The 72,089-nt window shown below is 38.4% G+C and overlaps 1 protein-coding gene across 1 annotated transcript; it reads right to left on the minus strand.

The window, feature by feature from the left end:
• Window positions 1-2,336: 2,336 nt before the first annotated feature.
• Window positions 2,337-56,796, minus strand: GALNT8 (polypeptide N-acetylgalactosaminyltransferase 8). The gene is given in 14 exon segments (XM_053662034.1): window positions 2,337-2,456; window positions 14,331-14,439; window positions 14,441-14,496; window positions 15,462-15,557; window positions 16,101-16,211; window positions 16,213-16,239; window positions 24,920-25,105; window positions 30,476-30,590; window positions 31,095-31,292; window positions 32,032-32,215; window positions 37,416-37,582; window positions 50,986-51,283; window positions 56,520-56,635; window positions 56,705-56,796. Coding segments are annotated over 14 exon segments (1,875 nt in total).
• Between the last annotated feature and the right edge of the window lie 15,293 nt (window positions 56,797-72,089).

The following is a 72,089-nucleotide window of genomic DNA, read 5'->3' on the forward strand; positions in this document are numbered from 1 at the left end:
GATAGAATTCCTAGCAGTTTCCCTACAGATATTCTCTTTGGGATTCAGGAATGAAAAATGAGAACTCTCTGGAATTTTCAGGAATTCCCCTAGAATCATATGTTATTCTTTAAGTATTTCTACTTAAGAATCATATGTTATGTGATTCTTAACAAAGAATCATATGTTATTCTTTAAGTATTTCTACAATTATAGATATCTAAAAGTGTGTTTAATAAATAAGTACTAAGTTTAGTAATATCTATAGAACTATAGTTTTAATATAACAAATATTCAAACACTAGAAAACAGCAACAAACATTATTATGTAATATTTGAATAATGCAGCATTTAGGTCTCCTGGTAATACGTTAACTAAGTTAACAGAATTAGCCAGAATCTACATTGAAATTGCTAATTTCCGGACATACTTTGCTTTCAAAACTTGTTATTTCTCAGAACATCATTCATAAGATTTGTATTCAGTATACCATGCATATGAACTCATTAACATGTATCTCGTATTTGCAACAATTACCATGAGAGGCAGGCAGGTCACAACACACACTAGGTGAGGATTGCTGTATTCATGGCCAACTGATTAGATCTTTTTCCCTTTTATTGAATTTATTGGGGTGACACTGGTTAACAAAGTTATATAGGTTTCAGGCGCACAGTTCTATAATGTCATCTGTACGCTGTGCCATGTAATCACCACCCCAAGTCAAGTCTTCGTCCATCACCATTTATCCCCCCATACCCTCCTCAACCTCCCTCCACACCCCCCAGCAATCACTACACTGTTGTCCATGTCCATGAGTTGTTTTTTTTTTTGCTCAGTCCCTCTGCACCCCATCCAGCCTCTCCTGCCCCCAACAGCTGCCAGCCTGCTCAGCCTGCTCTGTATCTGAGTTTGTCTCTATTTTGCTTGTTAGTTTATTTTTGCTCATTAGGTTACATGTATGAGTGAAGTCATGTGTAATTCTTATTATCTTTCTCTGACTGGATTATTTTGCTTAGCACAATGCTTCCCTTGATTAGATCTTTTTTTTTCCTTAATTAGATCTTGATGGCTTTTCTTCTGCATGCGTCTGTCTTGGTTTCCAAAACTATCACCCTTAACTTTGGACTCTGTGTATCAGTGTTTCCTGCTCTTGAGTTCCATTGGATTTCAATGGATTCCTTCATACCAGTAAATCTGTGTTACACACAGAGCTTAAATCTTGCAGGAGACTTAGAGAGCTCTTTTCTGTTTTCCTAATTTTTCAATGACTTTTTCTTAGAATTTGGAATTTGGAAAAACACAGAAGTTTTCCAAGCAATGCTGGGAAAGAGTGCTCATATGGAAACACTAATAGGCTGCAGGTCCAGTGGGGAAGGCCCAACATGTATTGGAAGCAGAAGCCACCAGACTCATTTAGCAATTCATGAAGAAACTTTAAAGAAGAGAAGATGATCCACAAGGTCCTGACCTAGCCATAGGACTTTTTTGAGAGAGGAAAAGTTAAAACTGAACCTATTTCTTAACTTGAGAAAAATTTGAATTTTCTGTCTAGGTCTTTTTGTTAAGGTGGCCAAGCAACTTTTTGATAATAGTAAGAAAATTAGGTTTTCATCATTCCAGGGAGAGTAGATTTGTAATCTTGAGACAAGTTTGGTCCTTGAAACTACACTTGTCAAAATATTTGCAAGAGTACACTGTGTTAGTTAAGATCAAAACTTAACAACTTAAAGTCATGAGAAGTTGATTTTATCCACCAATACTTGTGATATCATATTTTGCCATGTATAATGTGCTCCCATGCATAATTCGCACCCATGTTTTTGGCCCAAACTTTCAGGAAAAAATGTTTCATTTTAATTTTTAATTCAAGTTTTATTTATTTATATTTAGAAACAAAATCAATTATTGTATTCCTGGGGATTATTTTGCATATGGATATTGTTGTGGTTTTCTAGAGTTACACTTTCAATGCATAAGTATAAATAAAAGAATTTAAAACATTTATATAGGTATAGAATTAGTACTACCCATGTATAATGTGCATCCTTTCTTTTTTCACTAAAAAACTTGGGCAAAAAAGTGCACATTATACATAACAAATATGGTCATTACTCACCAAGACATTACTAACCCAACTCTAGTTCATTTAATCTCTTTAAAAACTTTACAAATTTTGAAAATTAGTTAAAAGATTACCCTACTTCCTATTGTAAAAATGGATTAACAAGTAAAATAAAGGGACTCTGTAAAAGATTAGCTTTAAAACTGCTAGAATCTTAATCTGTGTGACACAGCCCTCTTAGGTTTTGCCCAAATGAGGAAATTGCTTGCCCTAAATGAAGCATTGGGTTGCTCAGTCCTGCTGCAGATGATGCTCAGGGCCTGGAGGACAGGGGCAGCCGCATAGCGACGGCATGAAAGCAGTCTCCAGGCCCATCTCCCTTTGGAAAAGGGTCAGAATCAGAGGATGCAGCTGCAATAAAGAGAAGGGCAAATCCAAGCTGCATTCCTGGGGTTCCTGTGGGAACTTGGGGACCAACTACAGCAGCTTTGCGCCTTTAGTTTTGGACAGATGGCATGAAAAGAGGAAAAAAGCCTGATGTTTTAGGGCTGAGAGGAGCATTTGGTTGCAGTGTGGTTCCTTCAGGATGCTTGTAGGCATGGCTTCTCCACACGGCCCCATGAAGGGTCAATCAGGGACGACCACGAAGAAACCCTGAGGCAATGTGGGATGAAGAGAGTAATGGACACTGTGAGACACCCCATGGATTATCACTGAGCACAGGAAGAGAACTGGCTGGACCACAGTTCCAGAGATCCAACTCATGGGGTGAACACAATTCCTTCTCTGTAGGGGTTGTACGATACCTTGTATAACAACCTGTCATATTTCTGTTGTTTATAAGGTAACTGACTCATAGTAGAGCTCCAACATTCCCAAAAGTCAGAGAGAGAAGAATCAGTGAAAAATGAACTTGGTTACCAAGGGAACAGTCTCCTGACTGTACTAAAGATAGTCACTGAGATGACCTTCACAATGTTCTGACCAATGAAGGTTGGTGGCAGACAGCAAGCAGAGAAGCAGAATTTCATGCAGAACTTTGTGCACATAGATAGGTGGTTTCAGGGCAAAGAGGCAAATCAACACCATCCTTGTTTTTACTAACAGGCTGTCCCACCGATCAGAGCACCTAGAGGAAGCTGAAAACCTCTGGGGAAGCAGGGGAGGCTGAGTCACTTTCTGTCATCCTAACTGCAAGTGTGAGAGGATTACAGGCTTCCCTCAAAGCATAAGGAACATCAAAGTTAGATTAAGCAGCATTGCTTACAGATGCAGTTTAGCAGGAAGTGATATGTAATGTGGACAGACATTTTATTTGTGTTTTAAATCTTTTTATTTTGAAACAATTTCAGACTTACAGAAAAGTTGCCAACATAGTTCAGCGAATTCTTATACATCCTTTACCTTTCATCCAGATTCATTTTACTACATTGTTTTATTATTTTCTGTTCCAGCTCTTTGCTCCATCATTTGTTGTCCATCTGTTCATTTGTCCATCGATCCATCCATCCATCTATCCATCCACTGCTCTATAATTCTATCTATCTATCTATCTATCTATCTATCTATCTATCTATCTATCTATCTATCTATATATACATATAAAATCTCAGATAATGCCTCCCCCAGTCCATCTTCCAGTGAGTATTTCATAAAATTAGGGATGTTCTCATATAGCTGGAGTAAAATGATCAAAATCAGGAAAATAACATTGATACAGGACTAATATCCAATCAACAAGCCTTATTTACATTTCACCAGTTGCCCACGGCTGTCCTTTATAACCAAAGAAAAAGTAATTTCCCTTCAGGTGCACATTCCAATCCAGGGTCTCACATTATGTCTAGTCATCAGTCCCCTCTCTTCTGGGACAGTTCCTCAGTCTTTCTTTGTGTTTTGAGTTTGACATTTTGAAGCATACAGATCATTTATTTTGAAGAATGTCCCTCAGTTTGGGTTTAATTTATGTTACCTCAATATTATAGATTCAAGTTCTGTATTTTTGTCAGGAATACCATAGAAAGGAGTATTTTTTCTGGGTGATTCGTATCAGCAGGCACAGGATATCCATTAGCCCAGTAACTAGCAGTGTTAACATTGATCACTTAGTTAAGATGGTGCCTGCCAGTTCTGTCCACCATGCAATTACTATTTTTTTCTTTGTAGTTAATAAATATCTTCTAGAGAATTACTTTGATACTGTGTACGTGTCCTGTTTCTCACTACCTTTTAGCTTTAACATCCATTGATGATTCTTGCCTGGAACAACTTTAACTATGTGGGTTGCCAGATAATTTTCTAAATCCATAATTCTAATTCTACTTTTAGTTGGAATTCCACCATAAAGAACTTTCTTTTCTCTTATTTATTCATTTGTTCATTCACCCATCCATCCATGCATTCATTTGTATAAACTCATCAATCCTTATTTTATTGTATGGCTTATAATCTATTTAATAAAAATCATTATTTTAACACTCAAATCATCTAAGATTTGGCCAGTGGGAACCCCTTAAATCTGATGCTGTAAATTGTGACATGTAGTTTCTAATTTTCTAAGTAGAAAGATGTCTCAGACCCCAACACTAAAGTCAGTGATTTCCCCAAGGAGCCCTAATTTCTTTCACTAGAAAATATTTAGAAACTGAGATCTGGGGCCTGGATGCTGAGTGTGCTAGAATGAGTGTGTATGTATTTAAACTAGAGAAATAGAATTAGGTTCACTTGTGTTTGCACTCCATTTTGTGTTTGAGCATATGAAATATAACACAATTCTTAAAGTCTAAATTATAGAAAAAATGTGTATGCTGAGGAGTGCCACTCCCTGCACAGCCATTCTATCCTGTTCCTGTCCCCAGTCCTTCCCTCCCTATTCCCAGTCACCATGCATCAGTAACCAACCTCAATAGTTTCTGGTTTATCTTTATGCTTCATTTTGCAGAAATAAAGTGATGCATGCATATATTTTTTCTTTATTTTTTTATGTAAAAGGTACATACTATACATGCCACTTTCCCTTTTTACACTGGAAATCATTCCATATTAGTTCAAAGAAATATTCCTACTTTTTGCAGCTGCATAGTACTCCATTGTGTTGATGTATTCAACTACTCTCTGGTGTTTGAGCATATACCTGGTTTCTAATATTTATCAATCAATACTGTGAATAATTACTTCATACATAAGTATTTTCTTAATATTGGAGGTATAAATTCCTTGAGGTAAAATTTTTAACACAAATTTAAAATGCAAATATAATCTTTTTAGATATTGCCAAATGTCTCTCTGAAACAATTGTATGCATTTGCATCCTTACTATCAAAATATGAGGTTACCTGTTTCCCATAACCTCGCCAATGGAATGTGCTGTCATACTTCTTAATTTTCATGAATTTAAGTGAGAAATGATATTAGTACAGTTTTAATTTGTATTTCTCTAACTATGAGTGAAATTAAACATTTTCCTAAATGTTTAAGATATTGTGTCTTGTGTCCATTTTCCTATTAGATACAAGCTTTTAAAAATTTTTTTAAATTTATTTTTAGGGAGAGGGGAAGGGAGGAAGAAAGAGAGGGAAAGAAACATCAATGTGTGGTTGCCTCTCACGTGCCCCCTACTGAGGACCTGGCCAGCAACCCAGGCATGTGCCCTGACTGGGAATTGAACTAGCGATATTTTGATTCACAGCCCGTGCTCAATCCACTGAGCTACACCAGCCAGGGCTAGATACAGGCTTTTTAAAAAACTTTTCTATGAATTGTATTTTCTCTTCAATTTGCCAGGCAGAAACTAGAAGTTATACATTCGCTTAACATTTATCCTGTCCCATAAGTTTTTCATGATAAAATCATATCTGTAGCAATGTTTTAGTTTTTGTTATAGATGGTGTTTACTGTGAAAATTTTACCAAGCTGTACACTTATGACCTGTGTACTTATAAAAGCTTATTTTAAGAATTAATGCCCTGGCTGGTGCAGCTCAGTGGATTGAGCAATGGCCTGTGAACCAAAAGGCTGCCTGTTCAATTCCCAGTCAGGGTACATGCCTGGACTGTGGGCCAGCTCCCCAGTAAGTGGTATGTGAGAGGCAACCACACACTGATGTTTCTCTCCCTCTCTTTCTCCCTGCTTCCCCTCAATAAATAAATAAATAAATAAATAAATAAATAAATAAATAAATAAATAAATAAATTCTTAGCCAGTTTAACTCAGTGTTAAATTAATAGTCTTACTGGCTAGTTGCTTAAAGTAAGCCTAATGATTCCCAGAATCATACACAAGTAGTTCTGATGTGAGACAGAGGAAAAAGTGACCCCCTGAAGAAGGGGCCCCATAAGCTCACAATTAGAGGCGGAGCCCATAACACACACTCACACACACAGTCATTCTACCTCCCATCCCACTGTTGTGCCCACATCCATCCTCTAAGACCTAGCCCAAACTGGCTGCCCTGGACACACCTTCCCACCTCACCACCTAGGGGGAAGGATTTACCCATTGGACAGCAGTAGGAGTCCTGGTTTCAAGTTTTTCCTACAATCCCTCCTTTGTGTCCCCTCTGTTTCAAGCCTCATTTTCTCCATAATTTTCAGGGATTGTAGAAGAAATGTGTAATCGAGTCTATTAAATATTATAGGCTACTTTAAGAAAGATTCAGATAGCATAGGTGTTTCTACCATTTTCTATGAATTATATTTTCTCTTCAATTTGCTAGGCAGAAGCTAGAGGTTATACATTTGCTTAATATTTATCATGTCCTGTACAGAGCTGTGACTAGCTAAGGTGAGTTCTCTCCTACCCTCAGCCTCTGGAACCTAGCTGATACAGGAGAGGTTGAATAATACAAATAAAACTGCTGTGTGTGGATAAATGGAGACTTTTAAGATTATTGTCTATTTGTTCAGGAACAACAAAAGCCCAGAAAGAAAGAGTATGAGCATCAACATGCCTTCAGAGGATTGGTGGCACCTGAATACCTGCCTCACTGCTACCAGAGGATGATGACCTACCCTCTCCGATATAGCAGCCCCAAGGCAGCAGGGAGTCTCTGAGCAGATGAGCTGTGAGGAGTCATGTGACAGTAGTTGTCAGGGATGAAGACTAAATAGCATTGGCCAGACAGCCAGATGACGGTGGCTATTTCCAAGGAGTTTTCAAGAATGGCATTGATATATATTCCAAGGGAAGCTGGGGTGAGACATTGAATCTCCCTACCCCTCCCCAGTCAGGACTCCCGGACACATCCACAGAGCTCACCTCCCCACATTCTATGTGCCACAGGCTGCAGTCACAGGAGACACCCACATCCACTTTCTTTCTCTCACCCTCTCCCACGCTGAACAGCATTGGCAGTAGAAGCCATTCAGTGGCAAGAACTGGTATCCCAAATCCAGGCTCTCTGAGGGTCCCTGGATGTTAGCTGGATCCCCAGTTTTGCTCAAGAGATCTGTCTCTCCCTCTCTCTTCCCCTTACTTTTCTCTAAAATCAATAAAAACATATCTTTGGGTGAGGGTTTTAAAGTCTCCCCTACTGATGGACATTTAATTTTTCCTAATATTTTGCTATGATAAATGTTAAGATATTTACTACATGAATCTTGACCTACATTCTACCTTATTCCTTAAATTAAGATATTGTCTTAAAGATAATTAATGCTTTTAAGAAGCACATAATTAGTTTTAGGGCTCTGACTGGTGTCAAGATTTTTTCTATAGACAACTAAATTGCTTTCTGGACCTATTCCCATCAGCAGCTTGGAAGAGCACCCCCTACAGGTCTCCTTCCCTTCTCAAACCCTGATGAATACAAGTGATCTCCTCCTTCTCACTACCTTTCCCAGAGATTTTTTTCATGTTATGAGCTGTCACTGCATCTGAAGACTTCCAAATGAAGACTTTCATCCACCTCTCCCTAAATTCAGATGTGTCTCTACTCTCAACTCTGCTTTCCATCTCAAAGTCCAGACACCTCAAGTGCACTTCATCTCTTTGCATTGGGTCTCTTCCCAGTCACTACCATGATACTTCTTGTGGCCTTTAAAGGTCATAACTTCCTCTGGTTGACTCAAAATGTTAATTATGAATTTGGAAGAAAAACAAGGAATTATCTAGTCTACCCCCCCCAATTCTGGAAAATATCTTTGGTAACTTTTTAATAGAATGATTGTATAAATTCTGTCTACAAAGTAAATAGAGCACAAAAGGGTCCCAACATTCAATCAGAAATAATGTTCACATCTGAAAGAATTGAGATAAAATGGTTATGAAAGGGTTGGATAGAATGAACTGACTTGAAATTGACTTAAAAGCAGCAAACACCATGAACTACATCACTGCCTCCTTTAACTTTTGGAGTTCTTGACCTAGTGACCATAAAAAGGGGTCCAGCCTGGACTTCAGAGTGGTAAGGCAGACTCCCCTGGATGTTGGGCAGCTCCAGGTCTCACCCAGCCACAATCTGTATTCTACCAGCAACTTCAGCCACCTGAGAAAATGGTCTTCCAAAATTATCTTGAAAAGTCAAGCCTCAAAATGTTTGGGATGTCATAATTGTTTCTTCAGCATATGTAATATCTTTAATTCCCAGGAGATTTAGAATAAAGTATAAATGTTAAGGAAATCAAACACATGGTATTTGTTAAAGATTCTGTATATATTACTATACTTAAGTACATGCTATACTTAAGGGAAATTGTCTTACAGATTAATTTTGTGCTACCAACTTAAAAATGTGTAATTGAATATTTAAATCTGTTGTATGTTGAAATCTTACCAGATTGCAAACACTTTTGAACTTTTAAGAGAACTTAAGAATCATTCAATTTAAAGTCAGGTCATTGAATTTCTTAAGAAAAAAAATTAGCTCTGGCTGGTGTAGCTCAGTGGACTGAGTGCCATACTGCAAACCAAAGGGATATCAGTTCAATTCCCAGTCAGGGCATGTGCCTGGTTGCAGGCCAGGTCTCCAGTAGGGAGCGTGTGAAAGGCAACCACACATCAATGTCTCTCTCCCTTTCATTTTCCCTCCCTTCCCCTCTCTAAAAACAAACAAACAAACAAACAAACAAACAAATAAACAATAAATAAATAAATAAATAAACTTTTTAGGAAAAAAAGGAAGAAAAATTTCATGTATTAAATTTATAAGTATAGTTTATAATGTTTAAGGGAGTTTATTAAATCATAAAATCCCCTTTAAAGTTGCTAAAAGAGTAGAACTTAAAAGTTATCATGAGAAAAAATGCAACTAAATGTGGTGATGGATGCTAACTAAACATATTGTGTATGGCAATTATTTTGCAATATACACAAAAATGATGTATATTGTGTTGTACACCTGAAATATGTAATGTAATATATCAATTATATCTTAATGTTAAAAAATAAATAGAACACTACGAATAATTTAATCCTCATAAATTTGAAGAAAGGAGCTAATTCCTCAAAAACCATAAACAACCAAAACTCAATCATCATGAATAATCATAAAAACTCAAAATAAATTATCTGAATAGTCCTGTACCATTAAAACGTTTTTACAATTTATAATTTAAACTCACGAAAAAGAATTCTCCAGGCCCATAACGTTTCACTGAATAAGTATACTAAACATTTTAAAGAAGGGAATTTAAGGGGGAAAAAGGGGAGGGATTTTGAGAAGCAAATATGAAGGACACAGGGATGAGAACTGGGGGGGGGGTGGAAATGGGAGGGAGGTGGGGAGTACGGGGTGGGGGGGCTGGGATGGGAGAAACAGGCAAAAAACTGTACTTGAAAAATAACTAAATAAAATTATTGAGAAAAAAAAGAAATCAAAGGCAAAAAAACATTTTAAAGAAGGATTATATTGGATAGAATTTTAGTGCCTTGTTGTACACCAATTTAAGACAATATTGTCCAGTAAACATCTCTTCCAGAAATTGTTCTATTCTGTAATTTTTGTCAAAAGCATAAGTTTTATCAATAGAAAGAGGGAACAATTTCTTACTCTTTAAGGCCAGTACTAAAACTACACAGTACCAAAAAAAAAAAAAAGGCTGCAGACCATTATCTTTACTGAACTTAGACACAAAAATCTTCAACAAAACACCTGCAAAACAAGTCCAGCAAAGTATGTAAAAAGTATACACTATAACTAAGTGTGATTTATTCCTGATATACAAGACTGGTTCAACATTTGAAAATTAGTGTAATACATCATGTCACTAAGCCAAAGAAAAAGCAACATGATCATATCAATTGACGCAGAAAAAGCATCTGACAAAATCCAACTCATATTTGTAAAACAAATTCTTAAAAAGAAACACAGGGAAATTACTTCAATTGATAAGGAGCACCTACAAAAAATTTTCTAGCTAATATTATTCTTAATGATGAAAGACTCAATGCTTTCTCCCTACATTTGGGCACAAGGCAAGTATGCTCATTCTCACCACTCTTAATCAACACAGTACTAGAACAGCTAATATAATAAGACATGAAAAATAAAAGTCATATAGATTAGACACTTAAAAAGCAATCGTTAGAACTTGATAGATTTATAGATAAAGTCAGATTTGTAAGCAGAACATAAAAGCTTAAAGAAAAACTAGAGTTCTTTAATTTATAAGTTCAATAAATTGAATATTAACTTTTTAAACAAAAATAAACCAGTAGTTGAATTTTCTGCAATCAAAAGATACCATTAAGGATGTCAAAAACTTACATTATCCACACTAGGCCTTCCAGATATTCTTTTGTAGGAGAGCTTAAGCCATTAGACTGTTAGAAAGTCCTCCCCTTGCCCATTGTAAAATCAAACTCCTTGATCTCCAACAAGTGGTCTTAGTTCTGCCCTCCTGTGGACACTGAACAAGTCCACTTCCTCTTTCTCATGAACACATCATCACCTTTTCTCTAGATTCACCTCTCCCCTAGCCAATACCTCCAGGTCTGCCAATCTTTTATTTGTTCTGCAACCATTTCTTTCTCTCTTTTTTTGAGTATTTTTTATTGATTACAATATTAGAGTTTTTCCCAGTTTTCCCCCTTTATCCTCTCTCTGCCCTGCCCCCCAACCCTCCCGCATCACCCCCCCTTATTTCATGTTCATGGGTTATACACATAAGTTCTTTGAGTCCTCTCTTTCCTATACCATATTTGACCTCTCCCCATCTATTCTATGCCTACTAATTATGCTTCTTCTTCCCTGTACCTTCCCCCCCCATTTCTCCCTTCCCCCTTCCCCACTGAAATCCCTCTGTGTGACGTCAATTTCTCTGATTCTGTCCCTATTCTTGTCATTTGCTTAGTTTTTGTTTTCATTGTTTTTCTTTTCTTTAGGTTCATTTGTTGATAGTTGTGAGTTTGTTGTCATTTTACTGTTCACATTTTTCATCTTCTTTTCTTAAATAAGTCCCTTTAACATTTCATACAGTAAGGGCTGGTGATGATGAACTCTTTTAACTTGATCTTATCTGGGAAGCACTTTATTTGCTCTTCCATTCTAGATTCCATTCAAGATTATTCTGGATAGAATAATCTTGGATGTAGCTCCTTTTCTTTCATCACTTCAAATATTTCTTTTCTGCAAGGTGTCTTTTGAGAAATCAGCTGAGAGTCTTATGGGAACTCCTTTGCAGGTAATTCTCTCCTTTCCTCTTGCTGCTTTTAGGATTCTCTCTTTATATTTAATGTTGAATAACTTAATGATGATGTGCCTTGGTGTGTTCCTCTTTGGGTCCAACTTATTTGGGACTTTCTGGGCTTCCTTGACTTCCTAGAAGTCTATTTTCTTGGCCAGATTGGGGAAGTTCTCCTTCATTACTTTTTCAGATAAATTTTCAATTTCTTGCTCTTGTTCTTCTCCTTCTGGAACCCCTATGATTCGGATACTGGAACGTTTTAAGTTGTCCCAGACGTTTCTCAGCCTCTCTTCATTTTTTTGAATTCTTGTTTCTTCATTCTGTTCTGGTTGGATGTTTACTTCTTCCCTTTGTTCAAAATCATTGCTTTGACTCCTGGTTTCCTTCCTGCTGCTGTTGGTTCCCTGAATATTTTGCTTTATTTTACTTTGGGTATCCTTCACTTGTTTTTATATTTTTTGACCAAACTCAATCAGATCTGTGAGTGTTTTGATTACCAGGGCTTTAAATTCTCCATCAGATAGGTTGGCAATCTCCTCCTCACTTAGTTCTCTTTCTGAGATTATGTTCTGTTCTTTCATTTGGGCCACATTTCTTTGCCTTGGTGCCCCTGATAAGTTGTAAGGGGGTGGGGCCTTAGGTACTCTCCAGGGCAAGGCAACCCTCCTTGCTGAGCTGTGGGGCTGCCTGTGGGGCAGGAGCCAGAAAGGGAATGAGTGAGGCTCACCTGCTCATTTCTAGCGCACTTTCCAACAGTCTCTCCTGTGAGTCTAGGAGTTTCTCCCACTGTAGCCCACAGACAACTCTGAGTCTCAGTTTTGCCTTCAGTTAGCCCTGCCTAAGCAGCCAACTGCCTCGCAGCAGCCAGCCCTGCCCATTTGGTCTGCTCCAATTTTTCTGAGTCAGCCTGTGCACTCTGCCGCCTTACCAGTCTGGTTGTTCTGGTTGATTTTTTCTTTAATTCCTTGGCCATCGGAGTTCCATGCAGTTTGATTTTCTGGTGCTTTGGTTGTTTATTTATTTTATATTGGCTGTTATCCTCCTTTTGGTTGTGTGAGGAAGCAAAAGCTTTCTACCTACGCCCCCATCTTGGCCAGAACTCCACACCAAAGTGTTTGCTATGTACCAGACACCATGCAAAACACTAAACCTTGGCTTGGCTTCCTAGGTCTCTGCCACCACTTCTTGAATGCCTGCAAATTTTCAGGCACCGTGTTAGATGCTAGAGAGAAAACAACAAACAAAACCCAGGCCCTGTCCTCCAACCTAAAGCCTAGTGATAGCAAGAAGCAAGTGATTAGGCAATTAGAACAGATAATTGCCTACAAAAATTAACAGGACCCTATAACACATGGAAAATCCAGAGAAACACTTTGCATTTAGCCCAGTGAAGATGTGGGAAAGGAGGGAACAATGCATATAAAAGTGCCTGAGATAAGAGGGAGGATGACCTTTAGTAGAATTATATGTATTTCCATACAGTTGGGAGCTTAGAGCAGGAAGACAGGACTACTCTCTTCCTCCTTCTCACTGGTGTCATCTAGTTCTGAGAGACCTAATCTATGATTCAAAAACCCTCTGAAATTGTAAACAGAATTGTGCACATATATGCATATATATGTTTTTCTGGACACAGTCCATAGCTTGCAGCAGATTTTCAGTGGTAATTAGCTTTAAGTTAGGAATTCCTAAGTTAGATTTTCCGTGTCTTTTTATATGTGGCTTCTGAACCTAATACAAACCAACATGCTCAGAGGTGTGTTCACAGATGAAGCATTGCCTCCCTCCATCAGGACATCACAGCCCTGCCAATGTGGCTTAATGCAGCCCCATCACATAATAAATTCACACATAAACACATAGACGACCCTCATATCATTGTCACATAAATTCTGCCAGATTCCCTCCACCTTGTTCTTGGTCAATTGGTACCAAAGTGAAAGTCAAGACTTTCAGCCCTGGCTAGGGTGGGTCAGTGGATTGAGCGCCGGTGGGCGAACCGAAACATAACTGATTTGATTCTCAGTCAGAGCACATGCAGGTCCCCAGTTTTAGGGCAGGTCCCTAGTCAGAAGTGTGTGAGAGGCAACATATTGATGTATCTATTGTACATTGATGTTTCTCTCCTCTCTTTCTCCCTCCCTTCCTCTCTCAATAAATAAATAAATTTTTAAAAATACTTTTATATAATCCCCATGAAATTTCAGCCTATTGCTCTACATTTTCTGATTATCATTTAAAAAATAAAACTGATTACAATGACTAATATTTATTGAATACTCTTTATGTACCAGGCACTATGCAAAAATGTTTTACAAACATTATCTCATTTAATCCTCCCAAACCACTGCTATTATCGTTTCCATTTTATAGATGAGGAAATTGAGTCTCATAGAAGGTAATAAAATTGCTAAATGTGACTGAACTATGATTTTAAATCAAATTCTTAACTGTTAAGCTATAACAGATTCCATATTTCTTTTCCTTAGCCACCCCCTCCCACTTAGTCAACAGACTCAGTATTTCACATCCAGTTCCCTGTTTCCAGTGTTTTCCTTATACACGTCCACAAAATGAACCTTTCTAAAATAGTATCAAATCATATCTGAACCTCTCAGATTATATATGAATATATCTACCCTTTTAAAAACATGTGACTCACTGGTTTAAAATCCCAATATATGTGTAGTCTATTTTTGGCTGCCATGGAACATGTCTCTAAAGTGGGCTTCTTCCCACTGCCAGGGTCTATCAGACAGTGATCATCAACACGTCTCAGAAATCAGTTGTCCCATGTACAACTCCCCAGTTAGGTGGTAGCAGACATTCTAAAAGACAGCAAAAGGGTCTGCCATGGACAGTCAGTGGGGACACCCTTGACCATGTAGTGGACATAAAGACTGCCTGTGAGTCCCCTAGACACTCAGTCACCATGGGAAACACCCTCTGCTTCTTTCTTCCCATCCCTAGTTGATTTTAGGAAGAAGACCAAACAAGAGGAAGGAGCACTAGCCTGCTTCCTACCATGCAGGGAGCCTAACTGAATCACGGTTTGCATGGATAAGCGAGCTTATCTTTGGGGGAAAAACACACACACAACTGAACTGCATAAGGTGTTATTGTAAGCCTCAGCCATGATTTTGTTGTCAGGAAACCTTTCAGATTTTCATTCTGATCCTGCCTTGCTCAGTGAGTTTGAACAAGTAGGTTGTTTTGTGTACCAGATTTTTCCATTGGTCAATGGAAATGCTATCTATCCTGCATCCCTCAAAAGGTTCCATGAGGGCAATGTGCAAAGTAACATGACAGATGTGAGTAGTCTCAGGGAAAAAAATTCCCTTGGCTACATCTTTCACTTGGTGCCTGATCACTTCTATTCCCTGGAGGGATTTCCATTTAGCTTGTCTCTTCTCTAGCCCTCTGTTCAGGTGCCTACCTTCTGGGCACACAGGAGCAGCTGGACGGTACAGGGAGGTAGTGTGAAGAGGTGGGAAAGGGGATTGAAAGTTATCGTCAATGAAAATATTACCATAGAGAATGAATACAACAGATCAGAGCCTTTCTACATAGCCTACCTGTACCTGAAATAGAACTGTCTTGTCATGACTTTTTGAATGAATTTGGAAGTCCTTAGTTATAAGTACAGGTTTGGGTTTTACCATGACTCATTACCCAGGATGCTGAGCTCCTTCCTCCCCATCATCTAACACTGAGTCCAAATCTGGCAAAGATTGCTATGGGCTGAGCCTTATCAGACTCATCCTATCGGGGCAAAGAAGATTGTGGAAGATACTTATGGACTATATTCATTACAGTAATACATAATGGGGGTATTGCTTGGAATAGGTCCCTGGTACAGGCAGATATGTTCACCCAATAGGTTTTTATTCTGAAAACACTGTTGGAAAGAATCAGAGACAGAGGGCTGTCAAGCCTCCCTAGGCCCTGCATTTTCTCTGGTTCTCCAAGGGTGCCAGAAATGACCCCCTAAAAGAACCAGCAGTTTAGTATCCTGGCAGCAATTTTCTAAGCACTAGGCAAATGCTGAAGTGAGGCACTGATATGATACCAACCTCCTGGGAACACCCACCCCCTTGATCCATCCCAGCACATGTAGAGAAGGGGCAATCATGCCTTCTTCAGGTGGGCAAGGCCAAACATCCTGATTGGCTGAGAAACTGAGAGGGTCAGAGCTTGGGCTGTAGTTTACAAAGTAAAAGAGTAGGAAGGAAGAGGGGTTCTGGGGAGCAAGAGATAAAAGGAAACTCAGAGGGCCCAAGGGCAAAAAGCTGAGGAAGGAGTTGGGGATAGGAAAGGAATCTTGGGCAGGATGGAGTTTGGAAACCTTTTTCTGGGTAGTCTTGCAATTCAGGTTTCATTGTCTGTTATAGTCAAACATTTAAAATCTGAAATTAAATTTCATAATACATACTCTTCCATAGCCCATGATGTTGGGGATTGGCTTCAGGGCTAGATAAACATTTTTCAGATACCAGTCAAAAGTTTTACATTTCAGTTTCTCCTGGAGTGCCATTCTGGAAAAAAATGTCTCTGTAATCAATTCCAGAGTTCTGTAAATAAAACGTGGAATGTTGCTAAAAAGTATGAATGATGCCTGAGGAAACGATATTTTTCTGATGGCTTATAAGGTAACCTAGAAAATTTATAATTTTCCAGGGAAAGTGAAAAGAGCTCGAAACTTAAGAATCTCTTTTGGCTGGAAAAACACATGCAAGGCCAGTATAGTGGGGTCTGTGGGTTTACTTCTCATCCTTAGCAAGTTGACACAGATTGCTCCTGTTAGAGATACTATTTATATCAATAAGAAAAAAATACTACTCACAGCAGTCAGAAAAGACTTTTAAAAGAAATATTGTGGTAGCAAAATTTGGAAGTTAAAGGATATTTTCTAAAAGTGATATCTGTGGAGAATTAAAGTAAAAAGAATGAGGCCAGAGCCACAGCTCAGGAGTGGAAGAAAGCAAACCCCACTGACCTCCAGTGGCAGGGACAATGGTATGGCCTTAGCCAAGGTCACCTTCATTCATCTGCATCTAACAGGATTATAGTCCTTATTCCCACCATCCCACATCCTGCCTACCTTGTTTATATCCTCTTAAGATAGTGAATTGATGATGAATGCATCTTATCTCAACCACTCAATAAGTTATCACCTTAAACAAGTTTCTTTTAACTCTCCGTGCCTCAGTTTCTTCATCTGTAAACTTAGAATAATAAAAATAAAGCCTACCTAAAATGAACTCTGTGCTCACCTCCTCCTATGACCACATGAAAACTATGACTAAATTATAGAACAACCCTTGAGAACCACCTGAAGACCAGCTGAACAGAAAGGAGGCACATCAAGACTGGCAAGAGGGACATAGATGGAGAACAGGCTGGTTCCACACACACATGTGGTGATTAAGAATTGAGAAGTATATCTCAGCCATGAAGGTCTACACTTAGGGGTCCCAGGCTCGCAACAGGCTCCCCAGCCCCAAGCACCAGTGCCAGGAAGAGGAGTCACCACAACATCTGTCCATGAAAATCAGCAGGGATTCCATCCAAGTGTGACACAGGGCTCCTCTTTTTTATAAGTAGAAAATATATGAAATATTTATTTCCAAATACTTAGGTTTTGCATTAAATTCAATTTTAAAAATTCAATCATATTTGCAATTAGTTGGTTTGTTATGTGTTTGTTTTTTAGACTTCAAGAAAAAAAATTACTTTTCAGGCTAAAAAATTCATCTGCTCTGGAACCCAGGCATCCTCTTAAGTGACCTGAGCACAAAACCATTTGCTTACAACTTGTTCTAAACTCCAGTGAAGGGACAGCATCTTGAAAAGCACCAGGGGCAAATGGGAGGAACTGAATTGACTGGCTTTGGGGTGGGGGCTGAAGGGGTAGCTCTTTCCTAGACAGAAGAGCTGGCAGGTGCCATTGTTCTTTTGTTGAGCCCTCCCCATAACCAGCCTTCAGACAGAGGTGGGTACCACATCTGGTCTCCATCAACCTGGCTAACTCCAATTGCCCCTGCTGGGTAATTCACTGAGACCCTACCCCACTTAACTCTCTTTGAGCATTACCCTCTTTCCATAGCTGTTTCCATAAGTGGTCAGGTTCAGCCTGAGTTGTGGACCTTCCTAAAATCTCTCAAAGATTTACAACCCCAAACAAGCAGTGGCTGCCTTCTTCATGCCCTACACCTCTAGCTAAGCAGCCCCAAATCTACCATGAGTGACAGGTACACTTGGTTCACAGCATAACCACTTCCAGATGCCTCCAAACCCACAGAAAGAGCTACCAGCCACAGATCATTTTGTAGTAGCTCCTATCAGGTGGCCTTGGGCCAGGCAGGCAGCATCTGACTTTATCCAACACTAAAGCTCCTCTCAGGAGACCCCAGAAACAACATACCTAGTGGCCACCTTCAAACCACACCAGAGCACCAACCAATTAGCTCCACAAGTGACACACCAAAAGGGTGGACTCAGTAGACAAAAGAACTCCACAAAAATGAACACTGCTCTGTCAGGTCAGCCCCACACAATAAATTGTCTGCTGTAGTCATGACCAGCCCTCATACCCAGCTGGTCTGAGGGTCAATACCACAAACTGGTGTGCCAACAAAAATCAAAATTATACTACATCAGGAGGGCACACACACTTCACAAAAGGGACAGCTCTAGAATACTCATTTCAAGTACCAGGGAGACTATGACACTGGGTCGCCTACTATATAAGGTGACCCTCCCAAGACTGATAGATATAGGGCATCTACCTAATACATAGAAACAAACACAGGAGGTAATCAAAATGAGGAGAAAAAGAAACATGTCATGAATTAAACAAGACAACATTCCAGAAAAAGAACTAAACTAAATGGAAGCAAGCAATCTACCATGTACAGAATTCAAAACACTGGTTATAAAGATGCTCAATGAACTTAGAGAAAGAACAGAGGACTTCAGTAAGAATCTCCTATACAAAGAGATATAAACCATAAAAGGACCAGCCAGAAATGAAGAATACATTATATGGAGTCAACAGCATGTTAGATAAAGCAGTGAACCAAATCAGTGATCTGGAAGAAAAGGTAGTAGAAAACACCCAAAAAGAAAAACAAAAGAAGAATTTTTAAAAATAAGGATAGTTTAAGAGATCTCTGGGACAACATCAAGCATACATTTGTTTGCATCATAATGGTGTAAGAAGGAGAAAGAGAATGAGGGATTAAAACCCTACTTGAAAAAACATAATGACTGAAAACTGTCCTAATCTGGCAAAGGAAATAAACATACAAATCCAGAAAGCGCAGAGTCCCAAAAATGATAATCCCAGAAAGGTCCACACCAAGGCACATCTCAATTAAAATGCCATGGTTAAAAAGAAAAGAGAGAATCTCAAAAACAATAAAAGAAAAGTAGATGCACACAAGGAAGCTCCCATAAAACTGTCAGCTGATATCTCAACAGAAACAGTACAAACCAGGAGGAATTGGCATGAAATATTCAAAGTGATAATAAGCAAGGACCTACAATTAAGATTATTCAATCAGGCAATACCATCACTAGAATCAAAGGAGAGATAAAGAGATTCCCAGAGAAGAAAATGATAAAGAAGTCCTTCATCACCAAACCAGTATTATAAAAAATGTTAAAGAGACTTCTCTATGAACTTCCAGCCAAGATGGAGGAGTAGGAGGAAACATTGTACCTCTGCGTACAACCAAATTTAAGGACAACAAGATTTAGAAACAAAAACACAACCAAACCAGACAGAAAACTGAACTGTACAGAAGTCCGACAATGACGAACTATCCATCCAGACCAGTAAGAGGGGTAGAGTTGGCAGCCAGTGGAGAGGGGTCACAGCAGGGAAAAGCAGTGGCTGCCGGACCAACCCAGGCACACAGACGGTGGTTGGCAGATCCCAGGTGAGGGGTGGCAATGGGCAGACCCAGTGAGGGCGCAAGGTGGCTGGCTGACCACAGTCACATATTCACGCACAAATAAACCAGGTGGAAAAATAGACAGTGAGACAGACTGTGCCATGCAGTGCCCCAGCACCGGGAAATAAAGCTTAAGAGCACTGATTGAAAAAACTTTCTGGGGTTGAGGTGCCAGGAGAGGCTCCCAGCCTCACAGAAGAGTTTGTTGGAGAGACCCACAAGGTCCTAGAATGTACACAAGCTGGCCCACCCAGGAACCAGCACCAGAGGGGCCCAATTTGCTTGTGGGAAGCGGCAGAGGTACTGAAATACGAGAGAGAGTGGAACAGACACCATTTCTCCTTCTCTGGCCCTGCCCCCAGTCACAACCCAGTGACTGGATTGACCCACCCTCCTGAACACCTAAGCTTTCACCCCTCACATGTAACAGGCATGAACAGACCAAAACATTATGGCTCAAGCAGAAGAAAAGCTCAAAACTGCAGAGCCAATACTTCTAAGTGACAAAGAGATAGCCAACCTATCGAATCCACAGTTCAAAACATTGGTGATCAGGATGCTCACAGAACTGGTTGATTTTAGTTGCAAATTAGATGAAAAAATGAAGTCTACACTAAGTGAAATGAAGGCAAATGCACAGGGAAACAATAGCAATAGAAAGGAAACTGGGACTCAAATCAATGGAGTGGACCAGAAGAAAGGAAGAAACATCTAACCAGAAAAAAATGAAGAAATAAGAATTCAAAAAAATGAGGAGAGGCTTAGGAACCTCCAGGACATCTTTAAACATTCCAATATCCAAATTATAGGGGTACCAGAAGGGGAAGAGGAACAGCAACAAGTGTAAAACTTATTTGAATAAATAATAAAGGAGAACTTCCCCAATCTGGCAAAGGAAATAGACTTCCAGGAAGTCCAGGAAGCTCAGAGAGTCCCAAAGAAGAACACACCAAAACACATCATAATTACATTAGCCAAGATTAAAATGAAGGAGAGAATTCTAGAAGCAGCAAGAGATAAGGGGACAGTCACCTACAAAGGGGTTCCAATCAGACTGTCAGCTGAGTTCTCAAAAGAGACCTTACAGGCAAGAAGGGGTTGGAAAGATGTATTCCAACTTATGAAATCCAAAGACCTACATCCAAGATTGCTCTGTTCAGCAAAGCTTTCATTTAGCATAGAAGGGCAGATAAAGTGCTTCTCAGATAAGGTCAAGCTCAATGAGTTCATCATCACCAAGCCCCTATCATAAGAAATGTTAAAGGGATTTATCTAAGAAAAAGAAGATAAAAAAGATGAACAGTGAAAGGACAGCAAACTCAGTTACTAACAACCACACCTAAAACAAAAGCAAACTAAGAGGACAGCTAGATCAGGAGCAGAACCACAGAAATGGAGATCACATGGAGGGTTAACAACAGGGGAGTGGGAGGAGAAGAAGGGGGGAGAAGATACAAAGAATAAGTAGCATAGACAATAGGTAGAAAATAGACAGGGGGGAGGGCAAGAATAGTGTGGGAAATGTAGAAGCTAAAGAACTTGTGACACATGAACATCAACTAAAGGAGTGGGGAATGGGGGAAAGGGGGTATGCAGGGTAGAGGGGAATGAGGAGGGGGAAATGGGACAACTGTAATGACATAATCAATAAAATATATTTTCAAAAAAGAGACTTCTCTAAAAAGAAGAAGCAGATTATCCAGACAAAAATATCCATAAGGAAATATAAGCTTTAAATAACACATTAGACCAGATGGATTACTTGATATTTGTGAAACATTACATGGTAAGGCAGCAGAATATCCATCTCCTTCAAACACACCTAGAACATTCTCCAGGATAGACTACATGTTAGGATACAAAACAAATCTCAATACATTAACATATTGGAATCATATCAAGCATCCGTTCACAATGGTATGGAACTAGAAATCAATTCCAAGAAAAAAAAACTAGAAAAACCATAAGAACATGCTGTTAACAAGTGAATGGATTAACGAGATCAACAAAAATAAAAAAATACCTAGCTCCCCTCTCTCCTTCCCTTCCCCTCTAAAAGATAAATAAAATATTAAAAAATAAAAAAAATACCTTGAGATAAACAAGAATGAAAGCACAAATGACCCTCAAATATGTGGGGTGTAGCCAAAGCAATTCCAAGAAGGAAATTCATAGCAATACAGGCCTACCTTGAGAAACAAGAAACATATCAAATAAACAATCTAACCTTATACCTAAAGGAACAAGAGAAAAAAGGACAAACAAAGCCCAAAGTCAGTAGAAGCAAGAATAAAAAACAATTGGGGCAGAAGTAAACAAATAACAAAGATCAATGAACCAAGAGCTTGTTCTTTGAAAAGATAAACAAAATTGATAAACCTTAAACCAGACTCATCAATAAAAAAATAGAGAGGACTCAAGTAAATAAAATCAGAAATGAAAGGGAAGTGGCAGCTGACACTACCAAAACACTGAGAAGTATAAGAAAATATTATAAATAATTATATGTCAACAAGTTGGATGATCCGGAAGAAATGGGTAAATCTTTAGAAACATACAATCTTTCAAGACTAACCTAAACCAAGAAGAAGCAGAAAATCTGAACAGATCAGTCAGTAATCAAAAAATTTCCAACAGCCCTGGGTGGTGTGGCTCAGTGGATTGAGAGCCACATGGCAAAGTAAAGGGACACTGGTTTGATTCCCAGTCAGGGCACATGCCTGGGTTGCTGGCCAGGTCCCCAGTGAAGGGCACATGAGAGGAAACCACACACTGATGTTTCTCTTCCTCTCTTTCTCCCTCCCTTCCCCTCTCTCTAATAATAAAGAAACAACAAAACAAACAAGCAAGCACGAAAAAAAAAAGACACTGAAATAGAGAACAAGGGGACAGTGACCAGAGGGGAGAAGGAAGGGAAGTTAAGGGGAAAAAGGGGGAGGGATTTGGAGGAACAAATAGGAAGGACACAGGGACGAGAACTAAGGGGGGTGGAAATGGGAGGGAGGTGGGGAGCAAGGGGCGGGGGAGGCTGGGATGGGAAAAAAAGACAAAAAACTGTACTTGAAAAATAACTAAATAAAATTAATTAAAAAAAGAAATAAAATCTTTAAAAAATAAACCTTCCACAAAAGTCTTGAACCAGATAGAATCATGAGTACATTTCACCAAACATTCAAAGAAGAATTACCACCTATCCTTCTCAAGTTAATCCAAAAATTCAAGAGGAAAGAAAGTTCCCAAGCCCATTTTATGAAGCCAACATTATCCTGATTCCAAACCAGAGAAAGACACTACGAGAAGAAAAAAAAAAAAGAAAGAAAATTATAGGCCAATATCCTTGAAGAACACAGATGCACAAATTCTCAACAAAATATTAGCAAACTGAATTCAGCAATACATTAAAAACATTATAGCCTCCACTAGTGTAGCTCAGTGGATTGAGCATGGGCCTGCAAACCAAAGGGTCGCTAGTTCAATTCCCATTCAGGGCACATGCCTGGATTGTGGGCCAAGTTCCCAGCGAAGGGCGTGTGAGAGGCAACCACACATTGATGTTTCTATCCCTCTCTTTCTCCTTCCCCTCCCCCCTCTCTAAAAATAAATAGATAGAATCTTTTTTAAAAAAAGAAAGAAAAAAGAACCTAGAAATAAACCCACACCTATATGGTCAATTAATCCATGACATAGCAGGCAAGAATATACCATAAGGTAGAGACAGTATCTTCAATAAATAGTGTTGGGAAAACTGGACAGACATGCAAAAGAATATACAAGAATAAATTCAAAATAAATTAAAGACTTGAATGTAAGACTGGAAACCATAAAAATCCTAGCAGAAAACACAGGCACTAAATTCTTTGACATTGCTCTTAGTAAGATATATATATTTAGTTTATCTCCTTGGGCAAGAGAAACAAAATAAAAATAAACAAATGGGACTATAGCAAATGAAAGAGTTTTTGCATAGTGAAGGAAATGATCAACAAAATGAAAAGACAACCTACTAAGTGGGAGAAGTTATTTGCCAGTGGTACATCTAACAGGGAATTAATATCCAAAATACATAAAGAATGCATACATTTTAACACCAATCCCCCCCACCAAACGATCTGATTAAAAAATGGGCAGAGGACCTGAATAGACACTTTTCCAGAGAGGATGTACAGATGGCCAATAGACATATGAAAAGATGTTCAACATTACTAATCCTCAGGAAATGCAAATTAAAACCATAATAAGGTATCACCTCACATTTCTCAGAATGGCTATCATCAGTAAGTCAACAAATAACAAGTGTTGGCAAAGATGTGGAGAAAAAGGAACAGTTATGTACTCTTGGTGGTTTTGTAAATTGGTGCTGCAATTATAGAAAACAATACAGAAGTTTGCCAAAAAAATAAATAGAACTACCAAGTGACATAGCAATTCCACTTCTGGGTTTTTATTCAAAGAAATACAAAACATTAATTTGAAAAGATATATGCACTCCTATGTACATGGCAGCATTTTTTACTACAGTTAAAATATGAAAGTAACCTAAGTGTCCATCAATAGAAGAATGGATAAAGAGGATGTAGTACATATATACACTGGAATATTACTCAGCTATACACAAGAATGAAATCTTGCCATTTGTGACAACATGAGTGGACACAGAGGGAATTATGCTAAGTAAAATAAGTCTGACAGCAACAGGAAAATATCATATCATTCCATTTATATGTGGAATCTAAAAAACAAAATAAATCAACAAATGAAATATGAATAAACTCATAGATACAGAGAACAAAGTAATGGTTACCAGATGTGAGGGGGGTGTGGACTGAGTGAAAAAGGTGAAGGATTAAGAAGTAAAAATTACCAGTCACAAAATAGTCACAGGGATGTAAAGTACAGCATAGGGAATGTAGTCAATAATATTGCAACAACTATGTATGGTGCCAAGTGGGTGCTAGACTTATCCAAGGGAACACTTTTTATGCTATACAAATGTTTAAGCACTATTCTGTACACCTAAACTAATATAATATTGAATGTCAACTGCAATTTAAAAATAAACAAATACATAAAATAAAAAATAAACCTACCTTATAGGTCTGTTGTAGTGACTAAGTACCTAGAACATGGTATATTGCCACATAAATGTTGTGTCATTATCATCACACCATCTAGACTTTACCCTTATTTTTTAGGGCTGGTATGGTACTTTTGCTGTATCTCCTCCCATTTCCCACCACTGCCATACCTCCTCCTCCTTTCTTCTTCCCTGCTTCTATTCAGTTCCATGACAAACCTGGAGAGGTATGTTCCAGGTCAAGTAAACCATGTGTTTTTATTCATCCATCCAGATTTTGTCCACTTTGACAGCATTGTGCTTCCAGGCAGAAATCAGATCCAAGGCACAGGACTTTTGGTGTCTCTGTAGGTGAGCGATCCAAGAGCAGGGCAAGACCTCAGTTCTTCCTCCACACTGCCATGCCTGCAAGAGAAGAGGGAAAAAACCATCTGGACAAGCTTGACCCCATGGTCAATAAGTGGCATGGCTTATTGATGTACAGAGACAAACATTTTAGAACCACTTCTAAAAGGAGGTAAATTCAGTCCTCCCACTCCTATCACTATGCCACCTCCCAACTCACTTATCTAAAACAACTTTCCTTAGAAGTTTACCAAACTTCTCTCTTGTCATTCAGACAGTTCCAGAAATTCTACCCCCTTCACCAAGTCTTCCTGAACAAACCAAAGGAAGTTCTGTCCCTGCTCTTTTATCTCCAAGGAAAGTGCCAGGGTCCTGAGAAGGACCATGCCCTGAGCTGATCCCACTGCAGTTAGGGTCCCAGGGCCCCTCTGCATGCCAGATATAAGGTGGTGGGTGGGATAGACTCTCAAGTGGCCCCCTAATCCCTGCCTCCTGGTCTTCACAAGAGTGTGGGTGGCGATCTTCTAACCAATAGGATATGGCCAACATAATAGTATGTACATGATTGCATGTGTGTAATTACATTACATAAGATTGTGGTGTACATCTTGCTAAGAGATGCACTCTTGCTGGCTTTCAAGAAACAAGCCACCATGCTGTGAGCAACAATATGGAAAGTACAAGAAATGAAGGGTAGCTTCTAACTGATAGCCAGCCAAAACCTGAATGCCTCCTTGGTCTGGGTGACTTCATAGAACTGAATGCTGCTAACATGAGCCCAGAAGCAGATGCTTCTTCAGTCAGTCCTAGATGAGGACAGCCCTGGCCAATGACTTGCCTGCAACCTTGCAGAGGATGAAGCTCATCAAGAATGGACTCCTAAGCTACATTAACTGAGAGATAATAAATATGTATTGATTTAAGTCACTAAGTTTGTGATGTTATTACACAGCAACAGAGAACAAATACAGACAATTCTTGACTAAGAGATATCATGACTTATGATATAACTATAAATTTTTTGACATTCTGATGAGTACAGACATGCTTGTCAGACCACACAGTCTAATATTTGGCTTAAAAATATGATCTTTGTCCTGGAAGATGGTTAAACTATCTAATGCTATGGGATTGACGCAATGGCTCCAGTGTCTTTTCTTTATGGTTGCCCAAGTGAATTGTAATTTCGAGGAGATATTAGCCTATTTGGCAGAGGTTGGCAACCTACTGCACTCATACCTGTGGAGCCCCTGAGGCAGGGTGAGCAAGTCCTGCTGGTTCACTTAAGCACCTGAGGACCCAGGCCCCTTATTTGACTTCCAACTTCTTTCCTCCCTTCCTCAGCTTCTGAAACCACAGATTCCTTTCCCTTGCCTCTTGAAAAAAAGCCAAGCTTTGAAGTCAGGCTGATCTGTGTTCAAATTTGTCACTGCACACCCTATGACTCAGAGTAAAACACTCCTCATGATCAGCACAGCCACCATGTGGGTTGTCAGGTGGACTAAATGACTGACAGAACACGTGCTCAGGGAACAGCAGCATCTGTGTTTAATTCAAAGCACCTCTTCTTCTATTTTCCCTCATTAGTTCCTAGGACCATGTGGAAGTTACAGCTAATTTGTTTTCAGATTTTATTCTCTGTAGCCAAACATTTAAAAGCCCAAATACAACCTCAATTTTTCTAGTTAAAGGAGTTTTCTAAACCATAGGAATTTCCAAAAAAAAAGTAATCATTGGCACAAGAAAGCTCAAATTCAAATGAAAAGATAAAAATCAGAATTTATATTCATAAAGTAATATTACTGTTATCCTTGACCAACACTTTTCAAAGTTTATTTCCTCAGTTTATTCCCACTTGCCAAACATCTACCCCTCTTTCTGTGGACACACACAGGCAGACATGAAGCTTCTGCTTATAATAGCAATGGCTTAATTTGTGCCACATACTATCCTGGTATTTTTCATAAATTTAACCCTCAACATGTAGGTATTATTATTATCCCCACTTAAGTAACTTGCCCATGTATACTAGTGAGTAGATGACAGAGCTGGATTTGACATTCTAGCAGTTCAGTCCACGTGTTAAGTTCTGGCACAGCACAAGGAATTCACAAAGTGCTTGCCATTATGTTGGTTTTACATTCTGGCCCATCAGCCCCACTGCTCCATCTCCATTTATACTCATGCATTCACAACATCACTGCCATGGCCTCTAGATGTCAGAATAAAACACTCCATGCAGCTCTGATGTTCTCCAAGTTCTGTTATTGGGGAAACACAGATCCTAACACGTGCTTAAATATTTTGAAAGGCAAATGACCATGCATATAAACCCAGGAATCTGAATGTGGGTAAACTATTCTATCCAAGAATAGAAAAAGAATGACCCTTCCCTGACACTCCCCACGTTTCCAGCAAAATTTATTTTCAAAAATCACAAAATGTTAAAAGAAAGAAGACTTCTGTGGGAACTGAAATGGGAGAGTTTGACATGTGGGACAGGGGAATGGAAACAGGAAGAGGCAGTCTAGATGCAGAAAGGGAGAGCAGGGGAAAGGACAAGGAACACAGAAATGCGAAGAAGGGCTCCGGGTCCTAAGTTGGGAATTCGGGTTCCAGCCAAATTCACAGGAAGCTCTGGTGGATAGGAACACCCCAGCCACAACATAACTAGGGTCATCTTCAAGACTCTGCTAAGTACCATGCATAAAATAATTATTTTTGCATTTATATTTTTGTGCTAGAGACTAGTAGTACTCCCAATATCTATTCCCCCATACATCCATAGTCATCAAAGGAATAACTGGGCACATAACCAACTAGCTGAAATCTATGTTTCCTATCCTCATTTGCATATAGATGTGGTCATATGGCCAGTAGTGGCCAATGAAATACAATATACACAACTTGCATGTAGAGCCTTAAAAAAAGACGTACTCTTTCTCCCCCCACACCCCTTTTCTCTTCCTACTAACTAGAACATAGGCGTGATGTTGAGTGTGGCAGAGCCACAAGATGGGAGAGTCTTGGACTCTGTCACCCTGGAGCTGCCATCTCAGTCTTGCACTACAGATGTTCAGACAGTTATGGAAGAGAGAAATTAATTTCTACCTTGTTTAAACCTCTGTTATTTTGGAATCTATTCCAGAAGCCAAACAAGAATTCTAATTCATATCTTAATAAAATCATGTCAAACTATTTATTACATTTTAGCTGCACAATCACTCTCATGGGGTATTTAAAACAAGGACACGCCTCTTCATTTCAGAAATAGGAAAGCTGATCAAGACCACAGGTAAAAAGTAGTTCTCTTTGCCAAAGAATGGTTGTGGCTTAATGGAAAATCCAGATAGGGACTCAAACTTTATTTGTTAATATATAAATGTGGGGTCCTGTTTAAGTCTTAAGTAGGTGCAATATGTGGTCACCAGCCTCAGTTGGAAAGAAACTGAAGGAAGTAGGCCAGAATAAGGTTTAGACAGAAAATTATCTTGTTCCTCCAGAAAACACAATGGACCACAGGTCACCTGGCCTCAGAATTTTGGAGCTGGGAAAGTGGGAGGAGCCATTTTATAGAAGCTCAGTCCACATGGAGTTAGCAGAGCCAGGATTAGAACCTAGATCCAGCATTTTTTATACCACCATCCTGACATTCTTATTATTAACTATTGATCAAGCAGAAGTCATGTGTCATTCATCATGCTAGGTTTGTTCTTTTAATTAATTTTAGACAGAGAAAGAGAAAGAAAAAATCAACTTGTTATTCCACTTTTTTTATGCATTCATTGCTTGTTTCTTGTATGTAACCACAACCTTTGTGTTTCAGGATGATGCTCCAATCAAGTGACCTACCCGGCCTGAGCCTCATGCTAGGTTCTTGATGTAGCAGGTATGGCTTAGAGAATTTATATATTTCCCAGGATAACACAAGCTTTTTGTGGAAAAGTAGGACTTAATATCTGGAGTCCAATACCTGTGAAATTTTCACTATTTTTATGCAACCTCTTTTAAAAGGTCAGCCTTAGGCCCTGGCTGGGTGGCTCATTTGGTTGGAGTGTTATTCCATGGACCAAAATTTGTGGGTTCGATCCTGAGTCAGGGCACATACCTAGGTTTCAGTTTCAATCCCCAGTCAGGGCATGTACGAAAGGCAATCAATCAATCAATCAATCAATCAATGTCTTTCTCCTTCTCTCTCTTTCACTCCCTCACCCCCACCTTGCTTTCTCTAAAATCAAGAAATATATCCTTGGGTGAGAATTTTTAAAAAGAAGTTCAGCTTTAGGCTGGAAAATGAAAGAGGGGTAAACTAATGAGAACAGTCACAAACCCAAGAGTCAGGGCCTTTTTAAAGAAGGCCTGTAGATTGTACAGAAGAGGCAAAACAATACTGCGGAAGGAATATGTTATACATAGAACCTCTTCCAAACTGATCATGATGGGTTGAACTTATTGGCCCTAGTTCTTCATGGCTTCGTTGTAGACAGAAGACATTCCCCGCCCATTGACTTTGGGCTTGGCTATCACATGTCCTTTGACAAATTGGATTGAACAGAAGAAATAATGCACTAGTTCCAAACTGAGGCCTTAAGAGCCCCATCAAACTCCAGCTGGACCTGCAGATCTCTGAAAATAAATTATTGGTTTTGGGGGTGTTTTTTTAATAAATTATTTTTTTAAGTCACTGAGTTTAGGGTGCTTGGTTACCCAGCATCTTTGTGACAATAGCTTACTGATACACCGAGGTAATATGAACTTGCACTTGTCATTTCTCTAATCATTTTAATTTGTACCCTGACTTCCCTTATAAAGCAAAATAATTCAGGATGTTCATTTGATCTGAGAAAGCATGAGAATCTGCAGGGGCAGAGAAGAGGCATCATTGCTGAAGTGAGAAGCCAGTGCACAAAAAGTTGGTCAGAACTAGAAGTGGTTTGAGGATTCTATTGTTGTAGAACCCATGGAACCCATCACTGGCTGTTTGTCCTAGTCTAGACGACATTCAGCATGAACGCATGTCATCATGTCAGTTGCTCTAACTGTCCATTCAGGAACAATTTTCGCTTCCTACACACCTGTATCCCCTCGTCCCTCTGCCCAGTTTCTCTTTGGTCTTATAGAGAGCTGTCTGCCAAGTTGTTTTATTCTAGGAAATGCTGGAAAAATGCCTGGATTCCTCAAAGGAAATAGGGACACCATCTGCTGAGCCTCAGTTCTACCCCTTCCCACCCATGTGTCCTAGATTACATATACCTACACAAAGAACTCCACTCCCCAAGTCCCGTTGCCTCTCTCTAGTGACCTAGAAACATGAGGATTTGCCCACATCTTGAGCCAATGATATTCAGCTTTTTTCCATGATTCCAGCAATTTGTCACCATCATTTATTTCTCTCTGCTTTGTCCCATAAAGAGAATAGAAATGTACCACCCTCAGGCTAAGTTCCACACTTTCTCCTCCATAGACCAGCATCCCACTATCCACAAATCTGATCTTTCCCAGGAAGAACCTGTCGGCAACCAGGATGCCCATGATAGAAGGACTCCTGTGGAACACAAAGAAAGAGTTGCTAACCTCTCAGTAATGTGTGGGTTAGGATGGAAGTCAGGGTAGGAAGCCAGTGATGGTTTGGCCTTGGAAACTCGACCCAAGCCCCTTATCCTGTAGGCTTTCCCTGAACCCTCCAGCTAGACTAAGTATGTATAGCCTTTCTTCATTCTCTGTTGTTCTCATAAACTTTCTCAAATTTTACTAAAAGTCAATTTTTTTTCATCTTGGTATCTCTACTTCATAGACTGATAAATACTTAAAATGGTCCAAACGTTTTCTAAAACATAAAATTTGCTTTATTTTACTTGAAAGCCCTAAAATAGTCCTAAGGGTCTATAATCTCTTATCTGGTATCATCTTTTTTTAACTTTAATTTTCACTTGTTTTTTTGTCATCCCCTGTCCCTAATCCCTCCCACCCTTCTTCCATTACCACCACCACACACCATATGCCTGACTTCCCATGTGCTAACCAAGTTCCTGAGCCCTCTCAGACTTACTTCACTGGAGCAGTGACATCACTCAGATCAATCTAGGCCTTTGGAAGTAAATCATAGCAGCACCAGAGTTCCCAATTAAACCCATCAACTGCCAATTCATATTTAGTCAGTTCAAAGGTGTCAAGATGAATGTCGTCAAACACAGATGACACAATCATGGTGTGGGCTTCCTGAATCAGAGCCAAGATGGGCTCATCCCTAGAAGAACAACATGTAACAAACCCAGATTGGATATGAGGGCAAGCAGCAGAAGCAAGCAGACAAAGCTGGTCTAAGCACCTTGCCCTGACTTTGAGCACTTTCTTCATTTAGGCTGTGATGGGTGGTGAGAGGAACTCTTCAGAGTCCAGAAGAGCTGTGCAGTTTTGGGGATAGCTGGGGATGTTAGAAGCTGACCCATGTCAAAAGTATATTTGAAATCAGCAGCCAAACACTACACCCAAGCCACTGAGAACCAGGACCATCACTATTCTATCAGAATTTACATTATCTCTTTTGTCTCCCTGTTTCCAGAATGATGTCTCTTTACTATCTGATTTCCTACATTCTGCAAAGAACACAGCTGTCTTTGTAGCATGTAATTTCAGGTCTGGGAAAACCTTAGGAATTACAAAAAGATAATCTCTTCATTTTACAGATAAGGACTTGAATATCAAATTAAATGAAGTGATGTATACAAAGTCACAAAGTATTTGGTAAAATCAGGGTTGGAATAAGTGTCAACAGTGAAGACCATTGTTTTTTTTTTCTCTAGCACTAGATTACTATGCTTAGCCAACCAAAATCCTTGAGTAAAAGCATCCCATCTTAGTAGCTGCCCTTTGTTTAAGGTATGGTGTTGGCTTTCCCTATTTCCACACTACCCTATCTTGTATTCAGCATGTGCAGTATCTCCTTTCTCCCCTTTTTCAGGGGAATAAACCTCCTGGAGCCTTACCAGGCTATGTTCACTTTAACATGAGCATCCAAGATGGCAACTGCATTAGCCATGGCCACTTCCCAGCCAGTGTTGTGTGCTTACGCAAGACCTTTTCTCCTTGTGTGCCAGACTATTTTCAGTAGTTGTGGATACTTCTGGTTATAAATCTTAATACTCTTGTTCAAGTTTGCCTTTAGTTCTCCTGCCAACGAAATGCACACCTATAGAAATTCTGAGTTGAATAATCAATTTGGTACAGAAAATTTATACTATTCTACATATGACAGTGGTTGAACTACCTCCAGCTTAGGATGAGCAATTCTATAGCCTTGATTGTTTCCCCTGTAACTACCTGTCCTCCCTTCCATTTTCAGGCTTACTGTTACCATTTTTAATCTCCTTTCCCTCAAAGTTAAACTACCTTAAATAATAATACTGCTTACTATGTACCAGTGTATACAAGCTTTATGTATATTGAAAATTTTTAACAAGAATGAGTAGGACAGACCTGACCTAACTAAGGTAGAAGTGCTAATGGTCAGACATTGCAGACAGCTTGCAACATCTTCTCTCCTGCAACACTCAAGATTTTCTAAAGAAAACATAAACAACTGAAATTCTTTTGTCATATGTTAGCTATTCCTACTTGGCCTACTCAAGGACCAACTGGGACAAAATGCCCAAATTGAACTATTTTCCAACTTCTAGCTAATGAATTTATCCCCCTAATTATGCAAACAAGATTCGCTATTCCCAGGTTGATTACAGCTATTTTCTTCCCTCTCTTGCCTCCCTTTATAAAGTCTGTCTATGCATTTGTTCTTTGGCTGAGCCTACCCATTGAATTTCTCCTATGCATGAAAACAACTTGGATGAAAATCACTAAGCAGGGTTCAAAATATCTAACCAAATGACTCCCTGATAATATTAATTCATTTAATTCTCAAAGAATTTTATGAGAAGGACACTTCTGTATCCCCACTTCACAGATGAAAAAACTGACTTGCAGAGAGGTTAAGAAACTTGTTTAAGTCATACATCTAGGTATGGGCCCTGTTATGTTTACCCACCATGCCATGCTGACTCAAGAACTATGTATGTGTTTGGTTGGGTTTGTCAAGAGTTCCCTCCATCTCCTCTCCCTGACTCCTACCCCCCATTGCCAAGGTATGAGATTCTTTCTGGTTCCTTTCTCAGAGGAAGAGTAGATTTGTGTCTCCTGGAGTGATCAGGACCTGAAATCAAAACTGACATGACTATGGTACTAAAAATTTTACCCACTTTAGAACTTTCCCAGTTACACTCCAGGGTTACTGACTCAACTATTGAAGGTGTTACAGAGAGCCAATGAACCTGAAGAATGTTTGCTCCTACTGAAAGAAACAGAAGGTGGAAACTCCATACGTTCACTCGGTCACTACTTTCAGAAAGTAATCAGAAGGGGTTGACACATTTTTTCCTTCCTCTGCTGCTACCATAGCATCTGTGAAAGAACTTTCAGGAAAGCAGGGCAAAAACAAAGGAGTAGGTTCTGGAGTTCACCTTTGACTGCTCCCACCCTGCAGGAGATGGAATCATAAATTCTGCCCATTTGGAACAATTTCTTCATGAAAGAATTAAAGTGAATAGAAAAGCTAGAACTCTCAGTGGAGGGTGTACATCTATTAAAAGGAGCAAGACCAAGCCCTGGCTGGTATAGCTCAGTGGATTGAGCACAGGCCTGTGAAGCAAAGGGTCGCCAGCTCGATTCCCAGTCAGGGCACATGCCTGGGTTGTAGGCCAGGTCCCCAATAGGGGACACATGAGAGGCAACCACACACTGATGTTTCTCTCCCACTCTTTCTCCTTCCCTTCCCCTCTCTCTAAAAATAAATAAATAAAATATTTTTAAAAAGGAACAAGACCAAGCTTACTATAATATCTGAGGTTCCTTTTTAAAAAAATATTTGAAGAATAATCTGTTTGATTGGTTACATGTAGCTGCTAACAGTGAAGACAGTTAGAAATTCTGTTAGTGCCAGATAAACCAGGATGAAAGAAAGAAGAAGGATGAGGATCAAAACTCATCTACCTGGAATATTTTGCATGAGTTCTTGAATTAAACTTGGAAACCAAAATAGTGGGGCAGGGGGAGGAAAGGGAAGGGAAGGAAAGAAGATGGGAGGGGAGGGGAGGGGAGAAGAGAGGAACAAGAAAAAAGAAAAGAGGAGGGATTCCCATGGAGCCTGGATATCTAGACTGTAATTTGGGTTCCCTCACTCTCTAATTCTGTGTCACTTACCATTAGAGGATCTCTGTTTCCAAAACTCAGAGAAGGCTGGATAACATGTCAATATCCTTCTAATCCCAAAATTCTGAGTTGTAGATTCTGAGTCACCCTGTCAGAAATAATGCTTATAGTCCAACATATAAATTAAAGATGCTCTATGGATCTTCTAAAGTAGACCTATGCTCCTTTCTCAGTCTTGCTCTCCAATTGGTCCTGCCCCCACCACCAAACCTCCCCCAGAATCTTTTCTTTCAGGCTGGTCAGCTCAGGGTGCTTCTAGCTTCTGCATCTTTGCTCACATTTTTTCTCTACTCCCTATCTCCCCCTCCCCACACAACCAGTCTCCCTCTGTTTTCTTTGCCTTTTCAAATCCTAGCAAATTTTCAAGTCCAAATCCAAGACTCCCTCCTCCAGCAAGACTTCCTAGGTCATCCCAACCATTTCTGGGCTTTCTTGCACTCACTGACAGCTCCCTCAGTTTGGCACACTACTTTCATATACTGCAGTGTCTTCATATGTTTGTCTTACCTCATCAATTAAAATGGGAACTTCTTAAATCACTGACATTCTCTTCCATGTCCAATGCCTGGCACATGGTAAAAACTAAAAAAATAGTTGTTGATTGAGGAATTTGTCCAGAATTGGACAGAAAATACAGGGTTCCACCTATATTAAATTAATTTCTGAAAAACTTAGGTTAGCTCTGTTGACACTTGAGACATTCGACCTGATGCAAATTAAGCTTTACATCTAGGGAAAAATAAGATGGAAATATACCTCTAATACCTGGTTGTGGCATTCCAACAATTCTACGAATGATACTGAGACAAACAGGACTAATAATGCTAGCTAACATTTACTGGGAGCAAGCTCTGTTCTGAGGATATTACATGTGTTATTTAATCCTTAGAATAGTCCTATCAGGAAGGCACTATTATTTCCCCCAGGTCACAGATGAGGAAAAGGGGGCATAAAGTAGCTGAGTGACTTACTTTCAAAGTCACATGAACAGTAAATTTCTCTTGTGGCATGCAAGATACAGACTTCCAATTACTTTTCTCAGTTAATACAAAACAGATTTTTGAGCTATGTTAAGTGTAGGCTTAACCTAGCCAATGCTTCCATGCTTAATGAGAGAGAAGTTGATTCCTGTCCCAGTGACAACAGTCAAAGAATGATTAACAATTCCCTCTTCCATGCCCATCCAAATAAACTATCTCTATGGAAAACATAAATGAGTTCCCAACCCACATAGGAAGGATATGTTATATGGTATGGGCCCAGTATAGAACAATAGAAGGTTTTGTTATGTTTCTACCCTATGTTTATAACCTTGTATTTTTTATTTCATTGTTCCACATGAAAAAGTCTTGAATTACTTCTTATCTGCTCTTCATAGAATGTGGACTGATGGATTCACTAATTTTTTTTCATAGGAAAAGATACCTTCAGAGATCCTTCAGGTTAGCCCCTGCATTTGCCCCATAAAGAAGCTGAGTCCCAGAGAGGTGAGGTGACTTGCCTCAGGTCATCTCAGAAGCAGGCAATGGAGCCAGGGTCTCTTCAGGTGTCCAGAACAGAGGTCTTTCTCATTAAGCTCCTCATTTTTGCTTGAAAACCAAATGTGAAAGTTTATGTTGATCTCCATCCCTAGAAATGAATGATATCAGCCATTCTCTTTTCTTTGTTTTTTGGTGGATTTTGCTTAAGAATTGTACCTTTCCATTTTTTGTGCAATTATATTGGAAGGGCAAGGGAGGAAGGTATTAAACCATGAAAAAGAATGTTTTTAAACTCAGTGTTTATAAAGAACATATATTTGACAAACTGAACAGTAAAAAAAAAAAAAAGAATGTTTTTAGTCTCTGGAAATCAAAAAGAGAAAGTATAAGAAGTCATTTGTCTCTTCCTCTCAGGTCAAACTGCCTCTAATTTGAAGCTGCAGTAACCTGTCTGGTACTTAAAGATGCTCAGAGAAGGAGCAACTATTCCTCCCCCAGGTTGCCATTCCACAGACCTTACTATTAGAAATTTCCTCCTTATTCCTAGCCCAAATCTCTGGGTTTATGACTTAATTCTATTTCTTCTGTTTGATGCCAAAAATTAATAAAATTAAGAACTAACACTTGCTGAGTGGGTACTGTGCGCTAAATGCTACTCATAAACCATGTGTTATATCAATGAAGACAGTGGCTAGCTCTAGCTCTAGCCACTGAAGTTTATGGTCAAATCTCAGTTCTGTCATTTACCAGCTGTTTGATGTTAAACAAGTTCCTTGACCAGTCTATGCCTTAGTTTTTTACATCCATGAACTAAGCAAAGAAGTGGCTCCTTCCCTGTAGGATTTTTGTAATGGTTAAAGTACTTAACATAAGTAAGGTGCTTAGAACAAACTATATTCACTATGATTGTTATCTCACTCAATTCTCATTACAGTCTATGAAATAGTTTATTATCAACATCCATGTTTTGCAAATAAGAAAACTGGAGGATAGAGAAGTTAAGTTACTCAAGAGCACAGAGCTTGTAAAGGAGGAACTCGGATTCTGAAACCCCAGAAAGCGAGGACTCAGGTTTACCCACTACCTCCCAGTTCTCCATGTGTCCTCCTTGGGTGGGTTAGACCAGGCTGGGGAGGGGGCATGCTGCCAGCAAAAGACATTACCACTGTAAAGAGTCTCAGCATCCAAAGCTCCTTTTTTTCTCTGGGCTTAAATACCTGGGAAGATTGTTTTTTTCCTCAAAAGGAATGAATTTAATCCAATCTTAGTGTCTTAGACTCTCCACTGGACCCCACTTTACTCCCTCAGGCCTCTCCCATGGTACATAGACAGGGCACAGGTGGCTTTGGAGTCACATAGTCCTGGGCCTGGCTCAGCTCTACCACTGACCGGCCTTGAAATTTGGGCACACTATGTGCTCTGTCTGTCTTTATTAACTCACCTGTGCAATTGCAATGATGACTTTGTGAAGACTAATGTGCCCAGTGCAAACAGGAATCAATAAATGACTCCTTTCTTTTTCATATATGAGGAGTCCAAAGTGTCCTAAACTCTATGCTAAAGCCCCTTTCCAGCCTAGCACAGTTAATAAATGGTCATTTTTATTACTATTCCTTGATCAAGCTGCTCACCATTTGAGCTAAAATCGTCCATCAAGATGATCTCTTTCAGGAGTCTCAAAGGGGTCTAGCTCATGATACTGGCAATGGCCCGTTGTATACTGGACAAAGCTTCATTCATGAATATAAGGGTGACATTGAGGGATGGGAGTTGTGAGGGATATGTCTTCTAAAGAAACCTATAAAAAACCATTTTTAAATAACCAGTTTACTTTTTTAAATTACTTAAATATTACTATCTATTGCTTAGTAACATATAGATATATTACTATCTATAGTGAATCTATTGCCTCACTATATATAGTGTTATTGTATTAATCAACTTGCCATCTCCCCAGTCTCATTAGAATGGAACACTCTCTCTTGCTCATTTTCTATTTATTTATCCCAAATTCTCCTGTTATGAGGACAAAATCCATTTTTTTCATTAATCTTCAGTAGACATTTCCACTTGAACATTCAACATGCCCCAACAGAAATTCCTATTTCTCCTCCATCCCCAAATTAGCTTCCTTGCCAGATGCCTTCTTTCTGTCATTGCCACCACCCTTTCCATGTGTTCTTAGACCTTCAGTCATTTTTGACATCACAAACTTCTACTTCATCACTACAGACAGATAGCAAACTATTCAAAGAATTGTGCTTGACATGTTTTTAGATATCATAGTTTACATTTACTAAATGCTTATCATATGCTAGGTACTGGCTTACTCTTTTTTAACATTTTTACTGACATACATTTTAAATATAAAATTTACCCATTAAAAGTAAGCAATTCACTGTTTTTAATAATATTCAGAGCTTACCAAACATCACCACCAACCAATTTTTAGAACATTTGCATCACACTATAAAGAAACCCAATATCCATTTTCAGTCATTCTCCATTTCTCTCCAAGCCCATTCTACTCCCACACACCTCAGCCACAAGCAACCACTGATTAGTGACTTACTTTCTATCTCTGTAGAATTGCCTATTCTGGACTTTTTATATAAATGGAAATATACAATATGTGATCTTTTGTGACTAGTTTCTTTCACTTGATGTAATGTTTTCAAGGTTTATCAATTTTACAGCATGTGTCAGTATTTCACTGCTTTTTTTATTATCGAATGATATCTCATTGCATGAATATGCCACATTATCCATTTATAAGTTATTACTTTTGGCTGCCACTGTGAACATTCTTAAACAAGTTTTTGTGTTGGTATGTTTCTATTTCACTTACATACATACCTAAGAGTGCAATTGCTAAATCATATGATAACTCTGTGTTTAACATGTTGACCCTGAAAAGAAAGATTCATTTGATGTGAACCCAAAGCAGGAATTTACCTGCTGAGATGAACTCACTATTGTCAACTGAGGGCTCAAATTTTATAAATAATAGAACCTAGTGGCCATTTGCTGACAGGGGCTTCTTGCATACTCTGTACACTGGGAAGAACCTCAGACTGAACTCTCAGCTTCCGGCTTTCACACTATGCCCACTGTTCACACCACCTGAGTCAACCACTGCAGGGAAGGAAACTCTGGTTTAGTATTTCTACCAACAGACTGAGACCTGCCCTATCCAATCAGAATTGCGCAGTTTGGATACCTCATTCACATAAAATAGACCTAATTAAGAGTCTGGGCAAAGAACTTTCGCTATAAAAGACACTTGCCCTTTGTCTTGGTGGAATACAATTTAGGTTGCTACATAAATGTATCCTCTGGGCTATAGCTCTTTATTACACAAATCAATGCTTTCTACTCTTGATTATAGTCTAAAATTAATTTTGTTTTACAAACAATTTGTTGAACTGCTATACTGTTTTCCAAAGTGGCTTACCATTTTATATTGTTATCAGTAATGAATGAGCATTCAAATTTCTCCACATCCTGGACATTTGTCATTTTCCATCATTTTGATGATTGTCATCCCAGTGGGTGTGAAGTATTATCTCACTGTGATTTTGATTTCCATTTCTGTAATAACTAATGATGTTGAACAACTTTTCATTGCTTGTTTGGCCATTCACATATGTTCTTTGGGACAATGTCTAAGTCCTTTGTTTATTTTAAATTTAGTTATTTGTCTTTTCATTATTGAGTAGTAAGAGTTACTTATATATTCTTCATTCAAGTACCTTATTGGATATATGGCTTGCAAATATTTCTTCCATTCTGTGAGGGTTTTTTTTTTTACTTTTTTGATTATATTATTTGCAGAAAAATATTTTCTCGGTTTGAATGTTCAACTTTCCATCTTCTCTTTTATCTCTTATGCTTTTGGCATCATATCTAAAAACCACTGTCTAACCCATAGTCAAAATTTTCTCTTATAATGTATTCTTTCAAGAGTTTTATGGTTTTACCTCTTACATTTAAATATATGACCATTTTGAGTTACTATTTATGTACGTGTGATATAGGATTCCAACTTTATCTTTTTTGTATGTAAATCCCCAGTTGTCCCAATAATATTTGTTGAAGAAACTATTAATTCCCCTAATGAACTGTCTTGGCACTTGCAAAAAAGAAAAACTCTCCTGTTTGTTTCTTTCTCACTACTCACAATGAAAATTATGGTGACCAGATATGTATAGTGTTTTCCCATATTAAAAAATTCTGTGCCATCAACAGGGTATCCTACAGTTTAACTCAATGCTGACACTGTCTACCTAAAGTCATCAGATCCTACAGGTTATGGCCTCAGGCTCACAAGACTGCCCCCAACCCACTCCAGAGGCTAGTCACAAAAAGTCCAGGTTGTTACTTATGTTTCTGACCTACTACTAGCTATAAATTCCCATGTTCCTCTGTTGGGGTTAGATTAAATTGCTAAGGGTCTCACAGAACTCAGGAAATCAGTTTACTTACTAGATCACTAGTTTATTACAAAGGATGTTAAAAGATATGAATGAATAGCCGGACAGGTCCACAGGGGTCCCAAGCACAGAAGCATCTGTCCTAGTGGAGCCTGGGGTACAATACACTGCTGGCATATCTATATATTCTTGTTCATCAACCCAGAGACTCTCTGAATCTCATAATTCATAGATTTCTATGGAGGCTTTATTATTTAGGCATAATTGATTAAATCATTGGCCTTGCACTAAGCAATAGTTTCTTAGGTATAACACCAAAAGTAAATGCAGTCAAAGAAAAAAAGAAACAGATAAATTGGACATCATCAAAATTTAAAACTTTCGTGCATCAAAAGGCCATCCAAAAAGTGAAAGACAACCCACAGGGGAGAAGACACTTGTGAATAATATGTCTAATAGAAACCTGTATCCAGAATATATAAAAAAATACTTGCAACTCAACAACAAAAAGACAGATAAACCAATTTTTTAAAGGACAAAGTCTCTGAATAGACATTTCTCCAAAGAAGGTATACATGTGGCCAATAGGCGCATGAAAAGATGTTTGGCATCATTATACATCAGAGAAATTTAAATACAAAATACAACAAGATAGCACTTCATACTCATTATGGTGGTTATTATCAAAAGATGGATAATAAGAATTGTTGAGGAGAATCTGTAAAAATTAGGACTGTCATACACTGCTGGAAGACATGTAAAGTGATGTAGTAACTTTGGAAAACAGCCTGGCAGTTCCTTGAAAGGTTTGTAGACTTGCCATATGTCTCAGAAATTCTATTCCTAGGAATTCTATTCCTACTCCCAAGACAAATGAAAACATGTCCACACAAAAACTTGTACATGAATGTTCACAGCAACATAATAGTCAAACAGAGGAAACAATACAAATAAATGTCCATCAAATAATGAAAAGATAAACATAACATGGCTATCACTACAATAAAATGTTATTTGACAATAAAGGAATGAAATATGATACCTGCTATAACATGAATGGCACTTGAAAACATTATGCTAAGTGAGAAAAACCAGGCACAAAAGACCCAATATTTTATGATTCCCTTTAGATGAAATGTCCAAAAGGGGCAAATCCTTATGGACAAAAAGTAAACTAGTGGTTGCCAAGGACTGAGGAAATTGTGAGTAAAAGGGAAGCAGCTGTTAATGGGTATGGGATTCCTTTAGAATTTAAAATGCTTAAAATTGATTATGGTGATGATGCAGAGTTCTTTGAATATACTAAAACCCATGAAATTGTACACTTTAAATGGATGAATTATATGGTATCTGAATTATATCTCAACACAGGTATTTTTAAAACTTATTTAAAAAGCAGGACAAGCAGAAAAAGAAAAGGCAATGAGAGTGGAAAACAGAAGAAGAAAGAGAGGGAAGCCTCTGTGAATTAAAATTAATAACAAAGAGAAATTCAAGCAGATAATTGGAGGAAAACACCAGGGGAAGAAGTAGAGCTGTAACTTCAATGTGGCCTGCACAAATCCTTCCTTTTTCTTAGCCTTGGTTTCTCCACCTGTACAATTATGAATTAGACCCCTCATATTAGAATTCCCAGGGATGTGTTTTTTGACATTTTGGCACATCTCCAAGAGTCTGTACATATTTGGATCAGTTATCTTTTTTGAGCTGCCAGTATAAAATGGATTAAAAACAAAGACTCTGCTTAGTACTACCAAGTCAGTATTACAGGAAATGTTAAAGGAGCTTCTTAAAAAAGAAGAACATAGTTATAAAAAATAAAATGGCAGTAAATACATACTTATCAATAACTTTAAATGTAAATAGATTAAGTTCTCCAATCAAAAGACATAGGGTACATGAATGATTAAGAAAACAAGACCATACAGATGTTGTCTGCAAGAGACTCACCTCAGAATGAAAGACACACACAGACTGAAAGTAAAAGGATGAAAAAAGATATTTCATACAAATTGTAATAAAAAACTGGAGTAGCAATATTTATTACATCAGACGAATTAGACTTTAAAACAAAGGCTATAATAAGAGACAAAGAAGTACATTACATGTGATAAAGGGATCAATTACCCAACTCAGGAGCATCTAAATACAGAAAGCAAATCTTCATCAACATTAAAGGAGGGATCGATAGCCATAGTAGGAGATTTTAACCCCCTCCATTGATATCAATGAATAGATCTTTCAGACAGAAAATCAAGGAAACAGCAGCTTTAAATGACACATTAGACCAGATGGATTTAATTGATATTTTCAGAGCATTACACACCAAAGCAGCAGAATATACATTATTTTCAAGTGCACATGAAACATTTTCTAGGATAGACCACATTTTAAGACACAAAATAAGTCTAAATAAATTTTTATTTGAAATAATATCAACCATCTTCTTTACCACTTAGGTAAGAAACTAGAAATCAACTACAAGAAAAAAAACTGAAAAATATACAGACACATGGAGGTTGAATAACATGTCAGTAAACAATGAATGGATTTAAAATGGGATCAAGAAATAAAATGAGATTTCCGCCAAGATGGAGGTATAGGTGAATGTGCCGTGCCTTCTCACACAACCAAGTTTAGGGACAACTAAATATTAGCATCAGAAAACACAACCAGAACACGGAAAATTGAACTTTTCGGAAGTCCGTTAACAACAAATTCTTCAGCCCGACCGGTAAGGGGCGAAACCGGTGTCTCGTGAGGAGTTGCACAGGACTCCGGTCGGACGGACCCAGGCGCGGAATCCAGACGCGCGAATCCAGACGCGCGAATCCAGACGCACGGGTTCCAAACCCAGGATTGGACCTAGTGAGCGACCGAGCAACCCACCTGGTGAGCGACTGCTGAGGAGACAGTGGGGAGGCGGTGCTGCGTGTTGACTGCGGTTGCCTATCTGCGGGCGAGCGGACAGGCGAGGGAGTGGGCGGTTGGACCGGGGCCCTGCGGTCCCCGTGGCTTGCGGCAGTAGAGGGCGCTGCCATTTCCCCGCTCTGGCCACGCCCCCACATACAGCGTCACAACCCAGCGACCTGGGAGTCCAAGGCGCCGCTTCTCACATTTAAAGGGCCAGAACAGACCAAAAATGTCGCAGGAAGACCTCAAAGCCCCAGAGATAAATCTAAGCGACGAAGAAATAGCAAAACTCTCAGACGCACAGTTTAAAACACTGGTCATCAGGATCCTAACAGATCTGGTTGATTATAGCCACAAATTAGAGAAACATATGAAGGCTAAACTAAGGGAAATTAATGGAATTCCACAGGAAACCCATAGAGATGAAAAGGAAACTGGGACTCAAATCAATGGAGTGGACCAGAAGAAAGCAAATAATAGCCAAACAGAAAAGAGTCAAGGAGCAAGAATTCAAAGAAATGAGGAGAGTCTTAGGAACCTCCAGGACATCTTTAAATGCTCCAATATCCAAATTATAGGGGTACCAGAAGGGGGAAAGGCACAGCCACCAGTGGAAAACTTATTTGAACAAATAATAAAGGAGAATTTCCCCAATCTGGCAAAGGAAATAGACTTCCAAGAAATCCAAGAAGCCCAGAGAGTACCAAAAAAGTTGGACTCAAGAAGAAACACACCAAGGCATATCATAATTACATTAGCCAAAATTAAAATGAAGGAGAGAATCCTAGAAGCAGCAAGAGCTAAGGGGACAATCACCTACAAAGGAGTCCCCATCAGACTGTCAGCAGATTTCTCAAAAGAGACCTTACAGGCAAGAAGGGGCTGGAAAGAAATATTCCAAGTCATGAAATCTAAAGACCTACAACCAAGATTGCTCTATCCAGCAAAACTTTCATTTAGAATGGAAGGACAGATAAGGTGCTTCTCAGATAAGATCAAATTCAAGGAGTTCATCATCACCAAGCCCTTATTATATGAAATGTTAAAGGGACTTATCTAAGAAAAAGAAGTTAAAGAAACATGAACAGTGAAAGAACAACAAGCTCACAGTTATTAACAACCACACCTAAAACGAAAGCAAACTAAAAGAACAGCTAGATCAGGAGTGGAAACATAGAAATGAAGATCTCAAGGAGGGTTAGCAACAGGGGAGTGGGGGGAGGAGATGGGGGGAGAAGGTACAGAAAATAAGTAGCATAGACAGTAGATAGAAAATAGATGGGGGGGGGCAAGAATAGCATGGGAAATATAGAACCTAAAGGACTTGAGACACATGGACATAAACTAAAGGGGGGGTAATGGTGGGGATGGGGGGGCAGGGTGGAGGGGAATGAAGGGGGGAATAGAACAACTGTAACAGCATAATCAATTTAAAAAAATAAATTAAAAAAAAAGAAATAAAATGATACCTTCAGACAAATGAAAATGAAAACATAACAACCCAAAACCTATTGGACACAGTGAAAGCAGTCCTAAGAGGAAATCTCAAGAAACAAGAAAAATCTCAAGTAAACTATCTAAAGAAACTACATCTAAAGAAACTACAGAAAAAAAAAACAAAGCTCAAAGTGAACAGAAGGAAGGAAATAATAAAGAATGGAGATAAAAGAAATAGAGTATAAAATAATAATACAATAGATCAATGAAACCAGGAGATGGTTCTTTGAAAAGATAAATGAGATGGATAAACCTTTGATTTGACTCATCAAGAAAAGGAGAGAAAAGACCCAAATAAAATAAGAAATGAAAGAATAGAAGTAACAAATGACACCACAGAAATATGAATAATTGTAAGAAAATATTATGAACAACTACATGTCAACAAATTGCACAATTAGTAAGAAATGGATAAATTCCTAGAAACAGACAATCTTCCAAAATAGAATCAAGAAGAAACAGAAAATATGAACAAATGACAACTAATGAAATAGAAAAAATAATCAAAAAAAAATCCTAACAAATAAAAGTCTTCAACCAGATGGCTTCACAGGTGAATTTTACCACATGTTCAAAGAAGAATTAACACCTATTTTTCTCAAATTATTCCAAAAATTCAAAAGAAGGAAAGATTCCCAAACTCATTTTACATGGCCAGTATTATATTAATTTCAAAACCAGATAAAGACACTAGAAAGAAATTAAATTGTACACCAATACTCTTGATAAATATAGATCCAAGAATCTTCAACAAAATATTACCAAACCAAATCCAGCAATACATTAAAAACATCATGCCCCATGATCAAGTGGGACTTATTCTGGGGATTCAAGGTTGACACAATATCTGCGAATCAATTAATGTGATACAGCACATAAATAAAATGAAGATAAAAATCATATTAGTCTGTCCAGAAAGCATCTCACCAGGTAATATGAAAAATAGAGACATTTATTGAAAAAGACACAAGATACAAGAAACACTGTGCATAGGACAATGACTCTTCAGTCCCCTTCAAAGTAGGCACCTTGGAACCTCACACAGTCTTCCCAATTGCAGTCAGCCGTGCCGTCATATTTTCCTGAATCTCATCCATGGTGTGAAATCTCTTCCTTTTCAAAGGCAATTTTAGACTTCCGCCAAGATGGAGGCGTAGGTGGAAGCACTTTGCTTCCTCACACAACCAAATCTAAAAACAACAAAGTTTTAACAACAATAAACGCAACCAAACCACAGAAAATCAAACAATACAGAGTCCGAAAATAATGAACCGCTCAGCTAAACCAGTGAGAGGGGCGAAGCCAGCAGTAGAGCGGGTCAGGCAAAAACGATCCCCTGACCCAGGTGGCACACAAGCAGCCAAGGGTGAGGATCCCAGGTGCGGGGTAGCTACGGGAAGGCACAGTGCGGCTGGCTGTCTGAGGTCACGCATTTGCACGCAGATAAGCCAGTGAAGAGATGTGCATTGAGACAGACCTCGCAGGCCCCAGCACAGGGTGGCAGGCTCACACATTTGCACTCAGATAAACAGGCGGGGGCAAGCAGTGAGGCAGACTGGGAGAGCAAAAAGGACCACCATTGCTCCCTCTCTGACCCTGCCACCACATACAGTGTCATGAACCAGAGACCTGGGTGGCCCCACCCTGGTGAACACCTAAGGTGCCTCTCCTCATACGTAACAGGCACAAACAGATCAAAACATGGCTCAAGAACAACTCAGAGCCCCAGAGCCAATAAATCTAAGTGACCAAGAAATAGCCAAACTTTCAGATGCACAGTTCAAAACACTGGTGATCAGGGTGCTCACAGAACTGGTTGATTTTAGTCACAAATTAGAGAAATATATGAAGGCTAAACTAATGGAAATGAATGGAAATGCACAGGAAACCAATAATGATGGAAAGGAAACTGGGACTCAAATCAAGGGAGCAGACCAGAAGGAAGGAAAAAATGACCAAACAGAAAAATATGACAAAACAAGAATTCAAAAAAATGAGGAGAGGATTAGGAACCTCCAGGACATCTTTAAACGTTCCAACATCCAAATTATAGGGGTACCAGAAGGGGAAGAGGAATAGCAACAAGTGGAAACCTTATTTGAACAAATAATAAGAGAACATTCTGGCAAAGTAAATAGACTTCCAGGAAATCCAGGAAGCTCAGAGAGTACCAAAGAAGTTGGACCCAAGAAGGAACACACCAAGGCACATCAGAATTACATTAGCCAAGATTAAAATGAAGGAGAGAATCCTAGAAGCAGCAAGAGATAAGGGACAGTCACCTACAAAGGAGTTCCCATCAGACTGTCAGCTGATTTCTCCAAAGAGACCTTACAGGCAAGAAGGGGCTGGAAAGAAGTATTCCAAGTCATGAAATCCAAAGACCTACATCCAAGATTGCTCTATCCAGCAAAGCTTTCATTTAAAATGGAAGGACAGTTAAAGTGCTTCTCAGATAAGATCAAATTCAAGGAGTTCATCATCACCAAGCCCTTATTATATGAAATGTTAAAGGGACTTACCTAAGAAAAAGAAGATAAAAAAGATGAACAGTGAAAGGACAGCAAACTCACAGTTACTAACAACCACACCTAAAACAAAAGCAAACTAAGAGGAGAGCTAGATAAGGAGTGAACCATAGAAATGAAGATCACATGGAGGGTTAGCAACAGGGGATTGGGAGAAGGAGAAGGGGGGAGAAGGTACAGAAAAGATGTAGCATAGACAGTAGATAGAAAATAGGGGGGAGGGTAAGAATAGTAGGGGAAATATAGAATCTAAAGAACTTGAGACACATGTTCATGAACTAAAGGAGGGGAATGGTGGGGGAGGGGTGTGCAGGATGGAGGGGAATGAAGGGGGGGAATAGAACAAATGCAATGGCATAATCAATAAAATTTAAAAATATATTTAAAAAAATAAATTAATTAACTAATTATTTTTTAAAAGGCAATTTTAGTATGGGGAAAAGCCAGAAGTCATATGGGAACCAAATCTGGGCTGTAGAGGGGCTGAGTGACCTGGGTGATTTGATGTTTCACTAAAAACAGACTCTGCATGAGACATAATGCATCAGTGGGCACTATAATGATGAACCTGCCGATCACCAGTTGCCCATAGGTGTGGCCTTCTGAATCATCTGAATAGTTTCCGTGGAAGAATGTTCAAGCTTAATGCAATATTGGATGAGGATTCATTGCTCTACTTGCTCAGTCATTTTGAATGTGATGGCCATGCAGTACACATGCTCACTTAATGGTGTCTACTGCTCTAATGGCTAGTACAGTGAGGTTGTCATTGTTCACACATGCACATTCCAGTCCACTTTCCTTGGCTGCCAGATTACACAATCATATTAATAGATTCAGAAAAAGCATTTGACAAAATCCAGCACAAATTTATGACAAAAAATTCAGCAAAGTGGAAATATACTGAACATACGTCAACATAATAGAAGCCACGTGTGACAAACCCACAGCTAACATTCTACTCAATGGGGAAAAACTAAAAGTGTTTTCCTTAAGATCAGAAGTAAACAGGAATGTCTATTCTCACCACTGTTATTCAACATAGTACAGGAAGTCCTAGCTAGAGTAATCAAGCAAGAAAAAGAAAAAAGTCATTCAAATTGGAAAGGAAGAACTGTCATTTTTTGCAGATAACATGATACTGTAATTTAGAGAACCCAAAGGATTCCACCAAAAAACAACTAGAACTGATAAATGAATTCAGTATAATAGCAAGACACAAAGTAAATATTTCAGAAATCTGTTTCATTTTTTTCTACACCAGTAATGAAGCATCAGAAAGGGAAACTATGATAAAAGCAATCCTATTTACAACTGCATCAAAATAACAACAAATATAGGAATAAATCTAACCAAAGAGGAAAAAGACCTATACTTGGGGAACTATAAAACACTGAAGAAAGAAATTGAAAAAAATACAAATAAAGGGCAGTACATACCATGCTCATGGACAGGGAGAATTAACATAATTAAAATGTCTATACTACTCAAAACAATCTACAGATTCAACACCATTCCCACCAAAATACCACTGGCATTTTTCACAGAACCAGAACAAATAATCCAAAAATGTATGTGGAAACTGGAGAGCCACAAAAATCTTGAGAAAGAAGAACAAAGTTGAAAGTATGACATTATAAAATATCAAACTATACTACAAAGCTATAGTAATCAAACATCATGATACTGGCATAAAAACAGACAATATAGATCAATGGAACAGAACAGAGAGCCCAGAAATAAACTCAAGCCTTTAAATCAATTAATATTTGACAAAGAAGGCAAGTCTATAAATTGGGGTAAAGACAACCTATTCAATAAATGATGCTGGGAAAATTGGATAGACAGCAAAAAAAAAATGAAACTAGACCACCTTCTTACACTATACACAAGAATAAACTGAAAATGTATTAAAGAATTAAATTTTAGACTTGAAATCATAAAAATACTAGAAGAGAGTATAGGCAGTAAAATCTCTGCCATTTCTCACAGCAATATTTTTTTTTCTGATGTGTCTCTCTCCTCAGGCAAAAAAAAAACAAAAGAAGAAATAAATAAATGGGACTACATCAAACTAAAAAGTTTTTGCACAGCAAAGGAAACTATCAACAAAACAACCCCCCCCCAAAAAACCCCATTGAATGGAGAAGATATTTGTCAACGATATATATGATGGGTTAATGTCCAAAATTTATGTAAAGAACTTATACAACAGAAGATCAGAAAAAAACAAACATTCCAATTAAAAAATGGGCAAAGGAACTGAATAGACACTTCTCCAAAGAAAACACACAGATGGACAATAGACATGTGAAAAGATGCTCCAAATCACTAATCATCAGAAGAATGCAAATTAAAATGACAATGAAAGGATTAAGTGGTACAAATTGTTAGTTGCAAAAAAGCCACAGAGATATAGATTGTACCATAAAGAATATAGTCAATAATGTCAGGATAATGGGGTATGTGTTCGGGTGGATGCTTGGGGCAGCAAGGGGACCACTCTATAGAATAATGGTTTTCCAGACACTTTTCTATACATCTGAAGTTGGTGTGGAATGGTACTTAATGTAAACTGAGGTTGAAAGTTTAAAAAAATAAACAAACCATGATGAGATATTATCTCACATTTGTCAGAATTGCTATCATCAGTAAATCAATAAAGAAGAAGTGTTGGCAAGGATGTGGAGAAGAAAGACCCCTTATGCACTGTTGGTGGGAATACAGTGTGGTACCTTCACTATGAAAAATGGTGTGGAAGGTCTTCAAAGAAAATTGAAAACAGAACTGCCTTCACTTATATTTGAAGAAACTCAAAAAACCAATTTGAAAGATGTGCACCTTTGTGTTTGTTTGCAGCATCATTCGCAATAGCCATGATATAGAAGCAACCCATCTGTCTATCAATAGACAAACTGATAAAAAAGATGTGGCACATATATACCATGGAATGCCACTTAGCTATAAGAAATAATTAAATCTTACTGTTTGTAAGAGCATAGATGGACCAAGATGATATTGTGCTAAGTGAGATAAGTCAATCAGTGGAAGACGAATAGCATATGATTTCACTTAGATGAGGAGTCTAAAGAACAAAATAAATAAAACAGAAATAAACCTATAGATACACAAACAGAATGATGGTTGCCAGAAAGGAGGAGGGTTTGCAGGACTGGGTGAAAAGGGTGAAGGGATTAAGAAGGACAAACTGGGACCTATCTGGGTGCCTCAGTTGATTGGAGCATCATCCAAAAGGTTGTGGGTTTAATCAGGGCACATACTTAGGTTGTGGGTTTCATCCTTGGTTGGGACATGTACAAAAGGCAACTGATCTATGTTTGTCTCTCACATGGATTTTATCTCTCTTGGCCCCTACTTTCTCTCTCTCTAAAAGCAATAAACATACATCCTTGGGTGAGGATTAAAGAAAAAGAAAGAAATACAAATGGTAGTTACAAAAATAGTCACAAAGATATAAAGTATAGCATAGAGATTATAGTCAATAATGCTGTAATAACTATGTATGTTGCCAGATGGGTACTGGAATATTGAGGGGAATACTTTGTAAAGTATATGATTATCCAACCACTATGCTGTACACCTGAATCTAATACAAAATATCTAATGTAAACTGCAATTGGAAAATAAAATAATAAAAAAAACAAGAATACTCTCAGTCAGCCTGCCAAAACTTCCTAAACCCTTAACCCTTCCCCACCAATTTCCCACGTCCCCTACTCTATTTTCAGTCCTTGACTTTTTACTGCTCCCACAGCTCATCCCCAAATTAAAGTGCAGTACCTAGAAAGCCCAACCCTGGCCCACCTTACCTGGAATGATGTGCATCTGGGATGGAACAATTCAGGGGCAGCTGGTCACTGAGGTGAACATTGTAACCAAACTCTTGGAAGAGATCATGGGCCTTTTTCTGCTGGGCATCAGAAAGATCTTCACCCCACTGCTTGAAGAGCAGTGAGCCAGAGAAAAGTTTCTCTCTGGGTTTGTCTTTCTTTGTCTTACTTGCCTTGGCATCCACTGTCTTCCCAACAGGGTGTTGTGCATCTTTCACCCTCTCCAGGGTGTTGTTCAAGTTTTCTTGTTCCTTCACAGCCAATTTCATACTTTCTTCTGCAAATAAAAGGCAGGGAAGAAAACATTTCAGCCAATTCATTGATAGGTTTTCTTGTCCAAATTCTAAAATTTATAAGCTCTTTGTTATGGAGGATGCAATATGTCACAGGGACCATAGAGTCACACAGGCTGTCCTGGCAAGACACGCACTAGAACACACCTGTGTTCTTTCAGCTCTAGCAGCTCTATCAAGACTTAGCCATCCTGAGTCCCACACATTCAAAGTTCCTCTAGAGATGCAATATGAGACATACATTAACAATAGCTAATGTTTTTCAGAATGAGGCCCAAGAACCACTTAATCAGAATTAGCTGTTGGATCATTTTAAAATGCAGATATCCAGGCTTATCCCTGAATCAACTAAATCAGAATCTTAGGGTTAGATAGGGGTAGGGGAAGATGCCAGAATCTGTACTTCTAACAAAATCAATGAGTAAGTCTTTTGTACAATAAAATTCGAGAAGAACTGTACTACACTATCAGTGGTTACCCCTTCCTAACTTGGCATAACCTTGGCCACAGTATTTCTCTTCCCAGGGCCATAGATTTACCAAGTACCTCAGAGAGTTGCTGTGATAACTATATGGATTGACACCTATGAAGTGCTGATGACAGTGCCTGGCACACAATCAAACTTGGATATTATTCTATTTTCTCTGGTTTCTCTGTTTCCTCTGCTTTGGGGGTGGGAAGTGAGGAAGGATATTGAAAAGAGTAGAAAACTTAAAATTGTTATGATAGAAATGGGAGAACTGGTTTGTGACACACAGAAGCACTGAGGGTGTAAGAAAGGACTGGCTGAGGAGTGACCGCAAATTTGAAGGGGCTCAGTTATGGGAATTTTTCCAGCAGTGCTCAGCCCTTGGGTGAAGGCACAGAGAAGATGGGCAATTGATTTCACATAATGTTGGGAGGTTCTTAGGAGAGTACAAGAGAACAGGTGTGCAATGGAGTTGCAGATCATGGCAAGAGAAAAGTTGGAGAAATGGCACTGTTGCAGAGAAAACTGAATGAGTATGCTGTACAGTCAGTAGGTTGTGATCAGCAAAGCATAGCATGAATTTGTCATTTCACAGGCGAGCTGTTCTAGATGATGACAAAGTCCAAAATGCACCATAGAAATGTGAGGTGGGATGGACATAATGGGCTGTGTAGGTGGAAAGGCAGAGGTGTTCAATGGGTCACCCACAGGATATTGCAGTGGCCTACAGTGACAGCAGGACTGGGGGCAATGACAAACGCTGTCAACCAGGAGCCACTACAAAGTCTGTAATGAGTGAGAAAATTTGTTGGGGTCAACAAAAGAAACCTTAGAGGGCAGCCAGATTTACATAATAAAGTAAAGAGCTATTACCACAGCTGTCTGACTCTCTCCTTTCTGCAATGGCAACCAAACCTACAGCCCGTTAATATTTCCCAAGCCCAACATGGATTATGACACTCATCAGCATTAAATCCCAAAATGGTAATCAAGATGCTCCACCACTTAGTTCCCCACTAATCATCCCTTAAACCTACACTAAATTACAACCACACTGATAGGATCACCTCTAGGCCATGTAGTACATTCTTGCAAGTTAAAAGAATCACCCCTTTGTTGGATAATTGCAGTGCAGGCCCACTAGGTTGGCCAGCAGACAGTCTCATCGTGTGAATTTCCTCTGGGCAGATGCAGCCCCAGGCCACAGCACATGACTGTGTGAGCAGATCATGAGCAAAATTTCATCCACATATACAGCCCCTTAAAAGGAAGCAGGAAAGTCCTACAACTGGGGTGAGGGCATGTTTGGAAGGTGGCATAAAGCTGGCCCAAGGAGAAGGAGAATCAATTAGTAGTGTTTAAGGACAGAGAAAAGAAGAGTCGAAGCAAACTCAGAAAGAAAAATTAATGGTGGGTGTTTCAAAGAAGGCTCATGTGACTACCTTGCATATTTGCTCAGGTAGAAAATAAAAGTGAAAGCAGAATTTTAAAAACATTCCAAATTGAATAGCATTTTTATTCAAACTCTTCTGTATAAGCATACAGGAGACATAGGGTAACCTTGAGTTCTCTGTTCCTTTAAATTTCCCTGCGTTCTTTGGGGGATATCTGATTTTTCTCATTTATTCATGGCTGTCAGTGGGAGATTGTTTGGACCTGGACACCCTAGAGTCAATTTGAGGATGTAAGTGCTGAGTTCAGCAGGTTGAATACAATGTCCCTAGACCATTCCCATGACTTACATGGAAACTTTCCAGGACCCAAAGGGGACACACCCAATGTCATCATTCTGGTGGGGCTTTAAGACTCCCTGGGGAGATTCCAGAAAATTGGTCAGCAAACCCTCTCACAGTAGGGATACCATTACGACCATTTTTTAGAAGAGTTTATTTATTTATCTTTTGAGAGGAAGGGATGGAGAGAAGGAGAGAAACATCAATGCGTGGTCCCCTCTCATGAGTCCCCTGCCAGGAACCGGCCTGCAACCCAGGCATGTGCCCCGACTGGGAATCGAACCGCATTGTGTGGTTTGCAGGCCCGCACTCAATCCACTGAGCCATGCCAGCCAGGGCATGTTTTTTGTTTTTGTTCTGTGTGACAGTTTACATTTGTGTAACATCCTTATTGACCTATAATGTCCTCTAGCCTTCTTGGAGGCAATGAGCAACCAGGATAATTCATAAGTGAACACCTTTCAATTTCAGGAAGTCCTGCAGAAAAAGAGCACATTCATGATTTGGAAACAGGGTCCAGAAGACATTTTGAAATTCATATCAGTTGGTAAGAAGTCCCTGCCACCACATCATTTTAAAGTGAATAAAACCTGGGGAGCAACAAAAATAATAAGAAAAGCAGGAACTGCTCATTACAGAAGGAAAGGGAGTTCACCTGATGGTTCCAGATGACTTGCTGAGGCATACTGGTTTCCAGCTGAAGGAAAAAAGAGCCAGGCTGTGGGCAGAACTCCTGCTATTTTAAGGCCCAAGCTGGATGAGCCCTGGGGGTGGGTGAGAGGGTCTTGGTGTAGGCTGGGAACTCTACCAAGAAGTGACTGTGACTGCTCAGGTACACAGGCATCCTTTTGGTGAAGCTACACTGAGCACATACACAAGTGAATGTCCAACTCAGCCTATATGCTCAAAGCCAGGACTTCAGAGTGGATAATCATCTATGTTCTTGCCCTGTATCACTCTTCCCTGCACCCCGACTGCCTGTCGTCTGTCCTCTTTTTCCTACACTCATCCATGCATTTATTCAACCATTTAACTTCTATGTGCCTGACAGAGGGGACAAAGTGGTAAGAAACTCCATGAGACATTCATGAAACCAGCTCTTCCAGAGAATTGTACCACAATAAAACATGATGAGTCCTATGAGGGAGGATGTAGAAGGTACTATGGTGCTTTCTGATTCCTTCTCTGTGCTCCCACCTATCATTTTCCCTTTTCTCTTCTTGTCTCCATATAAATTCTTTCATTCTCTTGCCCTGGACACTTATTCTTTGCTCTCTTTTTTGTCCTTATCCCTTTGGTCCTCTATTGTCCCCCTTTTCTCTCTCCCTTTTCCAGATTTTCTTTCCTTCTTTTTCTATTCAAGTCTGTCCTCCCATCTACCCCTCTGCCTTGCTCTGAATATGGGCAATGCTCAGCTCTCACTTTAAAAGACTCTTTCTTCAACTCCAGCTCCCACACACCGACACCCACACATTTATGCAGTCACTTCCCTGCTCACACATTCAAGTCCCTTCAGGGGCACAAGCATTCGAGCCTTGTCACTGGGGATCAGGGGGTACATGGCTGCTTCCCCTCACTGGAGTCAGATGTTGAGACATAAAATTCATAAGGGTCAGAGCCAGAATCAAAAACAAGCCCCAGAATTCATGTGAAGAAGTTTACATTTGCTGGACACTGAGGGCATTATACTAAGTGAAATAAGTCAGTGAGAGAAAGACAAATGCCATATGGTTTTACTCATATGTGGAATCTAATGAACAAACTGAACGAACAGGAAAACTGGAGACAGACTCATAGATGGAGAGCAGGGTGACAGCTCGTGGGGGTGGAGGTTGTAGGCCAAGGGATTGAGCAAAAAGGAGAAAGGACTCATGGATGTGGAGAACAGTGTGCTGACTGCTGGGGGGTGGGGGCATAGAGGGACTAAACAGTAATGAAAAATAATAAAATAAATATTAAATCAAAAAGAAAACAAAACAAAATAAAAAGTGGAAGGGGAAACAAGCACATAGATATAGAGAACAGATTGGCGGTTGCCACGGTGGGGATAAGGGAGGTAGGCAAAATGGGTGAAAGGGATCCAAAGGTATAAACTTACATTTATAAAATAAATAAGCCCCTGGGATGTAATATACAACATAGTGACTATAGTTAATAATTCATTGTATATTTGAAGTTACTAAAAGAGTAGATCTTAAATGTTCTCATCACAAGGAAAACAATATTTATGATTATGTGTGGTGATGGATGTTTACTGTGATCATTTCACAGTAATATTTCACAAATATTAAATCAGTACACTATACACTAAAAATTAGTATAATGTTATGTGACAATTACACCTCAATTTAAAAAAGAAGTTAAAATTTGACATACATATGTTTATAAAGCACTTTCTGCATACATTTCACAACCGTGTGAGGTCAAGTAGGTAGTTTCATTGTAGCCACTTACACACCAGGAACCTGCAACCGAGAGATATGCACTTGTTTCAAGTCACACCATCTTCCTGGCCATATCAGGATTCCATCTTAGGTCCTCTGACAAGCTCCCAGTAGTCCCCGAGAGCGGCTCACAGCAAAGTGGAAGTGAGGTCTTTGCCCCAGAGATTGTCACATCTGTTTATCTACCCTGCCACACAAAGACCTGAAGACAGGGCTATGCCTAGATATTCCTGAGCCTCTCAGGGAGTGTTTGTCTGAGCCTCAGACACTCTGTCTGCATGTGTGTACTTGTGATTATGAGTGTGTGCAAGTGTACACACACACCACTCATCGAGACACCCTGCTCTTTTCTCCTTAACAGTTTGCTCTGATTCCCCCTAATTCTCAATACTTACTGCCCATTTGGAGGCATAAAATTCAATGTCAGATAATGAATTGAGCAACTGAGAGGTGAAAATGTGACCTCTCACTTTCTCTCCACACTTTTTTTCGAAGTGTTCCTAGAAATGCCACGCTCATGCATGGGCATGCACACATACACACAATCCCCTCCGAGTTAGTGTTATGAACTTACTCAGATGCTGCAAATCCAACTCCAAGTGAGAGAGTCTCTTTATCACGATCCCATCCCATTCAGACAGAGGCAAATAAAACTCCTCTTGGACACTAACCAGAATCAACTTTTGTGAAGTCGATTATTAAATAAATAAATAAATAAATAAATAAATAAATAAATAAATAAATATTTTATTAAAAAATACTATTTTATAAAATACCAGGAGGAGATAGTAGACAATAACCAGAGTAAGCCCAGTGCAGACAACTTTGCTGACATGTCTCCTGAGCATCATACTCTGTCTGTGGCTCTGCCACACCTGCAGGACTGGGTGTGTCACTGCTCAGGCAAACTAAAGATCAGAATCAGCTAAGCCCCATCTCTACTGGATGCACAGATGACCCCCTGCCTGCTGAACCTGACATTCCCTGACTGGGAAAGCTGCTACAAGCTGCCTGGCTTCTCCTGAGCAGTATCAGGTGTGTGGGGTATGTCATGGCAGCCATCCAGTGACTGGCAGGTTACCTGGGCACACCTCACTCTGTGTCAGAGTGAAGTTCAACAGACTTGAGAAGAGACTTTTTTGTTGGTTCCACTGGGAAGCAGGTAGATGACCTGAAGGCAGCCCCCGAGGTGAGCCCCAGGGGACAGCCCTGTTTCACTGACCCCTTCCCTCTGCTGTCACCTGCACAATGCTGCACAACAAGGCTCTACGCTGATCCAGCTTCCACACCTCACACTCACTGTGTGTTTTGGACAAATCATCTAATAGTCATCATTGTGGATTAAACACTTGAAATTTTTCCCATAGCAGAAAGTTTAAAGTTCTCAGTCGAATGTTGGGTCCTTCTGTAATCATATTTCACACCCTGTCCCAGGTTCTGGAATTTTTTAGTAGGTTCCCAAATACAACATATACTGACAAGAGCTGAGGCAGATATTTAGATTAAAATAAAGAAAAAGCAGGTAGAACATTAAATAAATAGATAAATAACATTTTTCCATCAGTCTTTCCCATTCTCTTGCCTACAAATTAGAGTCAAAATACATTTAAAAATGCATAATCACATACATGTCTCATTCAAAATAGATTAGATCACTTATCTTTATTCCTCCCCACTAGGGGTAAATATAGATACTATAGATACTATATAGATAGTATCAATACTATATATATATATATATATATATATATATATATATATATATATAATCACAAAAAAGACTCTGAAGGGCGAAGAAAAAAGGGCAGACCAGCTAGAGATCCAGGAGCCAAGGCCAACACAGCGATGAGTTCCTTGGGTTTTCTTTTTGCCTATATATTCTAGATTGAATGCTAAATAGGTTACCAAACTGTAAATGCCAACAGGTAATGACAATAAAAGCCCCCAAGAAAATCTTGTTCCCTCTAGACAAAGGAACAGGAAAGGGGCAGCTTGGCAAGGTGGAAAACATTCAATAAGAACTATTCTACTCCGGCCAAACACCACTGAAAAATCTGTTGTACCAACTCCACCCATCAACAAAGGCCAAGTGGGGAATTTTGAATTCCATCCTCAACCCTAGCTATGATAAGGGGCCCCTTCCTTCACTCCCTCTAGGATGGGAACCTATGGGAAGTCATAATTTTTATTCTGTCCCCCATGATGTCAGTAAGAAAACTATAAGTGGCCCTCCTTCTCTCAGCCTGTTAGTGTCACCAGAGGCCTAGTGGGGAATCTGAACTTCTTTCCTCACCAGCAGTAAAGGTACCCTTACCCCAGGTGTCAATGGAGACAAAGTGAGACACCTGGACTTTCACAAGGTATAGCTTAGAGCTACTGCTCCAGGGCTAAGGGCATAACAGAGACATTAGAGGTCACACAGTCTTGGGTAACACAGGAGTATGGCTTAGTTACAATGGAGAGATCTACACCAAGCATCCTGGGTATTCTGCTAAGACACAAGGAAGACCACTACTTTAAGAGTAACAACCATGCCCTAGGAAAAGGGCCATTCTAAGCCTGCTCTAACAAAGCCCAAAAGAAAGTCTCGACCACATCCAAATGAGTTGGCAGTATGTTAACAACCAGAACAATACCCTCTTGAAACAAAGACAACATAAACCACATGCTTTACAAGGATTCAGTCACAATGTCAATGATACATTCACTAATTACTGGACATCTGAAGAGGCAGAAAAATGTGACTGATAAACAAGAAAAGTCAACAGAGGGTGACCAAAAGATGACCCAGGTGTGGTAATTAAACAACTTTAAGATGTCTATTGTAAAAACATCCAAAGATTTAAAGAAAAAGATGGACATAATGAATTCAGAGAAAGAGAATTCTCAAGGAAAAAGCATAAACTCTAAAATGAAAGAAGTAAAGAGAATTCTGAAAGTGAAATTTAAGATATGTAAAATTAAAGTTTCACAGAATAGATCTAGCAGCAGATTAGTAACTTTAGATTTTAAAAGACTATGAATTTGAAGACATATCATTAGAAATTGTCCGATATGGAGAAAATAAAGGAGAATATTTTTAAAAATAGACTCAGTGATTTATGAGACAATATCAACTGTTTTATTATAATTGGAGTCACAGAAGGAGAGCAGATGAAGAATGAGGCAGAAAAAATATAGAAAAATTAATGAGGAAAATTTAGTCTAAAATGATCAACCTATAAATATAAGCAGGTCTTAAGCAGAATTATTTTTTGTTTTTTAATTTTTTACTCTATTTTTCTACTACCATTTAGTCCCCTTATACCTCCTCCCCTCTGTAATCATCACACTGTTGTCCATGTCCATGTGTCCTTTTTCCTTTTTGCACAATTCCTTCACTCACTAAATGCCTCCCTTTAGCTATCAAAAACACATATAGGTACATAGGAATGAAACAGCTAGGGAAAAATCTTAAAGGCCATTCTGAAGCAATAATATGAATAGTATGCAGGCTAGCAGACAATGGAATATCATCTTAAAACAAGGACTGGGGGAGTCCAACTAGTATCTTATATTGAACTAATATATCCCTAAAGAAATAACAACATTTTCAGGTACATGAAAACTGAATCAGGACACTTGCACTATAATAAACACTGAAGAAAATTCTTCAGACTGCAAGAAAAGATTACTAAAAGGAGTCTCTAATCTATGGAAAGGAATGAGAAGCACTAGGAAAATAAATACATGCCTCAATACAGAGATTGTATATTTTTCTCTCCTCTTAATGACCTCAAAAGACAAATGATTGGTCACAGCAGATACAGTGACATTGTAAGTAGAATCATAATGCATGTAGAAATTAAACACGTGACAATAGCATAAAGAAAGGGAGGTAATGAAATTACACTGATGTGAGGCTCCAACATTCTAAAACATTAAGTATAAAATTATATTAACTCTAGGTAGACTATGATAAGGACACATTTTATTATCATAACAAGCAAAAAAACATAGCAAAAGTGTGTACTTAAAAAGATAATAGGGAAATTAAAAGAATAACAAAAAAGAATATTTGGTAAACCAAAAAATACAGGGGAAAGGATAACTAAGAAACAAACAAAAACCCAAATGAGATAAATAGAAAACAAATCACAAAATAATAGACTTAGACCCAACCATATCAATAATTACATATAAAATAATGGTACCAAACAAACCAAATAAAAGGCACAGATTGTCAGACTATAAATCAGGTATTACCAAACTATGATCACACAGCCCAAATGCAGCCGGCCATCTGTTTTTTTTTTTAAATACATTTTTAAAGAACTTTGAGATTTATAGCAAAACTGCAGAAAATACAGTTCCCATATACTTTGCCCACAACACATTGGGGTATCCAAAATTTTGATGTCTCTGGGCCACATATTAAATACATTGTGACATGTAATTACAAAAAATCTCCTAATGTTTTAAGTAAATTTACAGTTTTGTGTTGGGCCATGTTCATGGCCACCCTGGGCCGCATGCAGTGCAGCTTACGGGCTGCAGGTTGCACAGCCTTATAACTTCTTCCAATATCAACATCCTGCACCCGAATAGAGTACTGGTTTTCATTGTTGAAAGTACATTGATATAACATTACTTTCCAAGGTCTACAGTTTACACTAGGATTCACTCTTGGTGTTGCATATTCTATACATTTTGACAAACATGATGACATGTATCCACTATTATAACATTATTCAGAATAGTTTCACTGCTCTAAAAATCCTCTATGCTCTGCCTATTAATCTCTCCCTCTGTGTATGGACCCTGGCAACCTCTAATATCTCTAATGTCTCCATAGTTTTCCTTTTCCAGAATGTCATAGAGTTGATGGTAATACACCTCTTCAGATTGGCTCTTTTCACTTGTTTTATGTATTTAAGTTCCCTCTATGTATTTTCTTAGCTTGATAGCTTATTTAATCTTAGTGCTAAATAAGATTCCATAGCTGGATGTACCAGTTTATTTATCCATTCACCTACTGAAGAACATTAGGGTTCCCTTCAAGCATTGGTAAATATGAAAAAATTGCTATAAACCTTTGTGTGCAGGTTTTCATGAACACATAAATGGCTAAATATCAAGGAATGCAACTGCTGGATAGTATGGCAAGAGTATACAGGATGGGACAGAAGTTTAGGTTTACAGTTGTTTGTATGGGAAATAATATAATAATTAATAATAGTGAGAATAAACTGTTTTTATACACTCACAACTGTAAACTTACTTTTGCTCTACCCTGTACTTAGTTATCTAATTGCCAAACTGTCTTTTAAAGTGACTGTACTATTTTACATTCCTAGCAGCAATGAATGAGTTCCTGTTGTTTCATGTCCTCACCAACATTTGGTGTTGCTAGTGTTTCATATTTTGGTGATGCTAATAGGTGTGTAGTGGTACCTTGTTTTAATTCACAATTCCCTAGTGCATATGATGTAGAACATTTTTCATATGCTTATTTGCCATCTGTGTATCTTTTTTGGTGTGTATCTGTTCAGATATTATGCCCATTTTCAGTAAGGCTGTTCATTTTCTTATTGTTGAGTTTTAAGTGTACTTTGTGTATTTTAAATAACAGTTTTTTTGTCATATATGTCTTTTGAAAATATTTTGTCTCAGTCTGTGGTTTATCATCTCATTCTCTTGACATTTTCTTCTGTAGAACAGAAGTTTTCTTTTATTTTGATGAAGTCCAGCTTATCAATTATTTCTTTCATGGATCATACCTTTGGTGTTGTATTTAAAAATGCATCACCAAACCCAAGGTCACTTAGATTTTCTCATATGTTGTAGGGCTTTATAGTTTTATATTTTACAATAAAACAGATTTTCAGAATCTGCAAATACATTTGGATTCATTTTGAGTTAATCCTTGTCATGGATGAAGACCCATGTCCAGATTCATTTTTTACATGTGCATGTCCAGTTGTTCCAGCACCATTTGTTGAAAAGAAATATCTTTTCTACATTGTATTGCCTTTGCTCCTTTGTTAAGGATTAGTATGTGTGTGTAGTATATATATCTTTATATATATATGTGTATATATATATATATATATATATATATATATATATATATATATATAATCTTCTGTTCCCTTAATCTATTTGCCTCTTCTGCCAGTATCACTATTTTGATTACTGTAACAATACAGTAATTCCATTGTTAATTTTATTATTTTATTTAAACACTCTTTTGCACTCAATGTTATTTTGTATTAGTTTCAGTTGTATAGCACAGCAGACAGAAAAAGTGTACCCTCCAATAATTCAAGTGTCCACCTGGCACCATAGAAAGTTATTATTATATTCTTGATTATATTAACTATGTTTTACATTCCTTTGACTATCAATCACTACTTCTTTTAAATTTTTTCACTGTAGTTTTCCATTACCATTTAGCCCCTTTATACCTGCCCCCTGCTGCAATCACCACACTGCTGTCCATGAGTCCTTTTTCCTTTTTTGCTTGATTTCCTATCATCTTGTGTTAGAGTAATTCTTAAAGTTGGGTAGTCCCAGCCCTCCAACAGTGTTCTTCAACAGTGTGTCAGATAATCTGCTTGTTTTGCCTCTCCACATGTACTTTAGAATCAGTTTGTTGATATCCACAGAATAATTTGGTGAAATTTTTGTTGAGATTGCATTGAATCTATACATCAAGTTGGGAAAAACTAATATATTGACAATATGGAGCCCTCCTATTCATGAACATGAAATATCTCTCCATTTATTTAGTTTTTGATCACATTCATCAGAGTTTTATAGTTTCCTCATATATATTATGTACATATTTTGTTACATTTACACCTAAGTATTTAATTTGGGGGGATCTACAGTAACTGATATTGTGTATTTCAAATTTCAATTGTTCATTGCTGGTATATAGGAAAACCATTGACTTTTATATATTAGCCTTATACCTTGAGATCTTGCTATAACAATTTCTTAGCTCCAGGAAGTTTTTGTTGATTTGGAGGGAATTTTCTGCAGAGGCAGTTATATCGTCTGAGAATAAATACAATTTTATTTCTTCCTTTTGCATCTGTACTCCTTTTATTACCTTTTCTTGTTTATGCCTTAGCTGGAACTTCCAGTACAATGTTAAAAAAGTAGTAGTGAGAATACTGTCTTGTTCCTTAGCAGAAAGTCTTCTAGTTTCTCACCATTAAGTATGATGTTACCTGTAGGTTTTCTTTGTAGATTCTTTATAAAATTGAGGAAGTTTCTTTCTATTCTTAGTTTACTGAGAGGTTTTGTCATGAATGGGCATTAGATTTTGTCAAATGCTTTATCTGTATCTATTGATACAATTACATGATTTTTCTTGTTTAGCCTATTGATGTCATGGATTACATTAAGTATTTATGTAATACCTATAGTATGTGAAACTCTGTCCAAATACATTAAGAAGTGCTCTCAGTGAACCTATCAGGGCCCCACAATGGACCAAATCACAGAAAGAAATCTCAGGTAGAAAAAGATAGTTGTGTTCTCCTCACTTTATTACATTTATATTTGGATTTTAATGCCTTTTCTAACTTAGATTTAAATGCCCAGGATGAATACTCTGTTTTTTCGTTAGCACCCAGTGTGTCCTCAGTAATAAAAGTTACTAAAATCAGCACCTCTATATTGACCTTGTCAGTTTCCATGTCCTTTAACAAACCATAACCCAAAGGAGGTGTAAAAGGTATGAAGTAGATACAATAATTGATGTAGTCTTTATAGAATCACCCTTTAGATCCTGCAAACCACTGTGTTCCTTTTTTTTTAGGAGATTTTTTTTATGCAAAACACAAGATTCTCTTAAAATATCCAGTTTGGGGCTGTGTAATTTAACTTGTCAGAAGCTGCATGCACATTCAATATGCCTACTGAATTTAGGCTAATGATCACATTGTTCTCTCCTAATAGGGTCCAAAGACATAATATTTACTGGATAATCACACCTTTAGGACTGAACAATGGTTCTTCCAGTTTCATAAGTCACCTGCTCAAACAGTGACCACACAATGGCATAAGTCAACATGGCTAAGGGTGTTCTATGAGGTTTTTAGTTGTGAATCTCCAAGAGTTCATGTGATGATCAAAATATTGTTTAAAGGTTGGTATCACCACTCTAGACTAGTCTAGGAAATATAGGTTGGTCATTTGGATTAGTTAGTTGGAAGAGCAGCAGATGGATTTATCTTAAACATTGCCAGGACTTTCATAGGCAAAATACTTCTAAACCACTATTGAGGCTTTACAACAAGCTTCCATCTTTCAGTGTAGGAACTCAGTCCATAGAGGAATTGTCTTTAGAGCAGGTCTACTTCTCACCAGTGGGCAGAGGAAGGAATCTTGGGCCAGTGTCCAATCTTAGCCTGAGGGAATCAGCGTCCTCTCTGAGTTCTAAGTTAATGCTAACCCAGCCCAAGAAGATTCTCTGGCTGAAATGTACACAGGCCCCTCTTCACACAGTTTTCTAGTTCTCTAGTGTAACGATGACAATCACAAAAATTGTCAGATGCCATCAGTGGGATCTTGACACAGTCTCAGTTGAGATACAGTGATGTGGCTGACCCCTAGTGAATTAGGGTGTCAGGGACCTTTCTCCATCAAGATCCCCATAGTATAAAGCAACAAAATACCCAAGTCCCCACTGATCTCTCATAGAGACCCTCTTGTCATCATCCCAGAGTCAGCTCTCCTGGGCTCCCTTTGCACCCCCTGCCCTAGAAAAATCTGTTTCCAGCCTGCATGGTGGGTACCAAAGTTTAGGCCTGCTCACACCTCTTAGCCTCCTAGCAGCCCCATCTTGGATTTCAGCAGCTAGGACTCTGGACATGGTTCGAGACTGCATGCCCCCCCAAATCCCCACCCAGCATCCTACCCCTAGAAGAGAGTTTCAAAAGAGCTGTGTTGCTCCTTTCTAAACTCAATTCCATTGCTTCTCATTTCAACCAAGATCTTCATCCATCAAGTACTGAAGTGGATTTCAGGTGTACTTCACTGTATATTGAAAGTACATTTTTAAAAAGTACATTAAGCTACAATAATTAAAATAGAATATAATTTGGTACAACATATGATATATCAGTGAAACAGTGGAGCTCTAAAACAGACCTTCAGTAGTGACAGAGGAGTTAAGTAACTTGCCTAAGATTACCAAGCTAACAGTTACTGGAGTTGGAACTGAAACCAGGCAGGGGGTTCCAGAATGACCAAGATGGTATCACAAATTATCAGCTAAGGAAAAGATTATTTAGTAAATAATAGAAAAGAGAAAGGAAGCTATAGTTTCATTATACACTGTGTCCTGAAATAAATTCAGATGTTTTAGAGTTAAACATTAAGCAATATAAGAAAACACAGTGAAGTATTGACTTGATATTAAAAAAGAGAAGAACAATGGAAAAATCCACAAATCAAAACATGTAATAAATTTAACTAAATAAAATTAAATACATTTATATATAAAAGTCCAGTGATCAGCTAGAAAAATATATTTGCAACATATAATGCATGGGTAATAGCTTTACTATAGAAAATGTTGGTACCTGTTGTCAAAAAATGTTTATCTCAATAATAAAATTATGTGAATTGCATTCACAAAAGAAAATGTCCAACAAACACATGGAAAATGACCAAAGCAATGCACATGAACAAATAGTAAGATATACTTTACACCCTATCAAATATACAAAGATTTCAAAAACAAGGAATATATTCAGCATTAGGAATATATAAACTACTGGTAGGTTATGTAAACTGTCCAGTCTTTTTTTTTAAGACTTTATCTACCCATTTTTAGAGAGAGGGGAAGGAAGGAAGAAAGGGGGAAAGAAACATCAATATGTGAGAGATACACTGATCAGTTGCCTCTCGTGCACCCCCAACTGGCCCACAACCCAGGCACGTGCCGCAGCTGGGTATCGAACCAGGGACCCTTCAGTTTGCAAGCCAACACTCAATCCACTGAGTCACACCAGCCAGGGCATCCAACCTTTTCTGAGGCCAATTTCTCAATGATTATCAAGTCCTTAAAGATGTTCATTCCTTTTCACCTAGTAATTCCATTTTCTGTGGAAATCATCAGAAATGTGGGCAACATGTAGAAGAGTATTCTTTGCAGAATTGCTTCTGTTGAAGCCATTTACTGGAACATTTACCATTTTTAAGCAAGGGAATAAAAATTCAACCCTCTGTGTTAAGGGGAAAACTCTGACAATGGTGAGATCTAGAATGAGTAGAGAGGTGAAAAGATCAATTAGGTAAAAATGTTTCTGTAAAACAAGGTGAAAAAAAAATCAAGAGTTCTTCTTCAGTGTCAGTTTCTTATCTTTGGATCCCCAGCACCTTAGCACAATGTCTAAAATGTCATGAGTGTTATTGAATCAAAAATTTTGCAATACTTAATGAGGGGAATTGAACCAGGGTTGTAGAAAGGTTTGTTTTTTCAATTATTAGCAGTCAATATATTCTGCGTTTAATTTTTATTTCAGAGTATCTGGTTATGAGCCTTGCAGAACTGATGTAATCCAGGTGCAGAGCTCTGGACTTAGAAACAGGCATTTTGCCACTTACTGGCTATGCAGTTTTGGGTATATCTACCTTGCTTCTCCTCATCTGTAAAATGGAGAAACTGTTTTTCTCTCAGATTGTTGTGAGCCTAACTTGTTCTTGCCTGTCACACTTATAGCAGTGAAATGAGTAAGGACAAATAGTTTCATTTGGTATGTCGAGTAGACTTTGGTAAAGTGACAGGCATATTGGGTAGGAAGTCAGTGATTTTTTAAATAAATGAATCAGTGAATGCTTTATGTACTCTGGTTATGACACTTATTAAAGTAACTCAGAAATCCAGAGACTTTTTTAATCTACCCTATAATATTTCCAGTTTTCCTAATACTTCTTTCATGGTTTTATTTACATTTTGATTAATTATTATTAAATTGGGACTATCTTTGAGAAAGAACCTAAGTAACAGCCTTAAAGAATCTAAAAATATTTCTTCAGAGGTTAGATCCAAGATGCAGAGGAGTAAGTGGAAGCTACACTAACCTCCTCCGAGAACCAATCTGGAATTACAACTAAATTGTAGAGAAATCATCCAGAAAAACCAACTGAACACTAACTGAAGAGAAGCCCTATAACCACACATAGAAGAAATGACTTCACCACAGCGAGACTGGTAGAGAGTGCAGAGGAGATGTGAGAGGGATGGCTGGGCTTTCACCAGGCGACAGCTTAAGTGCTAGAGAGATATTTCAGCAGCTACAGAGTCCCCCTGAGAAGTGTGGGGTCTAAACACCAAACTGTGCTCCCCAGCCTCTGTCACAACAGTCAGACAGGAACCCAGGTAACATCCAGCTGTGAAAAGAAGCAGGGCTTCTGTCAGGGACAGATGGCTGGAGACACAGAGGGCCAATGCACAAAACTTTGTTTGTAGCCACTTACCATAGGCTCCATCAAATGGAGGGCAGAGTGGACTAAAGACACTTAAGGAGAGTCTGGGGTTGGTGGCTCCAGGGGAAAAACTGAGGGAAGAGTGGCCAGGATCCCTATGCTGAGTCATTGCCCAAACTGCAGTAGCCATCCTCTCAGGCAGAGCACTCCTCTCTGAATGGCATCAGCCTGGGGGAAGCAACAGCTCCACAGGGTGGGGCCGAATAATTCCTTAAGCCTTGCTGCTGATTACAGATTGATTAGTGTAACAACTGAAGCAGAAAATACAAAGAAGCAGCCAAAATGAGAAGACAAAGAAACAGACCCCAAATGAGCAAACAAGTGACTTATTCAGAAGAATAGATGAAATGGAAGAAAGCAATTTATCAGATTGAGATTTTAGAGTAATTGGACTTGAAGAGGCCTCCACCAAGACACATCATAATTAAAATGACAAAGCTTAAAGACAAAGAGAAAGTCCTAAAAGCCGCAAGAGATAAGTAGGTAGTGATCTATAGGGGGACACCAATTAGACTGGCATTTTATTATTCTACAGAAACATTTTAGGCCAGAAGGGAGTAGTGTGATATATTCAAGGTGATGAAAATCAAGGACCTACAACCAAGGCTAGTTTACCTAGCAAGGCTAGCATTTTAAATTGAAAGAGAAATAAGGAGTTTCCCAGACAAGAGAGTTTGTTAACACCAAACCAGTACTGCAACAAATGTTAAAGGTCTTGTTTTAAGAAGAGGGTAAAAGTAAAAAAAAAAACAACAAAAAAAAAACCCAGAGGAAAGCAGTCTAACAATGAAATGGCACTAAACACGTATCTTATCAATAATCCCCTTAAATATAACTGGCTTACATGTTCCAACCAAAAGACAGAAGGTAGCTAAAAATGGGTAAGAAAACAAGATATATATATATATATATATATATATATATATATATATTGCCTCTAAAAGACCCACCTCAGATCGAAAGATACACACAGACTAAAAGTAAAGGGTTTGAAAAAGATATTTCATGCAAATGGAAAAGAAAAAAAAGCTAAGGTAGCAGTACTCATATTTAACAAAACAGACTTTAAAACCAAGGCTATATGGTAAGAGACAAACAAGGACACTACATAATGAAAACGAATAATCCAACAAGAAGATATAACATTTATGCACCCAACAGAGAATCATCTAAATATGTAAAGCAAATCTTGATGGATATAAAGGGAGAGATTGACAGAAATAAAGTCATAGCTGGGGATTTTAACACCCCATTGACTTCAATGGATAGAGCTTCCAGGTAGAAAATCAACAAGGAGACAGCAGTCTTAAATAACACAATAGATGATATCATTAGAGCATTTCACCCCAAAGCAGCAAAATATACATACTTTTCAAGTGCACATGGAACATTTTCTAGGATAAACCACATGTTAGAACACAAAACAAGTCTCAATACATTTAAGAAAACTGAAATCATATCAAGCATCTTCTCTGACTACAATGCTATAAAACTAGAAATCAATCACAAGAACACTGAAAAACACACAAAGAAATGGAAGCTAAATAATATTTTATTAAAAAACAAATGGGTCAACAATAAGATCAAGGAAGAAACAAAAGATACCTTGAAACAAATGAAAATGAAGACACAAAAATCCAAAATCTGTGTGACATGGGGAAAGCAATCCTACAAGGGAAATTCACAGCATTACAGGCCTATCTCAAAAAAAAAAAAAAAAGCTCAAACAATCTAACCTCACACTTAAAGGAACTTGAAAAAAGAACAATACAGCCCAAAGTAAGTAGAAGGAAGGAAATAATAGAGATCAGAGCAGAAATAAATAGAGACTAAAAAAGTGATACAAAAGGTCAATGAATGCAAGATTTGGTTCTTTGAAAACATAAACAAGATTGACAAACCTTTAACCAGATTCATCAAGAAAAAAAGAAAAAGAACACAAATAAATAAAATCAGAAATGAAAGAAGAGAAATAACAACTGACACAAAAATACAAAAAAGTGTAAGAAAATATTATGAGCAACTACATGCCAACAAATTGCACAACCTGGATGAAATGGATAAATCCCTAGAAACATACAATCTTCCAAAACTGAATGAGAAAGAATCAGAGAATATGAATAGACAGATTACACTTAATAAAATTGAAGCAGTAGCCAAAAAACAAAAGCCTTGGACCAGATGGCTTCACAGGTGAATTTTACCAAACATTCAGAGAACTTACACCTCTCCTTCTCAAACTATTTCATAAAATTCAAGAGGAAGGAAGGCTCCCAAACTCATTTTACAAGGCCAGCATTATCTTAATTACAAAACCAGAAAAAGGCACTGCAAAAAAAAAGAAAAGTATAGACCAATATCCCTGATGAACATAAATGCTAAAACCCTCAACAAAATATTAGCAAACCAAATACAGCAATGCATCAAAAACATGATCAAAAACATGATCAAGTAGGATTTATTCTGGGAATGCAAGCCTGACACAACATTTGCAAATCAATCAACATGATTCATCACATAAACAAAATGAAGGACAGAACTCACATGATCATATCAATAGATGCAGGAAAAGCTTTTGTTAAAATCCATCACCAATTTATAATCAAAATTCTCAGCAAAGTGGGAATAGAACAGATGTACCTAAACATAATAAAGGCCATATATGACAAATCCACTGACAACACTATATTCAATGGGCAAAAACCACAAGCATTCCTCTAAAGACAGGGAACAAGACAAAGAAAGGATGTCTGCTTTCACCTTTATTATTCGACATAGTACTGAAAGTCCTAGCCTTAGAAATCAGACAAGAAGAAGAAATAAAAGACATCCAAATTGGAAAGAAAGAAGTAAAACTATCTTCCTTTGCAGATGATATGATACTGTACATAAGAGAACCCCAAAGATTCCACTAATAAACTTCTAGAACTGATAAATCAATTTAGCCAAGTAGCAGGATACAACATTAATATCCAGAAATCAGTTGCATTTTTATATGCTAATAATGAACTAACGGAAAGGGAAATTAAGAAAACAATCCCATTCACAATTACTTCAAAAAGAATAAAATACCTAGGAATAAACCCAATCAAGTATGTAAAAGACCTGTAGTTGAAAAATTATAAGACACTGAAGAAAGAAATTGCAGAAGAAACAAGTAAGTGGAAGCACATACTTTGTTCTTGGATAGGAAGAATGAACATCTTTAAAATGTGCATACTACCCAAAACAATCTATAGATTTAATGCAATTCTAATCAAGATTCCAATTATGTATTTCACAGAACTAGAACAAATATTGCAAAAATTTACATGGAACCACAAAAGGTCCCACATAGCAACAGCAATCCTGGGAAAGAGGAACAATGTTGGAGGAATCATGCTACCTAATATCAAACTATACTACAAGGCCATAGTAATCGAAACAGCATGGTACTGGCATAAAAGCAACCAATGATCAATGAAACAGAATAGAGTGCCCAAAAATTAACCTACACCTTTACAGTCAATTAAAGGTGTAGGTTCCTCTGTCTTTATAGACAGAGGAAGCAAGCACTTGCAATGGGCTAAAGAGAGTTTATTCAATAAATGATGTTGGGAAAATTGGACAGATATATGCAGAAAAATGAAAATAGACCGCCTTCTTATAACATACACAATAAATTCAAAATGGATCAAACACTTAAATGTTAGAACTGAAACCATAAAAATCTTAGAAAACATAGGCAGCAAAATCTCAGACAGTGCCTGTAGAAATCTTTTATCAGATACGTCTCCCCAGGCAAGGGAAACAAAAGAAAAAATGAACAAATGGAACTACATCAACTAAAAACATTTTGCACAGCAAAGGAAATCATTAACAAAATAAAAAGACAGCCCACAGAATGGGAGAACATATTCAGCAGAACGTCTGATAAGGGGTTAGTATCCAAATATAGAGTACTTACAAAATTCCACACCAAAAAAATAACCTAATTAAAAAATGGGCAAAGGACCTGAATAGACACTTCTCTAAAGAGGACATACAGATGGACAATAGTCATATGAAAAGATGCTCAATGTCAGTAATCACCAGAAAAATGCAAATTAAAAGCACAATGAGATACCATCTCACACCTGTCACAATGGCTATCAATAAATCAACACGTGCTGGCCAGGATGTGGAGAAAGGGGAACCCTTCTGCACTGCTGGTGGGAACGCAGGCTGGTGCAGCCACTGTGGAAAGCAGTATGGAGATACCTCAAAAAAATTAAAAATGTATCTACCTTTTGACCAAGTAATCCCACTTCTGGGAATATATCTGAAGGAACCTAGAACACTAATTTGAAAGAACATAAACACCTCTATGTTCATTGCAGCATTATTTACAATCACCAAGATATGGAAGCAGCCCAAATGTCCATCAAAGGACAAGTTGTTTTATCTCAGCCATAAAAAGAAAATTTTATCATTTGCAACAGTACAGATGGACCTGGAGAACATTGTGCTAAGTGAAATAAATCAAGTCAGAGAAGGACAAATACCATATGAGTTCATTCATATGTGGAATCTAATGAACAAACTGAACTAATCAGCAAAATAGAGATGGACTCCAATGGAGAGCAGGTGATAGCTAGTGTGTGTGTGGGAGTGGGGGGAGGCTGGGGTGGAGGGACTG

This window comes from Artibeus jamaicensis, unplaced genomic scaffold, assembly GCF_021234435.1.
Source record: "Artibeus jamaicensis isolate MK-2021 breed Jamaican fruit bat unplaced genomic scaffold, CSHL_Jam_final contig_1028, whole genome shotgun sequence".
Classification (NCBI taxonomy): Eukaryota; Metazoa; Chordata; class Mammalia; order Chiroptera; family Phyllostomidae; genus Artibeus; species Artibeus jamaicensis.